General features: G+C 44.6%; 1 protein-coding gene across 1 annotated transcript; it reads left to right on the top strand.

Annotated features, from left to right (window-relative positions):
* The first annotated feature begins 1476 nt into the window (after positions 1–1476).
* tmem135 (transmembrane protein 135) lies at positions 1477–46068 on the top strand. Its single transcript, XM_071362901.1, has 15 exons — positions 1477–1703; positions 19052–19179; positions 19389–19481; positions 20293–20326; positions 20477–20542; positions 21296–21384; positions 23809–23976; positions 24283–24352; positions 30290–30457; positions 31815–31878; positions 32839–32915; positions 33065–33163; positions 34224–34291; positions 34991–35145; positions 45810–46068. The coding sequence occupies exons 1-14, from the start codon at positions 1566–1568 to the stop codon at positions 35097–35099; spliced, it is 1371 nt and encodes a 456-aa protein (XP_071219002.1). The 5' UTR covers positions 1477–1565; the 3' UTR covers positions 35100–35145; positions 45810–46068.
* Positions 46069–60948: the final 14880 nt, after the last annotated feature.

The raw sequence follows: 60948 nt of genomic DNA, 5'->3' as shown, positions 1-60948 counted from the left end.
ATCAGTCTATTTAAATAAATAAATTAGGTCCTAATCTATGGATTTCACATGACTGGGAATACAGATATGCATCTGTTGGTCACAGATACCTTAACAACAAGGTAGGAGCGTGGATCAGAAAACCAGTCAGTATCTGGTGTGACCACCATTTGCCTCATGCAGCGTGACACATCTCCTTCACATAGAGTTGATCAGGCTGTTGACTGTGGCCTGTGGAATGTTGTCCCTCTCCTCTTCAATGAGCTCTGATAGGTTGGAGGATGTCCTCTGAAATGACTGTGTAAGTCTATGGAAGGGGGTGAGAATCAAGAGCCTCCTAGGTTTTGTATTGAAGTCAATGTACCCAGAGGAGGACGGAAGCTAGCTGTCCTCCGGCTACACCATGGTGCTACCCTACAGAGTGCTGTTGAGGCTACTGTAGACCTTCACTGCACAACAATGTGTTTTAATCAATTATTTGGTAAAGTGAATATTTTTACAATTTTAATTTAACCTTTATTTAACTAGGCAAGTAAAAGGATAACTTTTTCAACGTTTTACCCTTTTTAATTTATGAAATTCACTGAGGAGGATGTTCCCCCCCTTCCTCTTCTTAGGAGCTTCCACTACTTTCCATAGGCCTGCAGTCTCTACAGGGAAGTTAAACTGCACTCTGTCCATAGTAGGCCTGCAGTCTCTACAGGGAAGTTAAACTGCACTCTGTCCATAGTAGGTCTGCAGTCTCTACAGGGAAGTTAAACTGCACTCTGTCCATAGTAGGCCTACAGTCTCTACAGGGAAGTTAAACTGCACTCTGTCCATAGTAGGCCTGCAGTCTAAACAGGGAAGTTAAACTGCACTCTGTCTATAGTAGGCCTGCAGTCTAAACAGGGAAGTTAAACTGCACTCTGTCTATAGTAGGCCTGCAGTCTAAACAGGGAAGTTAAACTGCACTCTGTCCATAGTAGGCCTGCAGTCTCCACAGGGAAGTTAAACTGCACTCTGTCCATAGTAGGTCTGCAGTCTCTACAGGGAAGTTAAACTGCACTCTGTCCATAGTAGGTCTGCAGTCTCTACAGGGAAGTTAAACTGCACTCTGTCCATAGTAGGTCTGCAGTCTCTACAGGGAAGTTAAACTGCACTCTCTTTTCATAATGGGGTAATATGACAGGCAGACCGGCTAGGTGTGATAAACAGCCACCATGACATCAGCAGGGAGATGTTCCACTACAACAGAGACTGATTGGTTGTTGAACTCTTAGGACAAACCATTCAATAAAAAATAAAAAATCCTTGTTCGTTTGGCAACGGGTTGGTTAGGCTGCCAGTTTGGAGGGTGAATTGCCACAAGGCACATCCAGCAAGAAGGAACACACACACACACACACACACACACACACACAAACTGAACTCCCACCTACACCGCATGCGTGTGTTCGACTGTTACCCCCGCCTGCCATGACCCTTTGCCTCAATTGCATCGGTGCCGCGCATCTCCCCACAGTCGGGAGCGCGCCTCTGTCCACTGCCGTCTGTTTCCTCACTGCACAGCACGGCTCGCTACCCCGACGGTCCACCGTGCAACTATGGCAGCCCTGAGTAAGATACCGCACAGCTGCTATGAGATCGGGCACACATGGAACCCTTCCTGTGTCATGTCCACCCTGGAGATCACTGCGGGGGCTCTGGAGGTCTCTTTCAAAATATATGCACCGCTTTACCTGGTGAGTAGCTAGCTCCAAATACACGGGCAGGAGATCTGTCCACCCAATGCTAGCTAGCTAGCCGTGTTGTGCTACAAGGGCCCAAGTTCATGGCTTATGGATGGATGGAAGCTAGTTAAATTAATCGGTCGCATGAATAGCTATGTTGCTAACTACAGTTTGTGGCCGGTCGTTAGCAATGAGACGTTGTGGCTACAGATTTCACATACTTGCTTTTTCATTACGACGTTAACTTCACTATTTAGCTAGCGAATCCCAGCTAACTATATTGCAATTTGCCAGCTAACTAGCTAGCTAACGTTAGTGTGACATGAGTTGAACTTTCCTCTCGACACAGTCAGTAATATAAGGGTTTAGGCCAACTAGCAGGGTGACGGGGGCTGAGACACTTGCAGAAATGGCCCTCCCCAACATCCCTAATAGTGCAGGCAATGTGTGAAAAGGAGGTTCACTTTTCTTTCATTAAACTTGGCACACTTGTACAGTTTGGGGCCCTGGACATTTCCAGAGAGGGAGGCATTACAAAAAGAGTGTTTTTCACGGGTGTTTTGCCCAGTGGACGGTGTTCTACGTTACCCTGAGAGTCGGGGTTCAGAGTACAAGGACTGTCTGATACGTGTCCTCTTCAAACCGATAACCTCTGCCTCGTTACCAGACATATTAGATAACATCATTCCTGCTCATTTCACATGTCTTTGGCAAATGACAGGAGTGGAATGAAATCGCTTAACAAGCAGGCTAGACACCAGGCTCCTCAGCCTGGTACTTCATTCATAAATGAAGCTATGATGGGGTTATAGTTTATAGTTGCACTTTAATATTGGTACATCGTTTAGCTTTATTTAAACTAACCATAGCCAGCTACCAAGTTGGCAGGACCAGGTTCCCAAAAAGTGAACGATGTGTAACGGCACGTATTGCTTACTAGCCAACCAACAACGTCAATGCCGCTATGAAGCTAATCTACTGAATTTACCGGAATTAAATGTATGAAACTGATCCTGACTAGATGTAATGTCATTTCACAGCTATTGGTTAGTCAACATGCAATAATACCTGTATACTGTCAGTCACTGAGATGAATGATTTGATTAAAACAATATGTAACAAGGCAAGTCAGTTAAGAACACAGTCTTATTTTCAACGATGGCCTACCGGGGAACAGTGGGTTAACTGCCTTGTCCAGGGACAGAACGATATATATTTTTGTACCTTGTCAGCTCGGGGATTCGATCCAGCAACCTTTCGGTTACTAGTCCAACACTCTAACCACTACCTGTTGCTGCTGGCTTCGTTAAAAACTGTTCATCTGATGAGTGTGAATGTCCTTGGTCTTCTGTATATGTTGGAGGGCTGATACACGAGGCTTTGACATACTAATCTTGGAGGCAGATTTACACACCCAGTCTCATTACTTTGTGTAAATGATATCTCTCAACTTTAAACAATGTGAAATTACAATACAAAATCATTTGTTTAGCCTAATACTTTTCTATTGGCTGCATGAAATAGCTAAATATAGTGAATTCAGCGATTACATTTGTCATCTTTGTGTGTCTCTGATGAAACAGTAAAATCCATTATTGCAGCCAACCTGTACTGTCTAGTGGTCTCCCACGGCCCAGTGACTATCTAGTGGTCTCCCACGGCCCAGTGACTATCTAGTGGTCTCCCACGGCCCAGTGACTATCTAGTGGTCTCCCACGGCCCAGTGACTATCTAGTGGTCTCCCACGGCCCAGTGACTATCTAGTGGTCTCCCACGGCCCAGTGAGTGTCTGGTGGTCTCCCACGGCCCAGTGACTATCTAGTGGTCTCCCACGGCCCAGTGAGTGTCTGGTGGTCTCCCACGGCCCAGTGAGTGTCTAGTGGTCTCCCACGGCCCAGTGAGTGTCTAGTGGTCTCCCACGGCCCAGTGAGTGTCTGGTGGTCTCCCACGGCCCAGTGAGTGTCTAGTGGTCTCCCACGGCCCAGTGACTATCTAGTGGTCTCCCACGGCCCAGTGACTATCTAGTGGTCTCCCACGGCCCAGTGACTATCTAGTGGTCTCCCACGGCCCAGTGACTATCTAGTGGTCTCCCACGGCCCAGTGACTATCTAGTGGTCTCCCACGGCCCAGTGACTATCTAGTGGTCTCCCACGGCCCAGTGACTGTCTAGTGGTCTCCCACGGCCCAGTCAGTGTCTAGTGGTCTCCCACGGCCCAGTCAGTGTCTAGTGGTCTCCCACGGCCCAGTGAGTGTCTAGTGGTCTCCCACGGCCCAGTGAGTGTCTAGTGGTCTCCCACGGCCCAGTGAGTGTCTAGTGGTCTCCCACGGCCCAGTGACTGTCTAGTGGTCTCCCACGGCCCAGTGACTATCTAGTGGTCTCCCACGGCCCAGTGTAGTGTCTAGTGGTCTCCCATGGCCCAGTGTAGTGTCTAGTGGTCTCCCACGGCCCAGTGAGTGTCTAGTGGTCTCCCACGGCCCAGTGAGTGTCTAGTGGTCTCCCACGGCCCAGTGAGTGTCTAGTGGTCTCCCACGGCCCAGTGAGTGTCTAGTGGTCTCCCACGGCCCAGTGAGTGTCTGGTGGTCCCCCAATGGCCCAGTGAGTGTCTAGTGGTCTCCCACGGCCCAGTGAGTGTCTAGTGGTCTCCCACGGCCCAGTGAGTGTCTAGTGGTCTCCCACGGCCTAGTGAGTGTCTAGTGGTCTCCCACGGCCCAGTGAGTGTCTAGTGGTCTCCCATGGCCCAGTGACTATCTAGTGGTCTCCCATGGCCCAGTGACTGTCTAGTGGTCTCCCACGGCCCAGTGAGTGTCTAGTGGTCTCCCACGGCCCAGTGAGTGTCTAGTGTTCTCCCACGGCCCAGTGAGTGTCTAGTGGTCTCCCACGGCCCAGTGAGTGTCTAGTGGTCTCCCACGGCCCAGTGAGTGTCTAGTGGTCTCCCACGGCCCAGTGAGTGTCTAGTGGTCTCCCACGGCCCAGTGAGTGTCTAGTGGTCTCCCACGGCCCAGTGAGTGTCTAGTGGTCTCCCACGGCCCAGTGAGTGTCTAGTGGTCTCCCACGGCCCAGTGAGTGTCTAGTGGTCTCCCACGGCCCAGTGAGTGTCTAGTGGTCTCCCATGGCCCAGTGAGGCCCTGGTGCCGGCCCACGTAGATGGAAACAGAAAAGTCTGAGCCTTTTGGGTAAATCACTGGGGTAAAACACTGGGGTAAATCACTGGGGTAAATCACTGGGGTAAATCACTGGGGTAAATCACTGGGGTAAATCACTGGGGTAAAACACTGGGGTAAATCACCATATATAGTGCGTTCGGAAAGTATTCAGACCCCTTGACTTCTTCTACATTTTGTTATATTACAGCCATATTCTACAATGTTTTAAATCATTTTTTTCTCTCTCATCAATCAACACACAATACCCCGTAATGACAAAGCAAAAACAGGTAAAAAAAAAATACAGAAATATCAAATTTACATAAATATTCAGACCCTTTACTCAGTACTTTGTTGCAGCACCTTTGGCAGCGATTACAGCCTCAAGTCTTCTTGGGTATGACGCTACAAGCTTGGCACACATGTATTTGGGGAGTTTCTCCCATTATTCTCTGCAGATCTTCTCAAGCTCTGTCATGTTGGATGGGGAGCGTCATTGCACAGCTATTTTCAGGTCTCTCCAGAGATGTTCGATCAGGTTCAAGTTCGGGCTCTGGTTGGGCGACTCAAGGACATTCAGTGTCCTGAATCCACTCCTAAATGGTCTTGGCTGTGTGCTTAGGTTCGTTGTCCTGTTGGAAGGTGAACCTTCGCCCCAGTCTGAGGTCCTGAGTGCTCTGGAGCAGGTTTTCATCAAGGATCTCTCTGTACTTTGCTCCGTTCATATTTGCCTCGATCCTGACTAGTCTCCCAGTCCCTGCTGCTGAAAAACATCCCCACAGCATGATGCTGCCACCACCATGCTTCACCATAGGGATGGTGCCAGGTTTCCTACAGATGTGACGCTTGGCATTCAGGCCAAAGAGTTCAATCTTGGTTTCATCAGACCAGAGAATCTTGTTTCTCTTGGTCTGAGAGTGTTTAGGTGCCTTTTGGCACCTAATGGAGGAATACAGGTCATTAGATGGATTGGCATGTGTAATCTAGTACTCGAACGGATGTCAAAACTTTATCTTTAACCAGAGATGGAAAAACAAAATACTGTAAAACTATTTGGTGGAATGTTGCTATGTGGCTGCCCGTTGTCTGGAAGACAATACACCTTTTCTTTGACTCTAGTATTGCATTTGCAAGGTACAAAACATAAAGCCAAGCATCACACAGTTCTTCTCCCTGAACTCCTGTTAGTCCTACAGACAGTTTTAATGTCACGTGCACAAGTACAGTTAAACCCAACCATGCAGTAATCTATTTCAACGTAGCACAAAAAATAACACGGGAGAACATAATATACAATAAATAAGACCGGCACTAAGTAAACATATTATATACAGGCTCAGGTCCAGTAGCATATTATATACAGGCTCAGGTCCAGTAGCATATTATATACAGGCTCAGGTCCAGTAGCATATTATATACAGGCTCAGGTCCAGTACCATATTATATACAGGCTCAGGTCCAGTACCATATTATATACAGGCTCAGGTCCAGTACCATATTATATACAGGCTCAGGTCCAGTAGCATATTATATACAGGCTCAGGTCCAGTAGCATATTATATACAGGCTCAGGTCCAGTAGCATATTATATACAGGCTCAGGTCCAGTACCATATTATATACAGGCTCAGGTCCAGTAGCATATTATATACAGGCTCAGGTCCAGTACCATATTATATACAGGCTCAGGTCCAGTACCATATTATATACAGGCTCAGGTCCAGTACCATATTATATACAGGCTCAGGTCCAGTAGCATATTATATACAGGCTCAGGTCCAGTAGCATATTATATACAGGCTCAGGTCCAGTAGCATATTATATACAGGCTCAGGTCCAGTAGCATATTATATACAGGCTCAGGTCCAGTACCATATTATATACAGGCTCAGGTCCAGTAGCATATTATATACAGGCTCAGGTCCAGTAGCATATTATATACAGGCTCAGGTCCAGTAGCATATTATATACAGGCTCAGGTCCAGTAGCATATTATATACAGGCTCAGGTCCAGTAGCATATTATATACAGGCTCAGGTCCAGTAGCATATTATATACAGGCTCAGGTCCAGTAGCATATTATATACAGGCTCAGGTCCAGTAGCATATTATATACAGGCTCAGGTCCAGTAGCATATTATATACAGGCTCAGGTCCAGTAGCATATTATATACAGGCTCAGGTCCAGTAGCATATTATATACAGGCTCAGGTCCAGTAGCATATTATATACAGGCTCAGGTCCAGTAGCATATTATATACAGGCTCAGGTCCAGTAGCATATTATATACAGGCTCAGGTCCAGTAGCATATTATATACAGGCTCAGGTCCAGTAGCATATTATATACAGGCTCAGGTCCAGTAGCATATTATATACAGGCTCAGGTCCAGTACCATATTATATACAGGCTCAGGTCCAGTAGCATATTATATACAGGCTCAGGTCCAGTAGCATATTATATACAGGCTCAGGTCCAGTAGCATATTATATACAGGCTCAGGTCCAGTAGCATATTATATACAGGCTCAGGTCCAGTAGCATATTATATACAGGCTCAGGTCCAGTAGCATATTATATACAGGCTCAGGTCCAGTAGCATATTATATACAGGCTCAGGTCCAGTAGCATATTATATACAGGCTCAGGTCCAGTAGCATATTATATACAGGCTCAGGTCCAGTAGCATATTATATACAGGCTCAGGTCCAGTAGCATATTATATACAGGCTCAGGTCCAGTACCATATTATATACAGGCTCAGGTCCAGTACCATATTATATACAGGCTCAGGTCCAGTACCATATTATATACAGGCTCAGGTCCAGTACCATATTATATACAGGCTCAGGTCCAGTAACATATTATATACAGGCTCAGGTCCAGTAGCATATTATATACAGGCTCAGGTCCAGTAGCATATTATATACAGGCTCAGGTCCAGTAGCATATTATATACAGGCTCAGGTCCAGTAGCATATTATATACAGGCTCAGGTCCAGTAGCATATTATATACAGGCTCAGGTCCAGTAGCATATTATATACAGGCTGAGGTCCAGTAGCATATTATATACAGGCTCAGGTCCAGTACCATATTATATACAGGCTCAGGTCCAGTACCATATTATATACAGGCTCAGGTCCAGTACCATATTATATACAGGCTCAGGTCCAGTACCATATTATATACAGGCTCAGGTCCAGTAGTATATTATATACAGGCTCAGGTCCAGTAGTATATTATATACAGGCTCAGGTCCAGTAGTATATTATATACAGGCTCAGGTCCAGTAGTATATTATATACAGGCTCAGGTCCAGTAGTATATTATATACAGGCTCAGTCCCAGTAGTATATTATATACAGGCTCAGGTCCAGTACCATATTATATACAGGCTCAGGTCCAGTAGCATATTATATACAGGCTCAGGTCCAGTACCATATTATATACAGGCTCAGGTCCAGTAGTATATTATATACAGGCTCAGGTCCAGTACCATATTATATACAGGCTCAGGTCCAGTAGTATATTATATACAGGCTCAGGTCCAGTACCATATTATATACAGGCTCAGGTCCAGTACCATATTATATACAGGCTCAGGTCCAGTACCATATTATATACAGGCTCAGGTCCAGAACCATATTATATACAGGCTCAGGTCCAGTAGTATATTATATACAGGCTCAGGTCCAGTAGTATATTATATACAGGCTCAGGTCCAGTAGTATATTATATACAGGCTCAGGTCCAGTAGCATATTATATACAGGCTCAGGTCCAGTAGCATATTATATACAGGCTCAGGTCCAGTAGCATATTATATACAGGCTCAGGTCCAGTACCATATTATATACAGGCTCAGGTCCAGTACCATATTATATACAGGCTCAGGTCCAGTACCATATTATATACAGGCTCAGGTCCAGTACCATATTATATACAGGCTCAGGTCCAGTACCATATTATATACAGGCTCAGGTCCAGTACCATATTATATACAGGCTCAGGTCCAGAACCATATTATATACAGGCTCAGGTCCAGTAGTATATTATATACAGGCTCAGGTCCAGTAGTATATTATATACAGGCTCAGTTCCAGTAGCATATTATATACAGGCTCAGTTCCAGTAGCATATTATATACAGGCTCAGGTCCAGTAGTATATTATATACAGGCTCAGGTCCAGTACCATATTATATACAGGCTCAGGTCCAGTACCATATTATATACAGGCTCAGGTCCAGTAGTATATTATATACAGGCTCAGGTCCAGTACCATATTATATACAGGCTCAGGTCCAGTAGTATATTATATACAGGCTCAGGTCCAGTACCATATTATATACAGGCTCAGGTCCAGTAGCATATTATATACAGGCTCAGGTCCAGTAGCATATTCTATACAGGCTCAGGTCCAGTAGCATATTATATACAGGCTCAGGTCCAGTAGCATATTATATACAGGCTCAGGTCCAGTACCATATTATATACAGGCTCAGGTCCAGTAGCATATTATATACAGGCTCAGGTCCAGTACCATATTATATACAGGCTCAGGTCCAGTACCATATTATATACAGGCTCAGGTCCAGTATGGTACTGGTCTTATGGCTTGGGGGATAGAAGCTGTTCAGGAGCCTGTTGGTGTCAGACTTGGTGCATCGGTACCACTTGCCACGCGGAAGCAGAGAGAACGTTCTATGGCCTGTGTGGCTGGAGTCTAACAATTCTTCAGGCCTTCCTTTCACACCGCCTGGTATAGAGGTTTTGGATAGCAGGGATCTCAGCCCCACTGGGCTGTCCACACCACCCTCTGTAGCACCATTATGTCATGACATTTCCCTCTTTGGGTACAGCAAGCCCCATCCCCCTCTCCCTGCCTCCTACAACTAGGCTGCTGTGGTCAGAGAGAGGTCGTAAATTCCTGAGGAGATGAGCTCTTCATGGCCACAGTATAGAGATAGAGTGAAGTTTCATAGAGAACAAAGGAATTTCTTCCACCTCACAGAACTTGAGGTCCGAACAATATTTATGTTCTGGAGAAGGTATAAAAGATCGGTGAAGAATCCAGCTACGAACTGGTATGTTTGGTACAATTTTGTGAAACTCATGGGAGACAATACGGCCACATTACCATAACGCTGTTTATACAATAACCTCAGATATGAGGTTTACATCTAATTGTTGTATAAGATGAATGAGTGAGGATGATACTGTTTGTAAAATTGTGTAATGTGATTTTGGACTGTTTTTAATGAAGGAAACTCCAATTCCCTTTTGAGTTGAATCAGAGGACCGCCCATGATCCCAGTTAGGTTCGGGTATCCTGGAACAGGACCTTTTCTGCCCTTCCAAATAAAACCTCCACTCGGGTTTTCTATCACCAGACCATGTTTCTCTCAATCACGAGAGGACAAAGGTTGCAGACCAGCTTACCTCGATAACGAGAGGGCCAAGGTTTGAGACCAGATTGCTGAATCTTTTAACCGTCCCACGTGGTTAAACTCTTAGACTATCGATACCGACAGAATAAGAACAAGTCTTTGATTTTAATTACTAGTCTGCAGCTAGGAATTCGGTATCATTGAACGCGAAGACCGACAACCGTCGAAACATCTATTCTATAACGACATGAATGAATGTCACTCTGAACTATCCATTCTAACCACGACAGAGAGAGAGAGAGAGAGAGAGGACAGAAACTCTCCAACAGAAACTAACTTTTCAACAGCGATCAAGACGACACACTGAGCGGAAATATATATATTGATTGCAATTGTTCCCGAATGAGTGAGCGTTCATGTGCAAAGGATTAGCATTTCAATTGTTATAATTGTAAGTCGCTCTGGATAAGAGCGTCTGCTAAATGACTTAAATGTAAATGTAAATGTTATCAACTCTGTAGTGACTTCTCATCAGACCCCCACTCCCCTGTTGTCAAACAAGCCGCCATGCCGGTTTAGCCCACTAGGGCACATTCCCCTATCATTTCTTGTAACCATTTTTACTTTGTTTATGCATTTCTGTGAATTACTTAGTTAGTAAATAAATGATTGAAGACAATTGATGTATGGATGACTCATAGTGAAGACTGGGTTCGTGCAGATAACCAACAATTTACGACGTTTGGAATGAGACTAACGTGAGGTAAAGTAAATAATTCATTCATTAAGAAGACTAATTGATCAGATATGAAAATATCTGAAAAGTATTTTAGGAAAATTATTACTTTGTAATCTGAATATTTTCCTTGGTGCCCCGACTTCCTAGTTAATTACAGTTACATGAGTTAATCAGTTTAATCACGTAATAATAATTACAGAGAGTTATTTGATAAATAAGTCTTCAGTTTAATGATGCCAAAGACACTACAATGTGATCCATGGCGGTGCTATTGTCATACCAAGTAGTGATGCAGCCAGTCATTCACGACTATGCTCGTGTGTGTGTGGACCATTTTAAGTCCTCAATGATGTGGACACCGATGAACTTGAAGCTCTCGACCCGCTACAGCTCTGTCAATTTGGATAAATATCTATTAAAACTTAACTGAAGGGATACCCAAACTATTTTCCTTGCCAAATGATGACAGTTTCATCAGAAATTAAAATTGGACAGGTTGATTTAAAGTAAAGAATTATGTGTTCCAACAATGAGCTGCAGTTTCAGAATAATTGCGCCCCGGTCTATTTTACGCTTAGGCTACTTTGCGAACAGCTAGTGCCGTTTTAGAATTTGTTATCGTAGGCTATAACCCTCCTTAAATATGGGTTCCACACTGAAAAATATCCCCAAACATTAGTTTGATAGACAGTGTATTTTGTATGTTTTTTTACACCAACACATACAAACAACAAGATGAGTAATGAACACAAACAACAACAACAAGATGAGTAATGAACACAAACAACAACAACAAGATGAGTAATGAACACAAATAACAACAACAAGATGAGTAATGAACACAAACAACAACAACAAGATGAGTAATGAACACAAACAACAACAAGATGAGTAATGAACACAAACAACAACAACAAGATGAGTAATGAACACAAATAACAACAAGATGAGTAATGAACACAAACAACAACAAGATGAGTAGTGAACACAAACAACAACAACAAGATGAGTAATGAACACAAATAACAACAAGATGAGTAATGAACACAAACAACAACAAGATGAGTAATGAACACAAACAACAACAACAAGATGAGTAATGAACACAAATAACAACAAGATGAGTAATGAACACAAATAACAACAACAAGATGAGTAATGAACACAAACAACAACAAGATGAGTAATGAACACAAACAACAACAACAAGATGAGTAATGAACACAAACAACAACAAGATGAGTAATGAACACAAACAACAACAACAAGATGAGTAATGAACACAAATAACAACAAGATGAGTAATGAACACAAATAACAACAACAAGATGAGTAATGAACACAAATAACAACAAGATGAGTAATGAACACAAATAACAACAACAAGATGAGTAATGAACACAAACAACAACAACAAGATGAGTAATGAACACAAATAACAACAAGATGAGTAATGAACACAAATAACAACAACAAGATGAGTAATGAACACAAACAACAACAACAAGATGAGTAATGAACACAAATAACAACAACAAGATGAGTAATGAACACAAATAACAACAACAAGATGAGTAATGAACACAAATAACAACAAGATGAGTAATGAACACAAATAACAACAACAAGATGAGTAATGAACACAAATAACAACAACAAGATGAGTAATGAACACAAATAACAACAAGATGAGTAATGAACACAAATAACAACAAGATGAGTAATGAACACAAATAACAACAAGATGAGTAATGAACACAAATAACAACAAGATGAGTAATGAACACAAATAACAACAAGATGAGTAATGAACACAAATAACAACAACAAGATGAGTAATGAACACAAACAACAACAACAAGATGAGTAATGAACACAAACAACAACAATAAGATGAGTAATGAACACAAACAACAACAATAAGATGAGTAATGAACACAAACAACAACAACAAGATGAGTAATGAACACAAACAACAACAATAAGATGAGTAATGAACACAAACAACAACAATAAGATGAGTAATGAACACAAATAACAACAACAAGATGAGTAATGAACACAAACAACAACAATAAGATGAGTAATGAACACAAATAACAACAACAAGATGAGTAATGAACACAAACAACAACAATAAGATGAGTAATGAACACAAATAACAACAACAAGATGAGTAATGAACACTAGCCTATGTCAATCTACTATCCACCAGAGTACAAAAGTTGACCTCGTCTATTGGTCAGCTTGTCCTTCTGTGAGAGAAATAAATATTCCAAACATAGTCTGGGAGAGTTGTGGTACGATAGACCCCGAAAACGAATACAACCGCTATATATCAAATAAGTTTTAAAGGAGATTCATGCAGCAGGACATTTATCTTAATCTAATTTATCTTAAAATGTTATTAAACTATTTCTTCACATTTTATAAGCACAGCGATGTGCACACGGCAGTAGGCTATAAGCGCAAATGTTATAAAATTCAATTAACGGAGAACACCGTTCTCAAAAGGTGCGCTGCAAATGCCAACGGTTTCATTTGACAAGAGATGAAAATATCCTTCAGCAATGTAGAGAGACGGGAGATCTAAAGATGCAATAACAAGCATGGGTTGTTACGGTGGGTTGTTACGGTGGGTTGTTACGGTGGGTTGTTACGGTGGGTTGTTGCCGTGGGTTGTTGCCGTGGGTTGTTGCCGTGGGTTGTTACGGTGGGTTGTTACGGTGGGTTGTTACGCTGGGTTGTTACGGTGGGTTGTTACGGTGGATTGTTACGGTGGGTTGTTACGGTGGATTGTTACGGTGGGTTGTTACGGTGGGTTGTTACGGTGGGTTGTTACGGTGGGTTGTTGCGGTGGGTTGTTACGGTGGGTTGTTACGGTGGGTTGTTACGGTGGGTTGTTACGGTGGGTTGTTACGGTGGGTTGTTACGGTGGGTTGTTGCCGTGGGTTGTTGCCGTGGGTTGTTGCCGTGGGTTGTTGCGGTGGGTTGTTGCGGTGGGTTGTTGCGGTGGGTTGTTGCGGTGGGTTGTTGCTGTGGGTTGTTGCTGTGGGTTGTTGCGGTGGGTTGTTGCGGTGGGTTGTTGCGGTGGGTTGTTGCGGTGGGTTGTTACGGTGGGTTGTTACGGTGGATTGTTACGGTGGGTTGTTACGGTGGGTTGTTACGGTGGGTTGTTACGGTGGGTTGTTGCCGTGGGTTGTTGCCGTGGGTTGTTGCCGTGGGTTGTTACGGTGGGTTGTTGCGGTGGGTTGTTGCGGTGGGTTGTTGCGGTGGGTTGTTGCTGTGGGTTGTTGCGGTGGGTTGTTGCGGTGGGTTGTTGCGGTGGGTTGTTGCGGTGGGTTGTTGCGGTGGGTTGTTGCCGGGGGTTGTTGCCGGGGGTTGTTGCGTTGCTATGGGTTGTTGATGGGTTGTTGCTGTGGGTTGTTGCCATGGGTTGTTGCTATGGTTTGTTAATATGACTAGGATTGTGTCTTTGGCCGCTGGACAATTTGAGAACATGAGAAATGCTGGTTTCAATGGCATATGAGGAAGTGTTTATACAATAATACCCTTAACATTCCTATGGCCAGAAACACCATGGCCTCGGTGCCCTGGCAGATGGCCTCGGTGCCCTGGCAGATGGCCTCGGTGCCCTGGCAGATGGCCTCGGTGCCCTGGCAGATGGCCTCGGTGCCCTGGCAGATGGCCTCGGTGCCCTGGCAGGTTGGGAACCTCCTTGAAGGACAAATGGCCTTGACCCTAATCTACAGTAACCTACACTACAGTACACTACAGTAGCCTACAGTAACCTACACTACACTGCACTACACTACAGTAACCTACACTACACTACAGTAACCTACACTACAGTAACCTACACTACAGTAACCTACACTACAGTAACCTACAGTACACTACAGTACACTACACTACACTAGCCTACACTACAGTAACCTACACTACAGTAGCCTACACTACAGTAACCTACACTACAGTAACCTACACTACAGTAACCTACACTGCACTACAGTACACTACACTACAGTAGCCTAAACTACAGTAACCTACACTAAACTACAGTAACCTACAGTACAGTAACCTACAGTACACTACAGTACACTGCACTACAGTACACTACACTACAGTAACCTACACTACACTACAGTAACCTACACTAAACTACAGTACACTAAACTACACTAACCTACAGTACACTACAGTAACCTACACTACAGTAACCTACACTACAGTAACCTACAGTACAGTACACTACACTACAGTAACCTACACTACAGTAACCTACACTACAGTAACCTACACTACACTACAGTAACCTACACTACACTACAGTAACCTACACTACAGTAACCTACACTACACTACAGTAACCTACACTGCACTACAGTAGCCTACACTACAGTAACCTACACTGCACTACAGTAGCCTACACTACAGTAACCTACACTACAGTAACCTACACTACACTAAACTACACTAAACTACAGTAACCTACACTACAGTAACCTACACTACAGTAGGCTACACTACAGTAACCTACACTACAGTAACCTACACTACAGTAACCTACACTACAGTAAACTACACTAAACTACACTAAACTACAGTAACCTACAGTAACCTACACTACAGTAACCTACACTACAGTAACCTACACTACACTAAACTACACTACACTACAGTAATCTACACTACAGTAACCTACACTACACTTCAGTAACCTACACTACACTACAGTAACCTACACTACACTACAGTAACCTACAGTACAGTAACCTACAGTACAGTAACCTACACTACAGTAACCTACACTACAGTAACCTACACTACAGTAACCTACACTACAGTAACCTACACTACAGTAACCTACACTACAGTAACCTACACTACAGTAACCTACACTACAGTAACCTACACTAAACTACACTAAACTACAGTAACCTACACTACAGTAACCTACACTACACTACAGTAGGCTACGCTACACTACAGTAGCTTACACTACAGTAACCTACACTACAGTAACCTACACTAAACTACAGTAACCTACACTAAACTACAGTAACCTACACTAAACTACAGTAACCTACACTACAGTAACCTACAGTACAGTACACTACAGTAGCCTACAGTACACTACAGTAGCCTACACTAAACTGCAGTAGCCTACACTACAGTAGCCTACACTACAGTAGCCTACAGTACACTACACTACAGTAACCTACACTACAGTAACCTACACTACAGTAACCTACACTACAATACAGTACACTACACTACAGTAACCTACACTACACTACAGTAGCCTACACTACAGTAACCTACACTACAGTAACCTACAGTAACCTACACTACAGTAACGTACACTACACTACAGTAGCCTACCGTACAGTACACTGCACTGCACTACACTACAGTAACCTACACTACAGTAACCTACAGTAACCTACACTACAGTAACCTACACTACAGTAACCTACACTACACTACAGTAACCTACACTACACTAACCTACAGTACACTACAGTAACCTACACTACAGTATCCTACAGTAACCTACCCTACACTACACTGCACTACAGTAGCCTAAACTATAGTAACCTACACTAAACTACAGTAACCTACAGTACACTACACTACACTGCACTACAGTAACCTACACTACAGTAACCTACACTACACTACAGTAGCCTACACTACACTACAGTAGCCTACACTACAGTACAGTAGCCTACACTAAACTACAGTACACTACACTACAGTGACCTACAGTACACTACAGTAACCTACACTACACTACAGTAACCTACACTACACTACAGTAGCCTACACTAAACTACAGTACACTACACTACAGTGACCTACAGTACACTACAGTAACCTACACTACACTACAGTAACCTACACTACAGTAACCTACACTACACTACAGTAACCTACACTACACTACAGTAACCTACACTACAGTAACCTACACTACAGTAACCTACACTACAGTACACTACACTACAGTAACCTACACTACACTACAGTAGCCTACACTACAGTAACCTACACTACACTACACTACAGTAACCTACACTACACTACAGCAGCCTACACTACAGTAACCTACACTACAGTAACCTACACTACAGTAACCTACACTACAGTAACCTACACTACACTACAGTAACATACACTAAACTAAAGTAACCTACACTACAGTAACCTACACTACAGTAACCTACACTACAGTAACCTACACTACAGTAAACTACACTAAACTACACTAAACTACAGTAACCTACACTACAGTAACCTACACTACAGTAACCTACACTACACTAAACTACACTACACTACAGTAATCTACACTACAGTAACCTACACTACACTTCAGTAACCTACACTACACTACAGTAACCTACACTACACTACAGTAACCTACACTACAGTAACCTACAGTACAGTAACCTACAGTACAGTAACCTACACTACAGTAACCTACACTACAGTAACCTACACTACAGTAACCTACACTACAGTAACCTACACTACACTAAACTACAGTAACCTACACTACAGTAACCTACACTACAGTAACCTACACTAAACTACACTAAACTACAGTAACCTACACTACAGTAACCTACACTACACTACAGTAGGCTACGCTACACTACAGTAGCTTACACTACAGTAACCTACACTACAGTAACCTACACTAAACTACAGTAACCTACACTAAACTACAGTAACCTACACTACAGTAACCTACACTACAGTACACTACAGTACAGTACACTACAGTAGCCTACAGTACACTACAGTAGCCTACACTAAACTGCAGTAGCCTACACTACAGTAGCCTACACTACAGTAGCCTACAGTACACTACACTACAGTAACCTACACTACAGTAACCTACACTACAGTAACCTACACTACAATACAGTACACTACACTACAGTAACCTACACTACACTACAGTAGCCTACACTACAGTAACCTACACTACAGTAACCTACAGTAACCTACACTACAGTAACGTACACTACACTACAGTAGCCTACCGTACAGTACACTGCACTGCACTACACTACAGTAACCTACACTACAGTAACCTACACTACAGTAACCTACACTACAGTAACCTACACTACACTACAGTAACCTACACTACACTAACCTACAGTACACTACAGTAACCTACACTACAGTATCCTACAGTAACCTACCCTACACTACACTGCACTACAGTAGCCTAAACTATAGTAACCTACACTAAACTACAGTAACCTACAGTACACTACACTACACTGCACTACAGTAACCTACACTACAGTAACCTACACTACACTACAGTAGCCTACACTACAGTACAGTAGCCTACACTAAACTACAGTACACTACACTACAGTGACCTACAGTACACTACAGTAACCTACACTACACTACAGTAACCTACACTACACTACAGTAGCCTACACTAAACTACAGTACACTACACTACAGTGACCTACAGTACACTACAGTAACCTACACTACACTACAGTAACCTACACTACAGTAACCTACACTACACTACAGTAACCTACACTACACTACAGTAACCTACACTACAGTAACCTACACTACAGTAACCTACACTACAGTACACTACACTACAGTAACCTACACTACACTACAGTAGCCTACACTACAGTAACCTACACTACACTACACTACAGTAACCTACACTACACTACAGCAGCCTACACTACAGTAACCTACACTACAGTAACCTACACTACACTACAGTAACCTACACTAAACTACAGTAACCTACACTACAGTAACCTACACTACACTACAGTAACCTACACTACAGTAACCTACACTACACTACAGTAACCTACACTACACTACAGTAACCTACACTACACTACAGTAACCTACACTACACTACAGTACACTACACTAAACTACAGTAACCGATTTTGTGTGTGTGTGTGTGTGTGTGTGTGTGTGTGTGTGTGTGTGTGTGTGTGTGTGTGTGTGTGTGTGTGTGTGTGTGTGTGTGTGTGTGTGTGTGTGTGTGTGTGTGTGTGTGTGTGTGTGTGTGCGCAGATAGCAGCCATCCTGCGGAGGAGGAAGAAGGAGTATTATCTGAAGAGACTCCTCCCTGAGATCCTTCAGTCCACCTCCTTCCTCACCGCTAATGGAGGACTCTACATCGCCTTCTTCTGCATCCTCAGGTAACACACACACACACACACACACACACACACACGCACATGCACACAGTCCTTGAGTGGCCTGACCTGATAGCCAATCAGAGGGATTTGAAAACTCTGTCCTCTGTCCCAGTAGGGTGAAGAGGGTGAAGTCCATAGTGTACTAGATGGTACCAGGCAGTGTCAGATAATATTTCAGATAAGTTGTTATCTTGTTTGGTGTGTGTTAGGAAACTGCTGGGTGGCTTCACCTCGTGGTCAGCTGGGTTCGGAGCAGCTCTACCTGCCTCTTACATCTCTATCCTCATGGAACGCAAGAGCAGGTACCCTCTCCTCTCCCCTCCCATTTTCTCCTCCCCGCTCTTTCCTTTTCCCCTTTCCTCTCTTTCCTTTTCCCCTCTCCTCTCCCCTCCCATTTTCTCCTCCCCGCTCTTTCCTTTTCCCCTCTCCTCTCTTTCCTTTTCCCCTCTCCTCTCTTTCCTGTTCCCCTCTCCTCTCTTTCCTGTTCCCCTCTCCTCTCTTTCCTTTTCCCCTCTCCTCTCTTTCCTTTTCCCCTCTCCTCTCTTTCCTTTTACCCTCTCCTCTCTTTCCTTTTACCCTCTCCCCTCTTTCCTTTTACCCTCTCCCCTCTTTCCTTTTCCCCTCTCCTCTCTTTCCTTTTCCCCTCTCCTCTCTTTCCTTTTCCCCTCTCCTCTCTTTCCTTTTCCCTCTCTTCCCTTTTCCCTCTCTTCTCCTCTCTTCCCTTTTCCCTCTCTTCCCTTTTCCCTCTCTTCTCCTCTCTTTCCTTTTACCATCTCCTCTCTTTCCTTTTACCATCTCCTCTCTTTCCTTTTACCATCTCCTCTCTTTCCTTTTACCATCTCCTCTCTTTCCTTTTACCATCTCCTCTCTTTCCTTTTACCATCTCCTCTCTTCCCTTTTACCATCTCCTCTCTTCCCTTTTCCCATCTCCTCTCTTCCCTTTTCCCATCTCCTCTCTTCCCTTTTCCAAGCCTTTCCTCTCTTCCCTTTTCCAAGCCTCTCCTCTCTCTCCCCTTTTTTCCTGTCCTCTCCTCTCCCCTATTTTCTCCTCTCCTGTTTTCAGTTTTCTCTCCCCAGGTTTAATCATTATTATTGATGTGTGTTTTCTTGTAGGAGAGGTCTGCTGACGATCTACATGGCCAACCTGGTAAGAGACCTGTACCTCTTCTGACCACCTCTCTACTTGTTACAGCCGTGCTGTTACACTGAGATCATATGGTGGGAATGTGGGAGGGCGGACGGGCGGGCGGGCAGGCAGACATGTGAAAAGCTATTGTTTGTGTGTTTCGTTTCCTAGGCGACAGAGACCTTGTTCCGTATGGCCGTCACACGAGGCATCGTCAACCCCCTCAAACACGGGGAGGTAGGATGGAGGGAGGGGGAGGGGAGGGAGGAGGGAGCGAGGATGGATGGAGGGGGAGATGGATGGAGGGGGAGGGAGGGAGGAGGAGGGATGGAGGGGGAGGGGAGGGAGGAGGGAGCGAGGATGGATGGAGGGGGAGATGGATGGAGGGGGAGGGAGGGAGGGAGGAGGAGGGATGGAGGGGGAGGGGAGGGAGCGAGGATGGATGGAGGGGGAGATGGATGGAGGGGGAGGGAGGGAGGAGGAGGGATGGAGGGGAGGGAGGAGGGAGCGAGGATGGATGGAGGGGGAGATGGATGGATGGGGAGGGAGGGAGGAGGAGGGATGGAGGGGGAGGGGAGGGAGCGAGGATGGATGGAGGGGGAGGGAGGGAGGAGGAGGGATGGAGGGGGAGGGGAGGGAGGAGGGAGCGAGGATGGATGGAGGGGGAGATGGATGGAGGGGGAGGGAGGGAGGAGGAGGGATGGAGGGGGAGGGGAGGGAGGAGGGAGCGAGGATGGATGGAGGGGGAGATGGATGGAGGGGGAGGGAGGGAGGAGGAGGGATGGAGGGGAGGAGGGATGGAGGGGAGGAGGGAGGGAGCGAGGATGGATGGAGGGGGAGGAGGATGGAGGGAATGGATGGAGGGGTAGGAGGATGGAGGGAATGGATGGATGGGGAGGAGGATAGAGGGGGAGGGAGGAGGGAGGATGGAGTTTGAGGATAGAAAGTGTGAGGGATGTGTCCTTTAATTGCACCTCTCTCTCTCTCCAGGTTCTGCTGTTCTGTTTGACATCATCCCTCTACATGTTCTTCTTCAGGAGTAAAGATGGACTTAAAGGATTCTCTTTCTCAGCGCTCAAGTAAGGGTTCTCTATCAAACTGTACCAACTCCAAACACACGGTCGTGTTGGGATACCACTTCTCTATAAAGGCTGTGTCTTAGCTGGCTCAGTCAAACACACGTTCGTGTTGGGATACCACTTCTCTATAAAGGCTGTGTCTTAGCTGGCTCAGTCAAACCTCGATTTATCAATGTGTAGTTCATACATGCATAATCTATGAGCAGAATTACTGTTATACCTCAAATAACCACCAACTCCCTGGTTGGAAAGGGTCTGTTTACTGAAAGCTGTGTAGCGCCATTTTCCCTATTCATGGAATCTACACACATGGTGACGTACTGCAAGGTTGGCCCACGTAGGCCGGCCCCCTGGCACTTTGAGTTCCAGCCAATGAGCTTCAGTCCCTCACCATTTGAGTGAAAGCTAACAAGATGCACACACGGCCCTGACCCGTTCTAGCTAGGGGTTAGGGGGAAGTGTTTATCTATGTATGATATATCTATAGCTAGAGGTTAGGGGAAGTGTTTATCTATGTATGATATATCTATAGCTAGAGGTTAGGGGAAGTGTTTATCTATATATGATATATCTATAGCTAGAGGTTAGGGGGAGTGTTTATCTATATATGATATATCTATAGCTAGAGGTTAGGGGAAGTGTTTATCTATATATGATATATCTATAGCTAGAGGTTAGGGGGAGTGTTTATCTATATATGATATATCTATAGCTAGAGGTTAGGGGAAGTGTTTATCTATATATGATATATCTATAGCTAGAGGTTAGGGGGAGTGTTTATCTATATATGATATATCTATAGCTAGAGGTTAGGGGAAGTGTTTATCTATATATGATATATCTATAGCTAGGGGTTAGGGGAAGTGTTTATCTATGTATGATATATCTATAGCTAGAGGTTAGGGGAAGTGTTTATCTATGTATGATATATCTATAGCTAGAGGTTAGGGGGAAGTGTTTATCTATATATGATATATCTATAGCTAGAGGTTAGGGGAAGTGTTTATCTATATATGATATATCTATAGCTAGAGGTTAGGGGAAGTGTATCTATGTATGATATATCTATAGCTAGAGGTTAGGGGAAGTGTTTATCTATGTATGATATATCTATAGCTAGAGGTTAGGGAAAGTGTTTATCTATGTATGATATATCTATAGCTAGAGGTTAGGGGGAAGTGTCTATCTATGTATGATATATCTATAGCTAGAGGTTAGGGGAAGTGTTTATCTATATATGATATATCTATAGCTAGAGGTTAGGGGAAGTGTTTATCTATGTATGATATATCTATAGCTAGAGGTTAGGGGGAAGTGTTTATCTATATATGATATATCTATAGCTAGAGGTTAGGGGAAGTGTTTATCTATATATGATATATCTATAGCTAGAGGTTAGGGGAAGTGTTTATCTATATATGATATATCTATAGCTAGAGGTTAGGGGAAGTGTTTATCTATGTATGATATATCTATAGCTAGAGGTTAGGGGAAGTGTTTATCTATGTATGATATATCTATAGCTAGAGGTTAGGGAAAGTGTTTATCTATGTATGATATATCTATAGCTAGAGGTTAGGGGCAAGTGTCTATCTATGTATGATATATCTATAGCTAGAGGTTAGGGGAAGTGTTTATCTATATATGATATATCTATAGCTAGAGGTTAGGGGAAGTGTTTATCTATGTATGATATATCTATAGCTAGAGGTTAGGGGGAAGTGTTTATCTATATATGATATATCTATAGCTAGAGGTTAGGGGAAGTGTTTATCTATATATGATATATCTATAGCTAGAGGTTAGGGGAAGTGTTTATCTATGTATGATATATCTATAGCTAGAGGTTAGGGGAAGTGTTTATCTATATATGATATATCTATAGCTAGAGGTTAGGGGAAGTGTTTATCTATATATGATATATCTATAGCTAGAGGTAAGGGGAAGTGTTTATCTATGTATGATATATCTATAGCTAGAGGTTAGGGGAAGTGTTTATCTATGTATGATATATCTATAGCTAGAGGTTAGGGGGAAGTGTTTATCTATGTATGATATATCTATAGCTAGGGGTTAGGGGAAGTGTTTATCTATGTATGATATATCTATAGCTAGGGGTTAGGGGAAGTGTTTATCTATGTATGATATATCTATAGGTAGAGGTTAGGGGAAGTGTTTATCTATATATGATATATCTATAGCTAGAGGTTAGGGGAAGTGTCTATCTATATATGATATATCTATAGCTAGAGGTTAGGGGAAGTGTTTATCTATATATGATATATCTATAGCTAGAGGTTAGGGAAAGTGTTTATCTATGTATGATATATCTATAGCTAGGGGTTAGGGGAAGTGTTTATCTATATATGATATATCTATAGCTAGAGGTTAGGGGAAGTGTTTATCTATCTGTTTCCTCCCCAGGTTCATCGTTGGGAAGGAGGAGATTCCAACACACTCCAACCTGTCTGAGCATAGCTATCCACAACCCCCGGAGACATCGATCAACACAGAGTCACAGAGGTCAACAGGAAGCCCCGCATCCGGCAGGAAGTCCCTCATCACCCTCACCAGGAGACTGCTAGAATCTATGTGAGGACACACACAGTAACGTTTATACACACACACACACACACACACACACACACACACACACACACACACACACACACACACACACACACACACACACACACACACACACACACACACACACACACACACACACACACACAGTATCATTTACATACATACACACACACACACACACACACACAGTATCATTTAAACACACACACACACACACACACACACACACACACACACACACACACACACACACACACAGTAACGTTTACACACACAGAGAGTTGTAGTGACCGTGTTGTTTGTCTCCAGATGCAAGCATGGACCCAGGCATAGATGCTGTAAACACGACCAGGACAACTGCATAGCCTACTGTGTCAAGGTGAGATACCTGTCAGGTACCAGGACAACTGCATAGCCTACTGTGTCAAGGTGAGATACCTGTCACTACCAGGACAACTGCATAGCCTACTGTGTCAAGGTGAGATACCTGTCACTACCAGGACAACTGCATAGCCTACTGTGTCAAGGTGAGATACCTGTCAGGTACCATGACAACTGCATAGTTTACTGTGTCAAGGTGAGATACCTGTCAGGTACCATGACAACTGCATAGCCTACTGTGTCAAGGTGAGATACCTGTCACTACCAGGACAACTGCATAGCCTACTGTGTCAAGGTGAGATACCTGTCAGGTACCAGGACAACTGCATAGCCTACTGTGTCAAGGTGAGATACCTGTCACTACCAGGACAACTGCATAGCCTACTGTGTCAAGGTGAGATACCTGTCACTACCAGGACAACTGCATAGCCTACTGTGTCAAGGTGAGATACCTGTCACTACCAGGACAACTGCATAGCCTACTGTGTCAAGGTGAGATACCTGTCACTACCAGGACACCTGCATAGTCTACTGTGTCAAGGTGAGATACCTGTCACTACCAGGACAACTGCATAGCCTACTGTGTCAAGGTGAGATACCTGTCACTACCAGGACAACTGCATAGCCTACTGTGTCAAGGTGAGATACCTGTCAGGTACCAGGACACCTGCATAGCCTACTGTGTCAAGGTGAGATACCTGTCACTACCAGGACAACTGCATAGTCTACTGTGTCAAGGTGAGATACCTGTCACTACCAGGACACCTGCATAGCCTACTGTGTCAAGGTGAGATACCTGTCAGGTACCATGACAACTGCATAGCCTACTGTGTCAAGGTGAGATACCTGTCACTACCAGGACAACTGCATAGCCTACTGTGTCAAGGTGAGATACCTGTCACTACCATGACAACTGCATAGTTTACTGTGTCAAGGTGAGATACCTGTCAGGTACCATGACAACTGCATAGCCTACTGTGTCAAGGTGAGATACCTGTCACTACCAGGACAACTGCATAGTTTACTGTGTCAAGGTGAGATACCTGTCACTACCAGGACAACTGCAGAGTCTACTGTGTCAAGGTGAGATACCTGTCACTACCAGGACAACTGCATAGCCTACTGTGTCAAGGTGAGATACCTGTCACTACCAGGACACCTGCATAGCCTACTGTGTTAAGGTGAGATACCTGTCACTACCATGACAACTGCATAGCCTACTGTGTCAAGGTGAGATACCTGTCACTACCATGACAACTGCATAGCCTACTGTGTCAAGGTGAGATACCTGTCACTACCAGGACAACTGCATAGCCTACTATGTTTGGTAAGGTCCTATGTTTGGTAGGGTCCAGCCTTCCATGACGATCAGAAACTTGGTGTGGTTTGGTAGGGTCCAGCCTTCCATGAAGATCAGAAACGTGGTCTGGTTTGGTAGGGTCCAGCCTTCCATGACGATCAGAAACTTGGTCTGGTTTGGTATGGTCCAGCCTTCCATGAAGATCAGACACTTGGTTTGGTAGGGTCCAGCCTTCCATGAAGATCAGAAACCTGGTCTGGTTTGGTAGGGTTCAGTCTTCCATGAAGATCAGAAACCTGGTCTTGTTTGGTTGGGTCCAGCCTTCCATGAAGATCAGAAACATGGTCTGGTTTGGTATGGTCCAGCCTTCCATGAAGATCAGACACTTGGTTTGGTAGGGTCCAGTCTTCCATGAAGATCGGAAACGTGGTCTGGTTTGGTAGGGTCCAGTCTTCCATGAAGATCAGAAACCTGGTCTGGTAAGGTAGGGTCCAGCCTTCCATGACGATCAGAAACTTGGTTTGGTAGGGTCCAGCCTTCCATGAAGGTCAGAAACCTGGTCTGGTTTGGTAGGGTCCAGCTTCCATGAAGATCAGAAACCTGGTCTGGTTTGGTAGGGTCCAGTCTTCCATGAAGATCAGAAACCTGGTCTGGTTTGGTAGGGTCCAGCCTTCCATGAAGATCAGAAACCTGGCCTGGTTTGGTAGGGTCCAGCCTTCCATGACGATCAGAAACTTGGTTTGGTAGGGTCCAGTCTTCCATGAAGATCAGAAACCTGGTCTGGTTTGGTAGGGTCCAGTCTTCCAAGAAGATCAGAAACTTGGTCTGGTTTGGTAGGGTCCAGTCTTCCATGAAGATCAGAAACCTGGTCTGGTTTGGTAGGGTCCAGCCTTCCATGACGATCAGAAACTTGGTCTGGTTTGGTAGGGTCCAGTCTTCCATGAAGATCAGAAACCTGGTCTGGTTTGGTAGGGTCCAGTCTTCCATGAAGATCAGAAACTTGTTCTGGTTTGGTAGGGTCCAGTCTTCCGTGAAGATCAGAAACCTGGTCTGGTTTGGTAGGGTCCAGCCTTCCATGAAGATCAGAAACCTGGTCTGGTTTGGTCTTCACCATACAGGTGTGGTAACACGTTATGCCAAGACCAAAAGAGCTCGCTGAGGTCCTCAGGATGAACATGGTTGAGCCCCATGAGTCTGGGAGGAGTTACAAGCAATTTCACAGCACTGTACACTGAATGTACAAAACATTAAGGTGCCCCCCCCCCTTGCCCCCAGCCTCATTTTGTCAGGGCATGGACTCTAGAGGCTACATACAGTAGAGAGGCTACATACAGTAGAGAGGCTACATACAGTCGAGAGGCTACATACAGTCGAGAGGCTACATACAGTCGAGAGGCTACATACAGTCGAGAGGCTACATACAGTCGAGAGGCTACATACAGTCGAGAGGCTACATACAGTCGAGAGGCTACATACAGTCGAGAGGCTACATACAGTCGAGAGGCTACATACAGTCGAGAGGCTACATACAGTCGAGAGGCTACATACAGTCGAGAGGCTACATACAGTCGAGAGGCTACATACAGTCGAGAGGCTACATACAGTCGAGAGGCTACATACAGTCGAGAGGCTACATACAGTCGAGAGGCTACATACAGTCGAGAGGCTACATGCAGGCACCGGTTTGTCGGGCTAATTGAGATAAATACAGAAATACAGTGTAGACATTGTTAATGTTGTAAATGACTATTGTAGCTGGAAACGGATGATTCTTTAATGGAATATCTACATAGGCGTACAGAGACCCGTTATCAGCAACCATCACTTCTGTGTTCCAATGGCACGTTGTGTTAGCTAATCCACGTTTATCATTTTAAAAAGGCTAATTGATCATTAGAAAACCCTTTTGCAATTATGTTAGCACAGCTGAAAACTGTTGTCCTGATTAAAGAAGCATTAAAACTGGCCTTCTTTAGACTAGTTGAGTATCTGGAGCATCAGCATTTGTGGGTTCAATTACAGGCTCAAAATGGCCAGAAACAAAGAACTTTCTTCTGAGACTCGTCAGTCTATTCTTGTTCTGAGATATTATAGTGTATTATCTTGGGGGTTATTTGACAGACCTGATTATAGTGTATTATCTTGGGGTTTATTTGACAGCCCTGATTATAGTGTACTATCTTGGGGGTATTTGACAGCCCTGATTATAGTGTATTATCTTGGAGTCTTTGACAGCCCTGATTATAGTGTATTATCTTGGGGTTATTTGACAGCCCTGATTATAGTGTACTATCTTGGGGGTATTTGACAGCCCTGATTATAGTGTACTATCTTGGGGGTATTTGACAGCCCTGATTATAGTGTACTATCTTGGGGTATTTGACAGCCCTGATTATAGTGTAATATCTTGGTTATTTTGACAGCCCTGATTATAGTGTACCATCTTGGGGGTATTTGACAGCCCTGATTATAGTGTACTATCTTGGGGGTATTTGACAGCCCTGATTATAGTGTATTATCTTGGAGTCTTTGACAGCCCTGAATATAGTGTATTATCTTGGGGTTATTTGACAGCCCTGATTATAGTGTACTATCTTGGTTATTTGACAGCCCTGATTATAGTGTATTATCTTGGTTATTTGACAGCCCTGATTATAGTGTATTATCTTGGGGGTCTTTGTCAGCCCTGATTATAGTGTATTATCTTGGAGTCTTTGACAGCCCTGATTATAGTGTATTATCTTGGTTATTTGACAGCCCTGATTATAGTGTACTATCTTGGGGGTATTTGACAGCCCTGATTATAGTGTATTATCTTGGAGTCTTTGACAGCCCTGATGATAGTGTATTATCTTGGGGTTATTTGACAGCCCTGATTATAGTGTACTATCTTGGTTATTTGACAGCCCTGATTATAGTGTACTATCTTGGTTATTTGACAGCCCTGATTATAGTGTATTATCTTGGTTATTTGACAGCCCTGATTATAGTGTATTATCTTGGGGTTATTTGACAGCCCTGATTATAGTGTACTATCTTGGTTATTTGACAGCCCTGATTATAGTGTATTATCTTGGTTATTTGACAGCCCTGATTATAGTGTATTATCTTGGTTATTTGACAGCCCTGATTATAGTGTATTATCTTGGGGGTGTTTGTATGTTGACTTCACAAAATTACTTTCCATGTCAATGAAGTATATTGTGAAAGACAGTACAGTGTGAAGATGGGCAGAAACTGCTTCTCCAATAGAAATCCCCGATCGTGCTTGTAGGCGATGTCATGGCGACGTTGGCTAGCTAAGCTCGTACGCAGAAACACGTCATCTGGTCTAATGGTTGTCTCGTGCTGAACTATGCATGTGCAGGCTGTCAAGGCACTCCTTCCATATAAAGTCATTTTAAAAAATTAAAGTAAAAACATGTATTTTTTCACTTTCACAAGGCTGGAGTAGTAATATGTTCAACTACTGAAGACAATGGCTCCAATCTAGGATGAGCCTTTAGATTGAGAGAAAATCAACAACTAAGGAAGAATGTTTTACTTCGCTCAGTGACTTCTTTAACACCAAATCCGGTCCTGGTCGTCCTGGTCTGCCGGGTTGTCCTGGTCTGCCTGGTTGTCCTGGTCGTCCGGGTTGTCCTGGTCTGCCTCGTCGTCCGGGTAGTACTGGCCGGCCTGGTCTTCCTGGCCTGCCTGGTCGTCCTGGTTTGCCTGGTCGTCCTGGTCTGCCTGGTTGTCCTGGTCGTCCTGGTTGTCCTGGTCTGCCTCGTCGTCCGGGTAGTCCTGGCCTGCCTGGTCATCCTGGTTTTCCTTGTGGCCTGGTCGTCCCAGTCGTCCTGGCCTGCCCGGTCGTCCTGGCCTGCCCGGTCGTCCTGGTCGTCCTGGCCTGCCCGGTCGTCCTGGTCTGCCTGGTCTTTGCCTGCCTGGTCGTCCTGGTCTGCCTGGTCGTCCTGGCCTGCCTAGTCGTCCTTTATAACGACGTTATAATAATGTTATATTAATGTTTCCAGGGTTTCATCCGTATGTTCAGCGTGGGCTACCTGATCCAGTGTTGTCTGAAGGTTATAACGACGTTATATTAATGTTTCCAGGGTTTCATCCGTATGTTCAGCGTGGGCTACCTGATCCAGTGTTGTCTGAAGGTTATACCGACGTTATAACAACGTTATATTAATGTTTCCAGGGCTTCATCCGTATGTTCAGCGTGGGCTACCTGATCCAGTGTTGTCTGAAGGTTATAACGACGTTATAACAACGTTATATTAATGTTTCCAGGGCTTCATCCGTATGTTCAGCGTGGGCTACCTGATCCAGTGTTGTCTGAAGGTTATAACGACGTTATAACAACGTTATATTAATGTTTCCAGGGTTTCATCCGTATGTTCAGCGTGGGCTACCTGATCCAGTGTTGTCTGAAGGTTATAACGACGTTATAACAACGTTATATTAATGTTTCCAGGGCTTCATCCGTATGTTCAGCGTGGGCTACCTGATCCAGTGTTGTCTGAAGGTTATAACGACGTTATATTAATGTTTCCAGGGCTTCATCCGTATGTTCAGCGTGGGCTACCTGATCCAGTGTTGTCTGAAGGTTATAACGACGTTATAACAACGTTATATTAATGTTTCCAGGGCTTCATCCGTATGTTCAGCGTGGGCTACCTGATCCAGTGTTGTCTGAAGGTTCCTTCAACGTTCCGCCAGGTCTTCACTAAGCCGTCTCGGCTCCCTTCTCTCTTCTACAACAAGGAGAACTTCCAACTCGGGGCTTTCCTCGGGTCCTTCGTCTCTATATACAAGGTAAACACTTAGATTCAGTGTTGGGATTAGTTGCTTTACATTTTTTAAAAGTAGTATTGCTCTTTACTTCTTTCAACAGTAACTAATGACGTATAGCTCCCTGGGAAAAGTAATGAGTTACACTACTAGTTAGAGGGTCACAGCTGTTATTAAAGTAATGATTTACACTACTAGTTAGAGGTTCACAGCTGTTATTCTGAAACCTGTCCTTATTCTTTTCATTTCTTTGCTTGACATGGTCTAATAACTCAAGCAGAGTTTGGTAACACTTTTCTAATTTGGCACACAGAATCTAGAGGCCATGAGTAACTTGGGAAATAAAAAATGGCACCGATTGGCCTATAGGTGGTTCTGATTGGCCTATAGGTGGATTTGATTGGCCTATAGGGGGCTCTGATTGGCCTATAAGGGGCTCTGATTGGCCTATAGGGGGCTCTGATTGGCCTATAGGGGGCTCTGATTGGCCTATAGGGGGCTCTGATTGGCCTATAGGGGGCTCTGATTGGCCTATAGGGGGCTCTGATTGGCCTATAGGGGGCTATGATTGGCCTATAGGGGGCTCTGATTGGCCTATAGGGGGCTCTGATTGGCCTATAGGGGGCTCTGATTGGCCTATAGGGGGCTCTGATTGGCCTATAGGGGGCTCTGATTGGCCTATAGGGGGCTCTGATTGGCCTATAGGGGGCTCTGATTGGCCTATAGGGGGCTCTGATTGGCCTATAGGGGGCTCTGATTGGGCTATAGGTGGCTCTGTTATAACCAGCCTCACTTAAACCCTCATATCCACCGCTTGACCTAGAGACTTTGTTTGTAGGTGTCTTTCCTCATGCTGAACAAATTTGCCTCAAGGACCCATCAGGTCTGCCAGGATAGGCTGTCCTCCATCTTGGACAGTTTGAACATATGAAGAGTGACGTGTTGGATTGACCCCAAACACAACACTTTGTATTCAGGACATAAAGTTCATTTCTCTGCTGCATTTTTTGCTGTTTTACTTCAGTGCCTTGTTGCAAACAGGAGGCATGTTTTGTACAGGCTTTTTTCTTTTACATTAGTGTTGTGGAGTCACTACAATGTTGTTGATCCATCCTCAGGAGAAAACTATCATAGCCATTAAACTCTGTAACTGTTTTAAAGTCCCCGTTAGCCTCATGTTGAAATCCCTGAGGAGTTTCCTTGAGTTAGGAAGGACCCCTGTAACATGTTGACCCCCAACACCCTCTCTTCTTCTCTCTATCGTTCCTAGGATCCTTAACACCCTCTCTTCTTCTCTCTATCGTCCCTAGGATCCTTTGTCTCAATATACATATATATTCTCTCCTTCTCTCTGATATGAACTACTCTCTGTCTCTCCCAGGGGACCAGCTGCTTGCTGCGTTGGGTGCGTAACCTTGATGACGAGCTCCACGCCCTCATAGCAGGTAGGTCAGTCTTTCTAGTGTCCAATCAGCTAGCTGGTAGTCTTGCCACTGTGCTATCAGCTAGTTGGTAGTCTTGCCACTGTGCTATCTGCTAGCTGGTAGTCTTGCCACTGTGCTATCGGCTAGCTGGTAGTCTTGCCACTGTGCTATCGGCTAGCTGGAAGTCTTGCCACTGTGCTATCAGCTAGCTGGAAGTCTTGCCACTGCTATCAGCTAGCTGGTAGTCTTGCCACTGTGCTATCTGCTAGCTGGTAGTCTTGCCACTGTGCTATCAGCTAGCTGGTAGTCTTGCCACTGCTATCAGCTAGCTGGAAGTCTTACCACTGTGCTATCTGCTAGCTGGTAGTCTTGCCACTGTGCTATCTGCTAGCTGGTAGTCTTGCCACTGTGCTATCAGCTAGCTGGTAGTCTTGCCACTGTGCTATCGGCTAGCTGGTAGTCTTGCCACTGTGCTATCAGCTAGCTGGTAGTCTTGCCACTGTGCTATCAGCTAGCTGGTAGTCTTGCCACTGTGCTATCGGCTAGCTGGTAGTCTTACCACTGTGCTATCGGCTAGCTGGTAGTCTTACCACTGTGCTATCGGCTAGCTGGTAGTCTTACCACTGTGCTATCGGCTAGCTGGTAGTCTTACCACTGTGCTATCGGCTAGCTGGTAGTCTTACCACTGTGCTATCTGCTAGCTGGTAGTCTTACCACTGTGCTATCGGCTAGCTGGTAGTCTTGCCACTGTGCTATCTGCTAGCTGGTAGTCTTGCCACTGTGCTATCTGCTAGCTGGTAGTCTTGCCACTGTGCTATCGGCTATTCATTGGTTACAGAGTCCAGCAATGCATTCATTTCTGTTTTTGTCCCATTGAATTCCCTCTTTCTTTCCCTTTCCCTCTTTCTCTACCTCCTCTCGCTTTCACTCTCTCCCTCTTTCTCTCTCCCTCCCTCCCTCCCTCCATCTCTCTCTCTCTAGGGTTCCTGGCTGGCATGTCCATGTTCTTCTACAAAAGCACAACAATCTCCATGTACCTGTTCTCCAAGCTAGTGGAGGTGAGGTCTGTGTCTGTGTCCCATTTTCACATCCCCCTGGACACATTCACAAAGAACCTGTGGTACTGTGTAGGAAATGATACTACTGTTTCAGATGTGTGTCAGATGAAAAGCACATATGTTTATTGTACCACTGTGTCCCTCTCCAGACCATGTACTTTAAAGGCATTGAGACGGGCCACCTCCCCTACTTCTCCCAGGCTGACACCATCATCTATGCCATATCTACCGCAATCTGCTTCCAGGCTGTAAGAAACACACACACACCGCAATCTGCTTCCAGGCTGTAACAAACACACACACACCGCAATCTGCTTCCAGGCTGTAACAAACACACACACACCGCAATCTGCTTCCAGGCTGTAACAAACACACACACACCGCAATCTGCTTCCAGGCTGTAACAAACACACACACACCGCAATCTGCTTCCAGGCTGTAACAAACACACACACACCGCAATCTGCTTCCAGGCTGTAACAAACACACACACACCGCAATCATTAAGACACACACACACACCGCAATCTGCTTCCAGGCTGTAAGAAACACACACACACCGCAATCATTAAGACACACACACACACACACACACACACACACACACACATACACACACCGCAATCATTAAGACACACACACACACCGCAATCTGCTTCCAGGCTGTAAGAAACACACACACACCGCAATCATTAAGACACACACACACACCGCAATCTGTTTCCAGGCTGTAAGAAACACACACACACCGCAATCATTAAGACACACACACACACCGCAATCTGCTTCCAGGCTGTAAGAAACACACACACACCGCAATCATTAAGACACACACACACACCGCAATCTGCTTCCAGGCTGTAAGAAACACACACACACCGCAATCATTAAGACACACACACACACACCGCAATCTGCTTCCAGGCTGTAAGAAACACACACACACCGCAATCATTAAGACACACACACACACCGCAATCTGCTTCCAGGCTGTAATAAACACACACACACCGCAATCATTAAGACACACACACACCGCAATCATTAAGACACACACACACACACACCGCAATCATTAAGACACACACACACACACACACACACACACACACACACACACACACACACACACACCGCAATCATTAAGACACACACACACACACACCGCAATCATTAAGACACACACACACACACACACACACACACACACTGTTCAGTGCTGACCCTTTCTCTGTCTGTCTGTCTCTGTCTGTCTCTCTCTGTCTGTCTCTGTCTGTCTCTGTCTCTCTCTGTCTCTCTCTGTCCTAGGCGGTGATGGAGGTGCAGAATCTCAGACCCTCCTACTGGAAGTTTCTCCTCAGGCTCACCAAGGGCAGGTGTGTCTACTCGTTAGTTAGAAACATCAAGCGGGTTTAACTTCTTTAGGAGAGCAGACATCATTATGTTGTCGTCCAGAGTCACTTTGATGTATTTTCCAAGATATAGCACACAATATCTGTGTCCGTCTGTGTGTCCGTCTGTGTGTCCGTCTGTGTGTCCGTCTGTGTGTCCGTCTGTGTGTCCGTCTGTGTGTCCGTGCTTGTGTGTGTTTGTCAGATCTGGGTTCAAATACTATTTCAATTTCTTTCGCATACAGTTGATATATATTCATATATTTTTTATTTGAAAATACAAGAAGTTTAATATTTTAATGTATTTCGAAATACACTCCTATGCATTTAAATACCAGATACTAAAATACACTTATTTGAAACCAGGTCTAATGTGGTTGTGGTTGTGGGTGTGGTTGGGGGGGTGTGGGGGTTTGGGGTGTGGTTGTGGGGGTGTGGTTGTGGTTGGGGGGGTGTGGGTTGGGGGTGTGTGGGGGTGTGTGGTTGGGGGTGTGGTTGTGGGGGTGTGATTGTGGTTGGGGGGGTGTGGGTTGGGGGTGTGGTGGTGGTTGGGGGGGGTGGTTGGGGGTGTGGTTATGGTTGGGGGGGGGGGGGGGGGTGGGGGGGTGTGGTTGGGGGTGTGGTTGTGGTTGTGGTTGGGGTTGGGGGTGTGTGTTGGTGACTAAAATCTCTCTCTGTCTACAGGTTTGCTTTTATGAACAGGAGGGTGCTGGATGTGTTTGGGACTCAGGCCTCCAGAGACTTCCGTGGAATCATGCCCAACTGGTCCCCCGTTACGCCACCCCGACCCTGACCCCTGGAAAGAAACATCACTCTGGGTTGACCCCACATTGTTAGAGGTCAGGGGGTCAGCCAGAGGGGGGGGGGGGTTCTGAATGGCCCCCTGTTTCCTGTGGAGTGCACTACTTTTGACCAGGGCCTGCGTAGGATAGTGCACTACATAGGGAACACATTGGCTCTCTCTAAGGACCTATGTCTGCGTGAGGACACTTCGTAAGGCTGTCGTAAGGCTGTTCAACCCCGTAGAGGGCAGATGATATTGTATGTAATGTGGTAAGGGAGGAACTGGCCTCGCCGGGAGACGTCTGGAAATCTGAGTTGATTTAATATGAGCAATATGGCTTAAACCTATCCTCTCAGATCTGCCCTGGTGAATAGGGGCTAGGGGGAAGGGGCTAGGGGAAGGGGATAGGGGCTAGGGGAAGGGGCTAGGGGTTGATTTAATATGAGCAATATGACTTAAACCTATCCTCTCAGATCTGCCCTGGTGAATAGGGGATAGGGGGAAGGGGATAGGGGATAGGGGGAAGGGGCTAGGGGTTGATTTGGGTCACTGAGTTAAGGTGGGGAGGGGGAGTTTGCTGGACAGTTTTCTAGCTGTTGTCTTGGTAGTGCAGGAGAAGCTCTAACCGAGGGGATGAATCAGCATTAATGGATCCACAAGGTGTTCTGTTCTGGAAACCAACCTTCTGGGGTTTTACACTGGCCGTGTCCCAAATTTGGCTTGCGTACTACTTACTAAAACGGCATACTGTGTACTAATGACAATTCATTCTATTTAGCAGTGATGCGGTCGATTCACTAAACTTCCAAGTCCGAGTCGAGGCCCAAGTCGCTGGTTCTATATCAGGTTATTTACCCAGTCAGATATAGAGGAGTTATTTACCCAGTCAGATATAGAGGAGTTATTTACCCAGTCAGATATAGAGGAGTTATTTACCCAGTCAGATGTAGAGGAGTTATTTACCCAGTCAGATATAGAGGAGTTATTTACCCAGTCAGATATAGAGGAGTTATTTACCCAGTCAGATATAGAGGAGTTATTTACCCAGTCAGATATAGAGGAGTTATTTACCCAGTCAGATATAGAGGAGTTATTTACCCAGTCAGATATAGAGGAGTTATTTACCCAGTCAGATATAGAGGAGTTATTTACCCAGTCAGATATAGAGGAGTTATTTACCCAGTCAGATGTAGAGGAGTTATTTACCCAGTCAGATATATTGGAGTTATTTACTCAGTCAGATATAGAGGAGTTATTTACCCAGTCAGATATAGAGGAGTTATTTACCCAGTCAGATATAGAGGAGTTATTTACCCAGTCAGATGTAGGGGAGTTATTTACCCAGTCAGATGTAGGGGAGTTATTTACCCAGTCAGATGTAGAGGAGTTATTTACCCAGTCAGATGTAGAGGAGTTATTTACCCAGTCAGATATATTTATTTACTCAGTCAGATGTAGAGGGGTTATTTACCCAGTCAGATATAGAGGAGGTATGTACCCAGTCAGATATAGTTATTTACCCAGTCAGATATAGAGGGGTTATTTACCCAGTCAGATATAGAGGAATTATTTACCCAGTCAGATATAGAGGAGTTATTTACCCAGTCAGATATAGAGGAGTTATTTACCCAGTCAGATATAGAGGAGTTATTTACCCAGTCAGATATAGAGGAGTTATTTACCCAGTCAGATATAGAGGAGTTATTTACCCAGTCAGATATAGAGGAGTTATTTACCCAGTCAGATGTAGGGGAGTTATTTACCCAGTCAGATGTAGGGGAGTTATTTACCCAGTCAGATGTAGGGGAGTTATTTACCCAGTCAGATATAGAGGAATTATTTACCCAGTCAGATATAGAGGAGTTATTTACCCAGTCAGATATAGTTATTTACCCAGTCAGATATAGAGGAGTTATTTACCCAGTCAGATATAGAGGAGTTATTTACCCAGTCAGATATAGTTATTTACCCAGTCAGATATAGAGGAGTTATTTACCCAGTCAGATATAGTTATTTACCCAGTCAGATATAGAGGAGTTATTTACCCAGTCAGATATAGAGGAGTTATTTACCCAGTCAGATATAGAGGGGTTATTTACCCAGTCAGATATAGAGGAGTTATTTACCCAGTCAGATATAGAGGAGTTATTTACCCAGTCAGATATATAGAGGAGTTATTTACCCAGTCAGATATAGTGGAGTTATTTACCCAGTCAGATATAGAGGAGTTATTTACCCAGTCAGATATAGAGGGGTTATTTACCCAGTCAGATATAGTGGAGTTATTTACCCAGTCAGATATAGTGGAGTTATTTACCCAGTCAGATATAGAGGAGTTATTTACCCAGTCAGATGTAGAGGGGTTATTTACCCAGTCAGATATAGAGGAGTTATTTACCCAGTCAGATATAGAGGAGTTATTTACCCAGTCAGATATAGAGGGGTTATTTACCCAGTCAGATATAGAGGAGTTATTTACCCAGTCAGATATAGAGGAGTTATTTACCCAGTCAGATATAGAGGAGTTATTTACCCAGTCAGATATAGAGGAGTTATTTACCCAGTCAGATATAGAGGAGTTATTTACTCAGTCAGATATATAGAGGAGTTATTTACCCAGTCAGATATAGAGGAGTTATGTACCCAGTCAGATATAGAGGAGTTATTCACCCAGTCAGATATAGAGGAGTTATTTACTCAGTCAGATATATAGAGGAGTTATTTACCCAGTCAGATATAGAGGGGTTATTTACCCAGTCAGATATAGAGGAGTTATTTACCCAGTCAGATATAGAGGAGTTATTTACCCAGTCAGATATAGATGAGTTATTTACCCAGTCAGATGTAGAGGAGTTATTTACCCAGTCAGATATAGAGGAGTTATTTACCCAGTCAGATATAGAGGAGTTATTTACCCAGTCAGATATAGAGGAGTTATTTACCCAGTCAGATATAGAGGAGTTATTTACCCAGTCAGATATAGAGGAGTTATTTACCCAGTCAGATATAGAGGAGTTATTTACCCAGTCAGATATAGAGGAGTTATTTACCCAGTCAGATGTAGGGGAGTTATTTACCCAGTCAGATGTAGGGGAGTTATTTACCCAGTCAGATGTAGGGGAGTTATTTACCCAGTCAGATGTAGAGGAGTTATTTACCCAGTCAGATGTAGAGGAGTTATTTACCCAGTCAGATGTAGAGGAGTTATTTACCCAGTCAGATATATTGGAGTTATTTACTCAGTCAGATATAGAGGAGTTATTTACCCAGTCAGATATAGAGGAGTTATTTACCCAGTCAGATATAGAGGAGTTATTTACCCAGTCAGATATAGAGGAGTTTATTTACCCAGTCAGATGTAGGGGAGTTATTTACCCAGTCAGATGTAGGGGAGTTATTTACCCAGTCAGATGTAGAGGAGTTATTTACCCAGTCAGATATATTGGAGTTATTTACTCAGTCAGATGTAGAGGGGTTATTTACCCAGTCAGATATAGAGGGGTTATTTACCCAGTCAGATATAGAGGAGGTATGTACCCAGTCAGATATAGTTATTTACCCAGTCAGATATAGAGGGGTTATTTACCCAGTCAGATATAGAGGAATTATTTACCCAGTCAGATATAGAGGAGTTATTTACCCAGTCAGATATAGTTATTTACCCAGTCAGATATAGAGGAGTTATTTACCCAGTCAGATATAGTTATTTACCCAGTCAGATATAGAGGAGTTATTTACCCAGTCAGATATAGAGGAGTTATTTACCCAGTCAGATATAGAGGGGTTATTTACCCAGTCAGATATAGAGGGGTTATTTACCCAGTCAGATATAGAGGAGTTATTTACCCAGTCAGATATAGAGGAGTTATTTACCCAGTCAGATATAGAGGAGTTATTTACCCAGTCAGATATAGAGGAGTTATTTACCCAGTCAGATATAGAGGAGTTATTTACTCAGTCAGATATATAGAGGAGTTATTTACCCAGTCAGATATAGAGGAGTTATTCACCCAGTCAGATATAGAGGAGTTATTTACTCAGTCAGATATATAGAGGAGTTATTTACCCAGTCAGATATAGAGGGGTTATTTACCCAGTCAGATATATAGAGGAGTTATTTACCCAGTCAGATATATAGAGGAGTTATTTACCCAGTCAGATATAGTGGAGTTATTTACCCAGTCAGATATAGAGGAGTTATTTACCCAGTCAGATATAGAGGGGTTATTTACCCAGTCAGATATAGTGGAGTTATTTACCCAGTCAGATATAGTGGAGTTATTTACCCAGTCAGATATAGAGGAGTTATTTACCCAGTCAGATGTAGAGGGGTTATTTACCCAGTCAGATATAGAGGAGTTATTTACCCAGTCAGATATATAGAGGAGTTATTTACTCAGTCAGATATATAGAGGAGTTATTTACCCAGTCAGATATAGAGGAGTTATGTACCCAGTCAGATATAGAGGAGTTATTCACCCAGTCAGATATAGAGGAGTTATTTACTCAGTCAGATATATAGAGGTGTTATTTACCCAGTCAGATATAGAGGGGTTATTTACCCAGTCAGATATATAGAGGAGTTATTTACCCAGTCAGATATAGAGGAGTTATGTACCCAGTCAGATATAGAGGAGTTATTCACCCAGTCAGATATAGAGGAGTTATTTACTCAGTCAGATATATAGAGGAGTTATTTACCCAGTCAGATATAGAGGGGTTATTTACCCAGTCAGATATATAGAGGAGTTATTTACCCAGTCAGATATAGTGGAGTTATTTACCCAGTCAGATATAGAGGAGTTATTTACCCAGTCAGATATATAGAGGAGTTATTTACCCAGTCAGATATAGTGGAGTTATTTACTCAGTCAGATATAGAGGAGTTATTCACCCAGTCAGATATAGAGGAGTTATTTACTCAGTCAGATATATAGAGGAGTTATTTACCCAGTCAGATGTAGAGGAGTTATTTACCCAGTCAGATATAGAGGAGTTATTTACCCAGTCAGATGTAGAGGAGGTATTTACCCAGTCAGACATAGAGGAGTTATTTACCCAGTCAGACGTAGAGGAGTTATTTACCCAGTCAGGTATAGAGGAGTTATTTACCCAGTCAGATGTAGAGGTGTTATTTACCCAGTCAGATATAGAGGAGTTATTTACCCAGTCAGATATAGAGGAGTTATTTACCCAGTCAGATATAGAGGGGTTATTTACCCAGTCAGATATAGAGGGGTTATTTACACAGTCAGATATAGAGGAGTTATTTACCCAGTCAGATATAGAGGGGTTATTTACTCAGTCAGATATAGAGGAGTTATTTACCCAGTCAGATATAGAGGAGTTATTTACCCAGTCAGATATAGAGGAGTTATTTACCCAGTCAGATATAGGGGAGTTATTTAACCAGTCAGATGTAGGGGAGTTATTTACCCAGTCAGATGTAGGGGAGTTATTTACCCAGTCAGATGTAGAGGAGTTATTTACCCAGTCAGATATAGAGGAGTTATTTACCCAGTCAGGTATAGAGGAGTTATTTACCCAGTCAGATGTAGGGGAGTTATTTACCCAGTCAGATGTAGAGGAGTTATTTACCCAGTCAGATATAGAGGAGTTATTTACCCAGTCAGGTATAGAGGGGTTATTTACCCAGTCAGATATAGAGGAGTTATGTACCCAGTCAGATATAGAGGAGTTATTTACCCAGTCAGATGTAGAGGAGTTATTTACCCAGTCAGATATATAGAGGAGTTATTTACCCAGTCAGATATAGAGGGGTTATTTACCCAGTCAGATATATAGAGGAGTTATTTACCCAGTCAGATATATAGAGGAGTTATTTACCCAGTCAGATATATAGAGGAGTTATTTACTCAGTCAGATATATAGAGGAGTTATTTACCCAGTCAGATATAGAGGAGTTATGTACCCAGTCAGATATAGAGGAGTTATTCACCCAGTCAGATATAGAGGAGTTATTTACTCAGTCAGATATATAGAGGTGTTATTTACCCAGTCAGATATAGAGGGGTTATTTACCCAGTCAGATATATAGAGGAGTTATTTACCCAGTCAGATATAGAGGAGTTATGTACCCAGTCAGATATAGAGGAGTTATTCACCCAGTCAGATATAGAGGAGTTATTTACTCAGTCAGATATATAGAGGAGTTATTTACCCAGTCAGATATAGAGGGGTTATTTACCCAGTCAGATATATAGAGGAGTTATTTACCCAGTCAGATATATAGAGGAGTTATTTACCCAGTCAGATATAGTGGAGTTATTTACCCAGTCAGATATAGAGGAGTTATTTACCCAGTCAGATATAGAGGGGTTATTTACCCAGTCAGATGTAGAGGAGTTATTTACCCAGTCAGATATAGAGGAGTTATTTACCCAGTCAGATGTAGAGGAGGTATTTACCCAGTCAGACATAGAGGAGTTATTTACCCAGTCAGACGTAGAGGAGTTATTTACCCAGTCAGGTATAGAGGAGTTATTTACCCAGTCAGATGTAGAGGTGTTATTTACCCAGTCAGATATAGAGGAGTTATTTACCCAGTCAGATATAGAGGAGTTATTTACCCAGTCAGATATAGAGGGGTTATTTACCCAGTCAGATATAGAGGGGTTATTTACCCAGTCAGATATAGAGGAGTTATTTACCCAGTCAGATATAGAGGGGTTATTTACTCAGTCAGATATAGAGGAGTTATTTACACAGTCAGATATAGAGGAGTTATTTACCCAGTCAGATATAGAGGAGTTATTTACCCAGTCAGATATAGGGGAGTTATTTAACCAGTCAGATGTAGGGGAGTTATTTACCCAGTCAGATGTAGGGGAGTTATTTACCCAGTCAGATGTAGAGGAGTTATTTACCCAGTCAGATATAGAGGAGTTATTTACCCAGTCAGGTATAGAGGAGTTATTTACCCAGTCAGATGTAGGGGAGTTATTTACCCAGTCAGATGTAGAGGAGTTATTTACCCAGTCAGATATAGAGGAGTTATTTACCCAGTCAGGTATAGAGGGGTTATTTACCCAGTCAGATATAGAGGAGTTATGTACCCAGTCAGATATAGAGGAGTTATTTACCCAGTCAGATGTAGAGGAGTTATTTACCCAGTCTGATGTAGAGGAGTTATTTAACCAGTCAGATGTAGAGGAGTTATTTACCCAGTCAGATATAGAGGGGTTATTTACCCAGTCAGATATAGAGGAGTTATTTACCCAGTCAGATGTAGAGGAGGTATTTACCCAGTCAGATGTAGAGGAGTTATTTACCCAGTCAGATGTAGAGGAGTTATTTACCCAGTCAGGTATAGAGGAGTTATTTACCCAGTCAGATGTAGAGGAGTTATTTTACCCAGTCAGATGTAGGGGAGTTATTTTACCCAGTCAGATGTAGGGGAGTTATTTACCCAGTCAGATATAGAGGAGTTATTTACCCAGTCAGGTATAGAGGAGTTATTTACCCAGTCAGGTGTAGAGGAGTTATTTACCCAGTCAGGTGTAGAGGAGTTATTTACCCAGTCAGATGTAGAGGAGTTATTTACCCAGTCTGATGTAGAGGAGTTATTTAACCAGTCAGATGTAGAGGAGTTATTTACCCAGTCAGATATAGAGGGGTTATTTACCCAGTCAGATATGGAGGAGTTATTTACCCAGTCAGATGTAGAGGAGGTATTTACCCAGTCAGATGTAGAGGAGTTATTTACCCAGTCAGATATAGAGGAGTTATTTACCCAGTCAGATGTAGGGGAGTTATTTTACCCAGTCAGATGTAGGGGAGTTATTTACCCAGTCAGATATAGAGGAGTTATTTACCCAGTCAGATGTAGAGGAGTTATTTACCCAGTCTGATGTAGAGGAGTTATTTAACCAGTCAGATGTAGAGGAGTTATTTACCCAGTCAGATATAGAGGGGTTATTTACCCAGTCAGATATAGAGGAGTTATTTACCCAGTCAGATGTAGAAGAGGTATTTACCCAGTCAGATGTAGAGGAGGTATTTACCCAGTCAGATGTAGAGGAGGTATTTACCCAATCAGATGTAGGGGAGTTATTTACCCAGTCAGATGTAGAGGAGTTATTTACCCAGTCAGATGTAGAGGAGTTATGTACCCAATCAGATATAGAGGAGGTATTTACCCAGTCAGATATAGAGGAGTTATTTACCCAGTCAGATATAGAGGAGTTATTTACCCAGTCAGATATAGTGGAGTTATGTACCCAGTCAGATATAGAGGAGTTATGTACCCAGTCAGATATAGAGGAGTTATTTACCCAGTCAGATATAGAGGGGTTATTTACCCAGTCAGATGTAACTGGCGGTGACTGGATTAGCTACGGTGTAGTCAGAGAGTTGGGTATCTAACTAGATCGGTGACTGGTTTAGCTACAGTGTAGTCAGAGAGTTGGGTATCTAACTAGATCGGTGACTGGGTTAGCTACGGTGTAGTCAGAGAGTTGGGTATCTAACTAGATCGGTGACTGGGTTAGCTACGGTGTAGTCAGAGAGTTGGGTATCTAACTAGATCGGTGACTGGGTTAGCTACGGTGAAGTCAGAGAGTTGGGTATCTAACTAGATCGGTGACTGGGTTAGCTACGGTGTAGTCAGAGAGTTGGGTATCTAACTAGATCGGTGACTGGGTTAGCTACGGTGTAGTCAGAGAGTTGGGTATCTAACTAGATCGGTGACTGGGTTAGCTACGGTGTAGTCAGAGAGTTGGGTATCTAACTAGATCGGTGACTGGGTTAGCTACGGTGTAGTCAGAGAGTTGGGTATCTAACTAGATCGGTGACTGGGTTAGTTACGGTGTAGTCAGACTTGGGTATCTAACTAGATCGGTGACTGGGTTAGCTACGGTGTAGTCAGAGTTGGGTATCTAACTAGATCGGTGACTGGGTTAGCTACGGTGTAGTCAGAGTTGGGTATCTAACTAGATCGGTGACTGGGTTAGCTACGGTGTAGTCAGAGAGTTGGGTATCTAACTAGATCGGTGACTGGGTTAGCTACGGTGTAGTCAGAGAGTTGGGTATCTAACTAGATCGGTGACTGGGTTAGCTACGGTGTAGTCAGAGAGTTGGGTATCTATGTGTATGATCGGAGCTGGACCGGAGCCTGTCTGCCCACAATCAACGCTTGCTCCCCCGCAGCTCACCAGCTGATAAGGCTGGGTGTACTGGGAACAGACCTACACTACTCATCTAGTGCTGGTCATCTGATAGATCTTACAGCGCCTGGATAAGCATTTGGTGGTTTCCTCTCCTTCGCTGTGGAACCATAATTAATACCGCTCATCTCAGCCTATTCAGTCCAAGTGTCATGAGAAGGTGAGGTCTGGACTTGAATACTACAATGCTACTATTTATAACGTAGTGTTTAGTAAAAAAAACAAAAACGAATGCAGTAAGCACCAAGTATCAGGATGCTAGGCTCGTCCTACTGAGAATGGGTCATCCTCGTGCAGTTGCGTTGATCGAAGCCCCCCCCCCCCCCCATTTGTTTATCGAAGCCCCCCCCCCATTTGTTTATCGAAGCCCCCCCCCCCATTTTTGTATCGAAGCCCCCCCCAGCTGATTATCAGCTGTTGTCAGGGACACGTGGGTCTGGACAGACGATTCACTTCCTCAATAATGTGCAGCGAATTCTACTAGATGAAATGAGTATGACATCCTGGCATTTAAAGAATTCTACATTTTTTAAGTACACAGACTATATACAACATTGTTTTGAAAGAAATGCCTTCTGTTTAGAACACAAGTACGGGTATTGGGACACGGCCACTCAATGGAAGCAGCACTAGTGTGTAGATTATCTTTCTCTTTGCAGGTAGCCTAGTGGTTAGAGCTGACAAGGTAAAAATCTGTCTTTCTGCCTCCTGAACAAGACGGTTAACTCTCTGTTCCCCGGTAGGCCGTCATTGTAAATAAGAATTTGTTCTTAACTGACTTGCCTAGTTAAATAAAGGTTAAATAAAGGTTTAAAAAATGTTTTATAAAAAAGGACAACACACACCTCAGTTCAGCAGCACAGTAACTCCTAATCTCTCCACCAGGGGGCAGGCTTGATTCAGTTCTCAATTCCACTTTCCATTTAGTCATTTATTCATGTCAGAGTTCAATTTAAGTGGAAATTCAGATTGATCCTGTACTAAATTGAAAACTCATTTTTATAAAACATTGGACATATTCAATCGACTTCTTTAATTGATTGAGTTAAAACTGTCAGGTCCCAATCCCACCTCTCTCCCCTCCCTCCCCTCCCTCTCTCCCTCCCCTCCCTCTCTCCCTCCCCTCCATCTCTCCCTTCCCTCTCTCCCTCCCCTCACTCCCCTCCCTCTTCCCTCTTCTTCCCTCCTCCCCCTCTCTCCCTCCCCTCCCTCTCTCCCTCCCCTCCCTCTCTCCCTCCCCTCCATCTCTTCCTCCCCTCTCTCCCTCTCTCCCTCCCCTCTCCCTCCCTCCCCTCCCTCTTCCCTCTCTCCCTCCCTTCCTCTTCCCTCTCCCTCTCTTCCCTCCTCCCCCTCTCTTCCCTCTCGCTCCCTCTCTTCCCTCTCGCTCCCTTCCCTCCCTCTCTCCTCCCTCCCCCTCCCTCTCTCTCTCCCCCTTGCCTCTCTCTCTCCCCCTTGCCTCCCTCTCTCCCCGTTCCCTCCCTCTCTCCCCCTTGCCCTCCCTCTCTCCCCCTTGCCTCTTTCTCTCTCTCTCCAGGTTGAGAGAAACTGATTGTGAAAAGCATCATGTAACAGAAATCGCCCTGGAAACGTAGCAGAGATGTTTTAAATATAGCAGTTATACAGACTAATGTATGATACTTGATTATAATCTCAACATATATAAATACCTGTATGATATAAATACCTGTATGACAATGTTTGTAATTTATGTATAAAATAATTCAGCAACATGTTTAGTGTTTTGTTGGTGTTTCCAGAAGGTGTGATTACTTTCTATAAAATATTTTGTAGAATCCTGTTGTAATACTGTCTGTTATTTTGTGGATGGAAGATCCAACAGAGCACCGTGCTTCTACACCTGCATTGCTTGCTGTTAGAGTGGAGGGGAGGCAGGTAGCCTAGTGGTTAGAGTGGAGGGGCGGCAGGTAGCCTAGTGGTTAGAGTGGAGGGGAGGCAGGTAGCCTAGTGGTTAGAGTGGAGGGGAGGCAGGTAGCCTAGTGGTTAGAGTGGAGGGGAGGCAGGTAGCCTAGTGGTTAGAGTGGAGGGGAGGCAGGTAGCCTAGTGGTTAGAGTGGAGGGGAGGCAGGTAGCCTAGTGGTTAGAGTGGAGGGGAGGCAGGTAGCCTAGTGGTTAGAGTGGAGGGGAGGCAGGTAGCCTAGTGGTTAGAGTGGAGGGGAGGCAGGTAGCCTAGTGGTTAGAGTGGAGGGGAGGCAGGTAGCCTAGTGGTTAGAGTGGAGGGGAGGCAGGTAGCCTAGTGGTTAGAGTGGAGGGGAGGCAGGTAGCCTAGTGGTTAGAGTGGAGGGGAGGCAGGTAGCCTAGTGGTTAGAGTGGAGGGGAGGCAGGTAGCCTAGCGGTTAGAGCGGAGGGGAGGCAGGTAGCCTAGCGGTTAGAGCGGAGGGGAGGCAGGTAGCCTAGCGGTTAGAGCGGAGGGGAGGCAGGTAGCCTAGCGGTTAGAGCGGAGGGGAGGCAGGTAGCCTAGCGGTTAGAGCGGAGGGGAGGCAGGTAGCCTAGCGGTTAGAGCGGAGGGGAGGCAGGTAGCCTAGCGGTTAGAGCGGAGGGGAGGCAGGTAGCCTAGCGGTTAGAGCGGAGGGGCGGCAGGTAGCCTAGCGGTTAGAGCGGAGGGGCGGCAGGTAGCCTAGCGGTTAGAGCGGAGGGGCGGCAGGTAGCCTAGCGGTTAGAGCGGAGGGGCGGCAGGTAGCCTAGCGGTTAGAGCGGAGGGGCGGCAGGTAGCCTAGCGGTTAGAGCGGAGGGGCGGCAGGTAGCCTAGCGGTTAGAGCGGAGGGGCGGCAGGTAGCCTAGCGGTTAGAGCGGAGGGGCGGCAGGTAGCCTAGAGGTTAGAGCGGAGGGGGCGGCAGGTAGCCTAGCGGTTAGAGCGGAGGGGCGGCAGGTAGCCTAGCGGTTAGAGCGGAGGGGCGGCAGGTAGCCTAGCGGTTAGAGCGGAGGGGCGGCAGGTAGCCTAGCGGTTAGAGCGGAGGGGAGGCAGGTAGCCTAGCGGTTAGAGCGGAGGGGAGGCAGGTAGCCTAGCGGTTAGAGCGGAGGGGAGGCAGGTAGCCTAGCGGTTAGAGCGGAGGGGAGGCAGGTAGCCTAGCGGTTAGAGCGGAGGGGCGGCAGGTAGCCTAGCGGTTAGAGCGGAGGGGCGGCAGGTAGCCTAGTGGTTAGAGCGGAGGGGCGGCAGGTAGCCTAGTTGTTAGATTGGAGGGGCGGCAGGTAGCCTAGTGGTTAGAGTGGAGGGGCTGCAGGTAGCCTAGTGGTTAGATTGGAGGGGCGGCAGGTAGCCTAGTGGTTAGATTGGAGGGGCGGCAGGTAGCCTAGTGGTTAGATTGGAGGGGCGGCAGGTAGCCTTGTGGTTAGAGTGGAGGGGCGGCAGGTAGCCTAGTGGTTAGAGTGGAGGGGCGGCAGGTAGCCTAGTGGTTAGATTGGAGGGGCGGCAGGTAGGCTAGTGGTTAGAGTGGAGGGGCGGCAGGTAGCCTAGTGGTTAGATTGGAGGGCGGCAGGTAGCCTAGTGGTTAGATTGGAGGGGCGGCAGGTAGCCTAGTGGTTAGAGTGGAGGGGCGGCAGGTAGCCTAGTGGTTAGAGTGGAGGGGCGGCAGGTAGCCTAGTGGTTAGATTGGAGGGGCGGCAGGTAGCCTAGTGGTTAGAGTGGAGGTGCGGCAGGTAGCCTAGTGGTTAGATTGGAGGGGCGGCAGGTAGCCTAGTGGTTAGAGTGGAGGGGCGGCAGGTAGCCTAGTGGTTAGATTGGAGGGGCGGCAGGTAGCCTAGTGGTTAGAGTGGAGGGGCGGCAGGTAGCCTAGTGGTTAGAGTGGAGGGGCGGCAGGTAGCCTAGTGGTTAGAGTGGAGGGGCGGCAGGTCGCCTAGTGGTTAGAGTGGAGGGGCGGCAGGTAGCCTAGTGGTTAGAGTGGAGGGGCGGCAGGTAGCCTAGTGGTTAGAGTGGAGGGGCGGCAGGTAGCCTAGTGGTTAGAGTGGAGGGGCGGCAGGTAGCCTAGTGGTTAGAGTGGAGGGGCGGCAGGTAGCCTAGTGGTTAGAGTAGACAGCGGTCCAGTCTCAGACAGCGGTCCAGTCTCAGACCATCCCGTAGGTGAAGAAGCCTGATGTGGAGGTCGGGGTTTCTTTGCAGCATTTCGGCCATGACACCTGATTCACGCAGTCTCCTCTGAACAGTTGATGTTGAGATGTGTCTGTTACTTGAACTCTGTGAAGCATTTATTTGGGCTGCAATCTGAGGCTGGTAACTCTAATGAACTTATCCTCTGCAGCAGAGGTAACTCTGGGTCTTCCTTTCCTGTGGCGGTCCCCATGAGAGCCAGTTTCATCATAGGGCTTGATGGTTTTTGTGACTGAACTTGAAGAAACTTTCAAAGTCAAAAAGTGAATTTCTTTGGCGCTTTTTTTGCAGTTTTACTATAGTGCCTTATTGCAAACAGGAGGCATGTTTTGGAATATTTTTTATTCTATACAGGTTTCCTTCTTTTCACTCTGTCAATTAGGTTAGTATTGTGGAGTAACTACCATGTTTATCCATCCTCAGTTTTCTCTTATCACAGCCATTAAACTCTGTAACTGTTTTAAAGTCACCATTGACCTCATGGTGAAATCCCTGAGTGGTTTCCTTCCTCGCTGGCAACTGAGTTAGGAAGGACGCCTGTATCTTTGTAGTGACTGGGTGTATATATACACCATCTAAAGTGTAATTAATAACTTCACCATGCTCAAAGGGATATTCAATGTCTGCTTTTTAAAAATGTTAATCCGTCTACCAGTAGGTGTTCTACTTTGCGAGGCGTTGGAAAACCACCCTGTGGTTGAATCTGTGTTAGTAATTCACTGCTCTACGTCTCGGGCCTAATAACACCCGTGCCAATATATCCTCCAAACACCGGCTTCGAGGGCTTAAATATATACACTTTTCAAAAACAGTAAAAGGCAAAACGTGCTTCTACACCTGCATTGCTTGCTGTTTTGGGGGTTTTAGGCTGGGTTTCTGTACAGCACTTTGTGACATCAGCTGATGTAAGAAGGGCTTTATAAATACATTTGATTGATTGATTGATTTTCTTTGATATTCAAATACAGGTCTCAGAAAAAACAAATAATATTTGACAGTATTTTGAATACCTCTCAGAAAACCTGGTAATACTTTAAGGTATTTGAATACATGCAAATTATTTTTAGGTTATTTGAAAACAAAAAAATATATATTTTTGATGGCTGACGAATATTTTGATGAAGAATCAAAAACTACAACAGTTGTAATTAGTCTAGAATATATGATCATAAGCACATGGTTTTAGAGGGCTCTTAGATATGAACCCAAATATATATATATTCTATAGCCAAGAATGAAGTACATGAGGGACATGGAATCCCCTCAACTTTAGAGTAGACCACTTCTGAAGCTTCAAAATGGCTGACAGATAACACTTTATCCAGGTCTTATACAGTATGTTGTGAGTGGATAGACGTGTGCGGGTTAGCCTAGTAAAGGAGACCCCCTTTTGAAGGGATTTGTTTGACAATCAGACATCACAATACCCCCTAACGACATCACAATACCCCATAACGACATCACAATACCCCATAACGACATCACAATACCCCATAACGACATCACAATACCCCATAACGACATCACAATACCCCCTAACGACATCACAATACCCCATAACGACATCACAATACCCCATAACGACCGGTTGTGTTTATGCCACAACTAAAGGTCATACATTAAAAAAGATAAATGACAAATCTGTATAGACTAGGATTAGACCCACTGAGCTGCTATTGAATTAATAGGGATTCTAAATATGAATCTAGGTTTAGGCAGCCGCCCGGAGCGTCAGTTTAACTAGGGCGCCATTTTCCGATCTTAACTGACCAAGACTCACCTGCAACAACACCAGTGGCATGAGGGCTATTTAGGTGATGCTTCACGGTTGGGATGGTGTTCTTGGGGTTGTACTCATCCTTCTTCTTCCTCCTCCCCATGATAAGCAGTGCCCACTTTGCCAAAGGCAGGGGGTGTTAATGATTTATCTTGTACATGCCCAGCAGTGAAGGGAAGTCTTAATCCTACAGCATACAATGACATTGTAGACAATTCTGTGCTTCCAACTTTGTGGCAACAGTTTTGGGGGAAGGCCCTTTCCTGTTTCAGCATGACAATGCCCCCGTGCACAAAGCGAGGTCCATACAGAAATGGTTCGTCAAGATCGGTGTGGAAGAACTTACATTTTTATTTTAGTCATTTAGCAGACGCTTTTATCCAGAGTGATTTACAGAGTGCATACATTTTCATACTGGTCCCCCCGTGGGAATTGAACCCACAACCCTGGCGTCTACCAACTGAGCTACACAGGATTACTTGACTGGCCTACACAGAGCCCTGACCTCAACCCCATCGAACAGCTTTGGGATGAATTTGAATGCCGACTACAAGCCAGGCCTAATTACCCAACATCAGTGCCCGACCTCACTAATTCTCTTGTGGCTGAATGGAAGCAAGTCCCCTGCAGCAATGTTCCAACATCTAGTGGAAAGCCTTCCCAGAAGAGTGGAGGCTGTTATAGCAGCAATGTTCCAACATCTAGTGGAAAACCTTCCCAGAAGAGTGGAGGCTGTTATAGCAGCAATGTTCCAACATCTAGTGGAAAGCCTTCCCAGAAGAGTGGAGGCTGTTATAGCAGCAAAAGGGGGGGACCAACTCCATATTAATGCCCATGATTTTTGAATGAGATGTTGGGACGAACAAGTGTCTACATACTTTTGATCATGTGGTGGTAATTAGGCCTATGTAACCTACAGTATAAAGAGTAGTAGTCTATGTGGGTTTTTGTGTAGCCCTGGATTGGAGACTAAATGTATTACAATGTCACTTTTTAAATCATTAACGTATTAATGAGGAGAGAGAGAGCGCAGGAGAAACTAAAAAGGCAAACCGGGCTTTTAGTGCAGCTGTGTTCTAATCCAACAGAAGTGGACATGAGGAGCCGAAAGTAATTCATTTCAACAATTGTCTTCATTTTAATTAGACGTCACAATCCTCCGATACTGTCACTATGCTTCAATACCTCTGTGTCTGGGAGGTCTTGGTGTGTTGGGTTAAAACCGGGGGCTCTGGGTATCACATACCCTTTGTTAAAGAAAAGGGAAGAAAAAAAAAGATACCCTTTTGTTAGCTTTATATTTTGAAATAAATATAAAAGTACTCAGATAATATAAAGCGTTATATAACAATGTTTAACTCTGTGGTAGAAACAAACTTTAAAATGCCCAGAAGAGACTCTGATGCATTATACATTATGCTATATTGATTAATCTCTATTACATTCTGAAGCTGAGCTGCAGCATTCAATATTCGAGGAGACCAACAACAAAAAATGAACTTTGCTATTCTGTCCCTCATTAACGGAGCTTTTCACTTTCCGAGAAGAGAATATGTTTAAAACCCAGGCCGTTTTTAAGTGTAGCACTTCTGCTGTAGGGTGAAGCAACGGACAAGTGGTCAGCAGTGGAAGATGCCATTTTGTCTGCGTCGGTCGGTGGAAAGGCCATGTTTAGATGTGTATTTAATCATTTGCAAACAGTAAACAAGACACTCTGGTTTGACATTTGAGAAATATGGCCTTTTTCTCTGTCCATTCTTCCCTGAAACTATTTTCATTACACACCTTTCTTTTGAGACTGTTTCAGAGCGACATTTTCTCTTGATTGCAAGCTGTTTTCAACTCACTGAATATATAAAAATATTAAAAATAATAATAGAGACATTGGTGATTTTATCAGTGTAATCAGATTGACAATATTTGGCTATGTTATTGACACTCTCTCTCATCGTCACTCAATGCCTGGGTTTACCTCCACTGTACCCGCACCCCACCATACCCCTGTCTGTACATTATGCCCTGAATCTATTCTACCACGCCCAGAAATCTGCTCCTTTTATTCTCTGTCCCCAACGCACTAGACGACCAGTTTTGATAGCCTTTAGCCGTACCCTCATCCTACTCCTCCTCTGTTTCTCGGGTGATGTAGAGGTTAACCCAGGCCCTGCGTGTCCCCATGCGCTCTCATTTGTTGACTTCTGTAACCGTAAAAGCCTTGGTTTCATGCATGTTAACATCAGAAGCCTCCTCCCTAAGTTTGTTTTATTCACTGCTTTAGCACACTCTGCCAACCCTGATGTCCTTGCTGTGTCTGAATCCTGGCTTAGGAAGGCCAACAAAAATTCTGAGATTTCCATCCCCAACTACAACATTTTCCGCTAAGATTAAACTGCTAAAGGGGGCTGGGTTGCAATCTACTGCAGAGACAGAGAGCCTGCAGAGTTCTGTCATACTTTCCAGATCTATGCCCAAACAGTTCGAGCTTCTAATTTTTTTAAATTAATCTCTCCAGAAATAAGTCTCTCACTGTTGCCGCCTGCTAACGACCCCCCTCAGCTCCCAGCTGTGCCCTGGACACCATATGACCTAAACTGGGATATGCTTAACACCCCGGCCGTCCTACAATCTAAGCTAGATGCCCTCAATCTCACACAAAAGATCAAGGAACCTACCAGGTACAACCCTAAATCCGTAAACATGGGCACCCTCATATATATCATCCTAACCAACTTACCCTCTAAATACACCTCTGCTGTTTTCAACCAGGATCTCAGTGATCACTGCCTCATTGCCTGCATCCGTTATGGGTCCGCGGTCAAACGACCACCCCTCATCTCTGTCAAACGCTCCCTAAAACACTTCAGCGAGCAGGCCTTTCTAATGGACCTGGCCCGGGTATCCTGGAAGGATATTGACCTCATCCCATCAGTAGAGGATGCCTGGTTGTTCTTTAAAAGTAATTTCCTCACCATCTTAAATAAGCATGCCCCTTTCAAAAAATGTAGAACTAAGAACAGATATAGCCCGTGGTTCACTCCAGACCTGACTGCCCTTGACCAGCACAAAAACATCCTGTGGCGTACTGCATTAGCATCGAATAGTCCCCGCGATGTGCAACTTTTCAGGGAAGTCAGGAACCAATACACACAGTCAGTTAGGAAAGCAAAGGCTAGCTTTTTCAAACAGAAATTTGCATCCTGTAGCTCTAACTCCCAAAAGTTCTGGGACATTGTAAAGTCCATGGAAAATATGAGCACCTCCTCCCAGCTGCCCACTGCACTGAGGCTAGGAAACACTGTCACCACCGATGAATCCACGACAATCGAGAATTTCAATAAGCATTTCTCTACGGCTCGCCATGCTTTCTTCCTGGCTACCCCAACCCCGGGCCAACAGCTCCGCACCCCCCGCAGCTACTTGCCCAAGCCTCCCCAGCTTCTCCTTCACCCAAATCCAGATAGCTGATGTTCTGAAAGAGCTGCAAAACCTGGACCGTACAAATCAGCTGGGCTAGACAATCTGGACCCTCTCTTCCTAAAATTATCCGCCGCCATTGTTGCAACCCATATTACCAGTCTGTTCAACCTCTCTTTCGGAGATAGTTTCCGAGATCCCTAAAGATTGGAAAGCTGCCGCGGTAATCCCTCTTCAAAGGGGGAGACACTCTAGACCCAAACTGTTACAGACCTATATCCATTCTGCCCTGCCTTTCCAAAGTCTTCGAAAGCCAAGTTAACAAACAGATCACTAACCATTTTGAATCCCACCATACCTTCTCCGCTGTGCTGGTCACGGGTGCACCTCAGCCACGCTCAAGGTACTAAACGATATCATAACCGCCATCAATAAAAGACAGTACTGTGCAGCCGTCTTCATCGACCTGGACAAGGCTTTCGACTCTGTCAAACACCGTATTCTTATCGGCAGACTCAACAGCCTTGGTTTCTCAAATGACTGCCTCGCCTGGTTCACCAACTACTTCTCAGACAGAGTTCAGTTTGTCAAATCGGAGGGCCTGTTGTCCGGACCTCTGGCAGTCTCTATGGGGGTACCACAGGGTTCAATTCTCGGGCCGACCCTTTTCTCTGTATATATCAATGATGTCGCTCTTGCTGCTGGTGATTCCCTGATCCACCTCTACGCAGACGTCACCATTCTGTATACATCTGGCCCTTCTTTAGACACTGTGTTAACAAACCTCCAAACGAGCTTCAATGCCATACAACCCGATTTGCAAAAATCGCTGAAGTTGAAGACTTATATCTCCCGCTCTAACTTTAAGCATCAGCTGTCAGAGCAGTTCACTGTACCTGTACACAGCCCATCTGTAAATATCCCACCCAACTACCTCATCCCCATATTGTTTTTATTTACTTTTCTGCTCTTTTGCACCCCAGTATCTCTACTTGCACATCATCATCTGCACATCTATCACTCAAGTGTTAATTTGCTAAATTGCAATGACTTTGCTACTATGGCCTATTTATTGCCTTACCTCCTTACTTAATTTGCACACACTGTATATAGACTTTTCTATTGTGTTATTGACTGTACGTTTGTTTATGTGTAACTCTGTGTTGTTGTTTTTGTCGCACTGCTTTGCTTTATCTTGGCCAGGTCGCAGTTCTTCTATACCTGCATTGCTTGCTGTTTGGGGTTTTAGGCTGGGTTTCTGTACAGCACTTTGAGATATCAGCTGATGTAAGAAGGGCTATATAAATACATTTGATTTGATTTGATTTGACAGTTGTAAATGAGAACTTGTCCTCAACTGGCCTACCTGGTTAAATAAAGCTGAAATAAAAAAATACAAATAAATAAACGTATTATACTGTATAGCCTCCTAAGGAGATGTAGTTCATGTGTAGCCTGCTATTATGTTCTGTTCTAACTATTAGCTGAGAAAAAATGGTTCCTGCTGTATTCTATCCTAGTTTAGCGGGGATAGGAGGGGCCTATCGCGGCAGAACGTATACAGGACCGTTCTGCCGCCCATATATTTTTCACCCCTGGGGAATATATAACAGGAATGAGACGGACATGTACACATTAACAAAACATATATAAACATCCCTCTGGAGCTAAACTAAATGCATACTCATGCAATTATGGAAATGTTGGCACAGACAATATAAACAACATGCACATGTATCTGAAATACACACAAACATTATATTTATATATTATATATTAAACAGTACTGTATCCACAGTTACAAATGTTATAAAATAATTATATATATATATTTTTTATTATGCTGTTAACGGCATAAAACCCATAACTCAGCTAATGTATGCGCTCCCTAGTAAACACACTGATAACTTGGTCGGCGGTCAAGCCTCCTCAGCTGACAACGATAACCACGCTGACACGGAGTGGGAGGGGTCAGAAATGTGCATTCGAGCTCTCTGATTGGTGGAAACCAGAAGGCTGTGCTATATACAGTGAGGGAAAAAAGTATTTGATCCCCTGCTGATTTTGTACGTTTGCCCACTGACAAAGAAATGATCAGTCTATAATTTTAATGGTAGGTTTATTTGAACAGTGAGAGACAGAATATCAACAAAAAAATCCAGAAAAACGCATGTCAAAAATGTTATGAATTGATTTGCATTTTAATGAGGGAAATAAGTATTTGACCCCTCTGCAAAACATGACTTAGTACTTGGTGGCAAAACCCTTGTTGGCAATCACAGAGGTCAGACGTTTCTTGTAGTTGGCCACCAGGTTTGCACACATCTCAGGAGGGATTTTGTCCCACTCCTCTTTGCAGATCTTCTTCAAGTCATTAAGGTTTCGAGGCTGACGTTTGGCAACTCGAACCTTCAGCTCCCTCCACAGATTGTCTATGGGATTAAGGTCTGGAGACTGGCTAGGCCACTCCAGGACCTTAATGTGCTTCTTCTTGAGCCACTCCTTTGTTGCCTTGGCCGTGTGTTTTGGGTCATTGTCATGCTGGAATACCCATCCACGACCCATTTTCAATACCCTGGCTGAGGGAAGGAGGTTTTCACCCAAGATTTGACGGTACATGGCCCCGTCCATCGTCCCTTTGATGCGGTGAAGTTGTCCTGTCCCTTTAGCAGAAAAACACCCCCAAAGCATAATGTTTCCACCTCCATGTTTGACGGTGGGGATGGTTTCTTGGGGTCATAGGCAGCATTCCTCCTCCTCCAAACACGGCAAGTTGGGTTGATGCCAAAGAACTCCATTTTGGTCTCATCTGACCACAACACGTTCACCAAGTTGTCCTCTGAATCATTCAGATGTTCATTGGCAAACTTCAGACGGGCATGTATATGTGCTTTCTTGAGCAGGGGGACCTTGCGGGCGCTGCAGGATTTCAGTCCTTCACGGCATAGTGTGTTACCAATTGTTTTCTTGATGACTATGGTCCCAGCTGCCTTGAGATCATTGACAAGATCCTCCTGTGTAGTTCTGGGCTGATTCCTCACCGTTCTCATGATCATTGCAACTCCACGAGGTGAGATCTTGCATGGAGCCCCAGGCTGAGGGAGATTGACAGTTCTTTTGTGTTTCTTCCATTTGCGAATAATCACAGAAACTGTTGTCACCTTCTCACCAAGCTGCTTGGCGATGGTCTTGTAGCCCATTCCAGCCTTGTTTAGGTCTACAATCTTGTCCCTGACATCCTTGGAGAGCTCTTTGGTCTTGGCCATGGTGGAGAGTTTGGAATCTGATTGATTGATTGCTTCTGTGGACAAGTGTCTTTTATATAGGTAAGAAACTGAGATTAGGAGCACTCCCTTTAAGAGTGTGCTCCTAATCTCCGTTCGTTACCTGTATGAAAGACACCTGGGAGCCAGAAATCTTTTTGATTGAGAAGGGGTCAAATACTTATTTCCCTCATTAAAATGCAAATCAATTTATAACATTTTTGACATGCGTTTTTCTGGATTTTTTTGTTGATATTCTGTCTCTCACTGTTCAAATAAACCTACCATTAAAATTATAGACTGATAATTTCTTTGTCAGTGGGCAAACGTACAAAATCAGCAGGGGATCAAATACTTTTTTCCCTCACTGTAGACGAGAAGGGGAATAAATCAGGACTTGTGGAGAAAGTCACAGACATGGCTTTTTCTTTTCTTACAGCAATGTCACTTCCTGACATCTGAGATCTTTTGACGGAGTTGCTATCTCAAATCTTTAAATTTCAAAAAGTTAAAAACAAGTAGTTACTTTCTGAGATCTGTATTCAAATAGTTTTGAAAATATTCACTGTCAGGTCTGTAATAAAATAGTTCAAAGAAGTAGTTTTTGGGATCTGTATTAAAATTGTTGTGTGTCCCCGGGAAAAATTGTTCATTTCAACAAAGTTAAAACTATAGTTATCCAAGTCTGCTCTGGTCTGGTCTGGTCTCTGGTCTCTGGTCTCTGGTCTCTGGTCTGCTCTGGTCTCTGGTCTCTGGTCTCTGGTCTCTGTCTCTGGTCTCTGGTCTCTGGTCTGGTCTGGTCTCTGGTCTCTGGTCTGGTCTCTGGTCTGGTCTCTGGTCTCTGCTCTGGTCTCTGCTCTGCTCTGGTCTCTGCTCTGGTCTGGTCTCTGGTCTGGTCTCTGGTCTGGTCTCTGGTCTCTGGTCTGGTCTCTGGTCTCTGGTCTCTGGTCTCTGGTCTGGTCTCTGCTCTGGTCTCTGGTCTCTGGTCTCTGGTCTCTGGTCTCTGGTCTCTGGTCTGGTCTGGTCTCTGCTCTGCTCTGCTCTCTGCTCTGCTCTGCTCTGCTCTCTGCTCTGGTCTGGTCTATGGTCTCTGGTCTGGTCTGGTCTCTGGTCTGGTCTCTGCTCTGGTCTGGTCTCTGCTCTGGTCTGGTCTCTGCTCTGGTCTGGTCTGGTCTGGTCTGGTCTGGTCTCTGGTCTGGTCTCTGCTCTGGTCTGGTCTCTGGTCTGGTCTGGTCTCTGGTCTGGTCTCTGGTCTGGTCTGGTCTGGTCTCTGGTCTTGTTACCAGGAGTGTTACCACCATTGCTCTGCCTTGTATCATTCTCATCAAGGTCAGTCTGCTTTTAATAATCGTTTTATAATTAACTGACATTGTAGCAGAACCACAGGATTTCAAGTATGGAAAATGTTTTCTAAAATCAACTATCTAACACATAAGAAAGAAACGGAACACTCCTAGTCCCATTTCCTCCAGTTTGAGAAAAGTTATCTGTTCCACCGGTCTACTGGGTCCAGACATAAACGTGTTGACATTGTGATGTGTAGTATTTACCAGAAGATGGCGCGTGAAGCAAAGCGTGAAACAGAGGCACAGATAGTCTATGATATAGACCTGCTAGAACTACCACTGTTGTTGGTGGTGAATTCACTGAACTAGACCGACCGAGGTCGATGCAGTGGGCAATAAGATAATAACCCTCTATTCAAAATGTGTTCATAAATTCACTTTCCAAATAGGTTGTGTGCATGTGTGTTTTGTGTGTGTGTGTGTGTGTGTGTGTGTGTGTGTGTGTGTGTGTGTGTGTGTGTGTGTGTGTGTGTGTGTGTGTGTGTGTGTGTGTGTGTGTGTGTGTGTGTGTGTGTGTGTGTGTGTGTGTGTGTGTGTGTGTGTGTGTGTGTGTGTGTGAGGTTTTGATACGGAATGCAACCGGTTAGTGACAGTAATATCACAACTGTGTGGTGTGAACAGTCCCTCCGCAAGACAGAGCGCGGGAGCCACCGGCTGCTGAGGGCGGGCGAGAATGAGCCCTTTTCTTTTTCTTCTGCCGTTGCCATGGCAAACAAAGTGGATTAATCATGAGTCGTGATGATGACCTGCTCATGCCGCGTTCATCTTTGGGAATATAATTTATCTTCCGTCCAAATATCGAATATTTTAAAAGCCCACACTATTTTATATGAAACAGTAGGCCGGTAGATCCATGTAAGGTATACTACTTAACTTATATGTAGCTATGTGTGAAAAACAAAGCTATAGGCCTATCAACTGCTCTTACTGCTAATAGTCTAGCCAGCTATAGGCCTATCAACTGCTCTTACTGCTAATAGTCTAGCCAGCTGTAGGCCTATCAACTGCTCTTACTGCTAATAGTCTAGCCAGCTGTAGGCCTATCAACTGCTCTTACTGCTAATAGTCTAGCCAGCTGTAGGCCTATCAACTGCTCTTACTGCTAATAGTCTAGCCAGCTATAGGCCTATCAACTGCTCTTACTGCTAATAGTCTAGCCAGCTGTAGGCCTATCAACTGCTCTTACTGCTAATAGTCTAGCCAGCTGTAGGCCTATCAACTGCTCTTACTGCTAATAGTCTAGCCAGCTGTAGGCCTATCAACTGCTCTTACTGCTAATAGTCTAGCCAGCTATAGGCCTATCAACTGCTCTTACTGCTAATAGTCTAGCCAGCTGTAGGCCTATCAACTGCTCTTACTGCTAATAGTCTAGCCAGCTGTAGGCCTATCAACTGCTCTTACTGCTAATAGTCTAGCCAGCTGTAGGCCTATCAACTGCTCTTACTGCTAATAGTCTAGCCAGCTGTAGGCCTATCAACTGCTCTTACTGCTAATAGTCTAGCCAGCTGTAGGCCTATCAACTGCTCTTACTGCTAATAGTCTAGCCAGCTATAGGCCTATCAACTGCTCTTACTGCTAATAGTCTAGCCAGCTGTAGGCCTATCAACTGCTCTTACTGCTAATAGTCTAGCCAGCTGTAGGCCTATCAACTGCTCTTACTGCTAATAGTCTAGCCAGCTGTAGGCCTATCAACTGCTCTTACTGCTAATAGTCTAGCCAGCTGTAGGCCTATCAACTGCTCTTACTGCTAATAGTCTAGCCAGCTGTAGGCCTATCAACTGCTCTTACTGCTAATAGTCTAGCCAGCTGTAGGCCCCTATCAACTGCTCTTACTGCTAATAGTCTAGCCAGCTGTAGGCCTATCAACTGCTCTTACTGCTAATAGTCTAGCCAGCTGTAGGCCTATCAACTGCTCTTACTGCTAATAGTCTAGCCAGCTGTAGGCCTATCAACTGCTCTTACTGCTAATAGTCTAGCCAGCTGTAGGCCTATCAACTGCTCTTACTGCTAATAGTCTAGCCAGCTGTAGGCCTATCAACTGCTCTTACTGCTAATAGTCTAGCCAGCTGTAGGCCTATCAACTGCTCTTACTGCTAATAGTCTAGCCAGCTGTAGGCCTATCAACTGCTCTTACTGCTAATAGTCTAGCCAGCTGTAGGCCTATCAACTGCTCTTACTGCTAATAGTCTAGCCAGCTGTAGGCCTATCAACTGCTCTTACTGCTAATAGTCTAGCCAGCTGTAGGCCTATCAACTGCTCTTACTGCTAATAGTCTAGCCAGCTGTAGGCCTATCAACTGCTCTTACTGCTAATAGTCTAGCCAGCTGTAGGCCTATCAACTGCTCTTACTGCTAATAGTCTAGCCAGCTGTAGGCCTATCAACTGCTCTTACTGCTAATAGTCTAGCCAGCTGTAGGCCTATCAACTGCTCTTACTGCTAATAGTCTAGCCAGCTGTAGGCCTATCAACTGCTCTTACTGCTAATAGTCTAGCCAGCTGTAGGCCTATCAACTGCTCTTACTGCTAATAGTCTAGCCAGCTGTAGGCCTATCAACTGCTCTTACTGCTAATAGTCTAGCCAGCTGTAGGCCTATCAACTGTTCTTACTGCTAATAGTCTAGCCAGCTGTAGGCCTATCAACTGCTCTTACTGCTAATAGTCTAGCCAGCTGTAGGCCTATCAACTGCTCTTACTGCTAATAGTCTAGCCAGCTGTAGGCCTATCAACTGCTCTTACTGCTAATAGTCTAGCCAGCTGTAGGCCTATCAACTG

This window comes from Salvelinus alpinus, chromosome 24 (assembly GCF_045679555.1).
Source record: "Salvelinus alpinus chromosome 24, SLU_Salpinus.1, whole genome shotgun sequence".
In the NCBI taxonomy this organism is placed as follows: domain Eukaryota; kingdom Metazoa; phylum Chordata; class Actinopteri; order Salmoniformes; family Salmonidae; genus Salvelinus; species Salvelinus alpinus.
The sequence above is the reverse complement of the archived record's forward strand: the minus strand, read 5'-3'. Positions and strand labels throughout refer to the sequence as shown.

What these genes read in the sequence shown, in the direction of transcription:
- tmem135 (XM_071362901.1), top strand. Translation starts at nt 1,566, where the DNA reads ATGGCAGCCCTGAGTAAGATACCGCACAGCTGCTATGAGATCGGGCAC. An exon ending in GCATAGCCTACTGTGTCAAG is followed by an intron (nt 24,353 to 30,289) that starts GTGAGATACCTG and finishes TAATGTTTCCAG; the next exon opens with GGCTTCATCCGTATGTTCAG. An exon ending in CTCAGGCTCACCAAGGGCAG is followed by an intron (nt 34,292 to 34,990) that starts GTGTGTCTACTC and finishes CTCTGTCTACAG; the next exon opens with GTTTGCTTTTATGAACAGGA.